Source organism: Glycine soja, chromosome 18, assembly GCF_004193775.1.
Source record: "Glycine soja cultivar W05 chromosome 18, ASM419377v2, whole genome shotgun sequence".
Taxonomy (NCBI): domain Eukaryota; kingdom Viridiplantae; phylum Streptophyta; class Magnoliopsida; order Fabales; family Fabaceae; genus Glycine; species Glycine soja.
This window is the reverse complement of record NC_041019.1, coordinates 34809784-34881872: the sequence shown is the minus strand read 5'-3', so window position 1 is coordinate 34881872 and position 72089 is coordinate 34809784. Positions and strand designations below refer to the sequence as shown.

The 72089-nt window shown below is 36.3% G+C and overlaps 3 protein-coding genes and 1 pseudogene across 6 annotated transcripts; all 4 read right to left on the bottom strand.

Moving 5' to 3' along the window:
- Positions 1-29614: 29614 nt before the first annotated feature.
- On the bottom strand, positions 29615-30049 carry LOC114397180 (annotated as a pseudogene).
- A 919-nt stretch (positions 30050-30968) lies between these two features.
- On the bottom strand, positions 30969-37107 carry LOC114394901 (ABC transporter C family member 3-like). Of its 2 annotated transcripts, none has more exons than XM_028356584.1 (10): positions 34541-37107; positions 34270-34356; positions 33564-34184; positions 33229-33393; positions 32760-33054; positions 32444-32658; positions 31937-32242; positions 31750-31813; positions 31425-31664; positions 30969-31258 (listed from the first exon to the last, which is right to left on the bottom strand). In XM_028356584.1, the coding sequence occupies exons 1-10, from the start codon at positions 36887-36889 to the stop codon at positions 31209-31211; spliced, it is 4392 nt and encodes a 1463-aa protein (XP_028212385.1). In that variant the 5' UTR covers positions 36890-37107; the 3' UTR covers positions 30969-31208. The 2 variants fall into 2 exon arrangements, with proteins under 2 accessions (XP_028212385.1, XP_028212384.1); XM_028356583.1 differs by having other exon boundaries at positions 30969-31333; positions 34541-37106.
- A 5488-nt stretch (positions 37108-42595) lies between these two features.
- On the bottom strand, positions 42596-48680 carry LOC114394903 (UV-B-induced protein At3g17800, chloroplastic-like). 3 transcript variants are annotated; one of them, XM_028356587.1, is made up of 3 exons: positions 48047-48680; positions 44119-44939; positions 42596-43118 (listed from the first exon to the last, which is right to left on the bottom strand). In XM_028356587.1, the coding sequence occupies exons 1-2, from the start codon at positions 48358-48360 to the stop codon at positions 44135-44137; spliced, it is 1119 nt and encodes a 372-aa protein (XP_028212388.1). In that variant the 5' UTR covers positions 48361-48680; the 3' UTR covers positions 42596-43118; positions 44119-44134. The 3 variants fall into 3 exon arrangements, with proteins under 3 accessions (XP_028212388.1, XP_028212387.1, XP_028212386.1); XM_028356586.1 differs by having other exon boundaries at positions 42596-43115; XM_028356585.1 differs by lacking the exon at positions 42596-43118 and having other exon boundaries at positions 43758-44939.
- Positions 48681-66664: 17984 nt separating this feature from the next.
- LOC114397179 lies at positions 66665-67126 on the bottom strand. The gene has a single exon (XM_028359285.1). The coding sequence runs from the start codon at positions 67124-67126 to the stop codon at positions 66665-66667; it is 462 nt and encodes a 153-aa protein (XP_028215086.1).
- Between the last annotated feature and the right edge of the window lie 4963 nt (positions 67127-72089).

The window sequence follows — 72089 nt, the reverse complement described above, 5'->3', positions numbered from 1 at the left end:
TTGTTGGAGACGAATAATAGAGCAAAACGGAATCAAAAATGCAAAAAATGGTGACCTAAGGGCTGCAAAATCTTGAAATCCGTGGGTCTTGCTTTTGAATGAGGGGGGGGGAGTTTTTGGGGTGCAGAAAACTCCCCCTCCCTCGTTTTTTATATTTGCAGGTGCTGGGGTTGCTCGCCCAGGCGAGCTAACCTGCAATTTTTTTTTTTAGGGAAGACATAAGCATGGCCCTCTACGGGTCGGCGTTCGCTTACTCGAACCCACTCAAGGGTAATATCGCTTAACGACATCAGAGTTCCCGGGCGAGGGTAGCTCCTCGCCATCCATGTTGGTGAGCACCAGAGCCCCCCCAGAAAAAGCCTTTTTCACAACGAAAGGTCCTTCGTAATTCGGGGCCCACTTCCCTCGATTATCTTTAACAGCGTGGGATATCTTTTTTAGGACAAGGTCCCCCTGATTGAATTTGCGCGGGCGTACCTTCTTGTCAAATGCGTTCTTTATCCTTTGTTGATACAGGCGTCCATGGCTCATGGCCATCAAGCGCTTACCTTCAATAAGGTTGAGTTGGTCGTAGTGTGTTTGAGCCCACTCTGATTCTTCTAGGCCCGATTCCGCTAGTATCTTCTGGAAAAGGACCTCTACCTCAAATGGGAGTACCGCTTCCATCCCATAAACCAAGGAATACAGCGTTGCCCCAGTAGAAGTTCGTACCGAGGTTCGATATCCATGCAGGGCAAAAGGCAACATCTCATGCCAATCTTTGTATGACACCGTCATCTTCTGAATAATCTTCTTAATATTTTAATTTGCAGCCTCCACAGCCCCGTTCATCTTTGGCCGATAAGGGGTGGAGTTATGATGCTGGATCTTGAAATCCCCGCACATTTCCTGCATCATTTTGTTATTTAGATTGGTGCCATTGTCAGTAATGATCTTCCTAGGGAGTTTGTATCGACAAATCAGTTCCTTCTTTATGAATCTGACCACTACACTCCTCGTGACATTGGTATAAGAAGCCGCTTCGACCCATTTGGTGAAATAATCTATCGCCACGAGAATGAAGCGATGACCGTTCGAAGCTTTAGGTTCGATGTCCCAATGACATCTATCCCCCACATGGAAAAAGGCCAAGGGGCGGACATGAGACATTCAGAGGATGTGGCGGAACCTTGACATTGTCCGCGTACGCTTGACATTTATGGCATTTCCTTACATGGCGCAACAATCGCTATCCATAGTGAGCCAGTAATAACCTGCTCTAAGGATCTTCCTGGCCATAGCATGCCCATTGGCATGTGTTCCAAATGAACCCCCATGGATTTCCTCAATCATGTAGTTCGCCTCTTTGGCATCTACGCATCGTAGGAGGGTCATGTCGTGGTTTCGTATGTACAGGATGGTACCACTCACAAAGAAACCAGTAGCCAATCTCCTTAACGTTCTTTTGTCATTGTCGGAAATCCCTGGTGGATATTCTTTGTTCTCGACATACTGTTTGATGTCAAAATACCATGGTTTCCCATCTCGCTCTTCCTCTATCGCACAACAATGTGCCAGCTTACCCCGAGATCTGAATTCAATGTACGGCAGATCCCCGTGTGGGGCAAGTTGAAACATGGATGCCAAGGTGGCCCATGCATCAGCCATTTGGCTCTCTTCCCGAGGTATGTGGTGGAAAGAAATGTCGTCAAAGAATTTGGCTAACTTCAAGATATGAGTTTGATAGAGTATCAACTTTTGATCCCTAGTTTCCCATTCTCCTCTCAACTGGCGTATTACCAAAGCCGAGTCTCCATACACTTTGAGTAGCTTTACGTCAAAATCAATGGCCGCTTGAATCCCAAGGGTGCACGCTTCATATTCAGCAATATTGTTGGTACAATCGAAACCTAGCCTGGCCGTGAAAGGAATATATTGATCATCGGGTGATACATGGACTGCCCCTACTCCATGGCCCAAAGCATTAGATGCCCCATCGAAACAAACAATCCATTTGTCTATATCCTCGTGCGTCCGCTTCTCTTCGAATAGGGCCATGATGTCTTCATCCGGGAACTCAGGGTGCATCGGCCGATAATCTTGGAGGGGTTGTTGGGCCAAATAATCTGCCAAGGCGCTCCTCTTTATCGCCTTTTGGGTGACGTACACGATATCGAATTCAGATAGTAGTACCTGCCACCTAGCGATTCATCCCGTGAGGGCCGATTTCTCAAAGATGTATTTCACGGGATCCATTTTGGAAATAAGTCATGTGGTATGACGGAGCATGTATTGCCTAAGACGATTTGACACCTATACCAAGGCGCAGCACGTCCTTTCCAACATTGAGTAATTCATCTCACAGGCGGTAAACTTCTTGCTTAAATAGTAAATGGCTTGTTCCTTTTTCCCAGAGTCATCGTGCTGACCCAACACGCACCCCATAGACTCATCTAACACGGTCATGTACAGGAAAAGAGGTCTTCCTATTACAGGTGGCATGAGCACCGAGGGATTTGCGAGGCTCTGTTTGATTTTTTCGAAGGCCTCTTGGCAGTCGCTGTTCCACAGGACCGCCTGGTTCTTACGCAATAGTTTGAAGATGGGCTCGCAGGTAGGGGTGAGTTGCGAGATAAATCTCACGATGTAGTTCAACCTGCCCTGGAAACCTCGAACCTACTTCTCCGTGCGTGGCTCTAGCATTTCAATAATGGCCTTCACTTTCTCGAGATCTATCTCTATCCCTTTCTGGCTCATGATAAATCCTAATAACTTCCCTGATTTCACCCCGAAGGTGCACTTGGCGGGGTTTAGTTTCAGTTGGTATTTCCGCAGCCTTCCAAACAGCTTACGTAGATTGATGAGGTGTTCGTCCTCGGTCCGAGATTTGGCAATCATGTCATCTACATAGACTTCTATCTCTTTATGCATCATGTCGTGGAACAACACTACCATGGCACGCTGATAGGTTGCCCCAGCATTTTTCAGCCCGAAGGCCATCACTTTGTAGCAGAATGTTCCCCATAGGGTGACAAAAGTAGTCTTCTCCACATCTTCGGGTGCCATCTTTATCTGATTATACCCGGAGAAACCATCCATAAAAGAGAAAAGGGCGAACTTGGTTGTATTATCTACCAGTATATCAATGTGTGACAAGGGAAAATTGTCTTTAGGATTGGCTCGGTTTAAGTCCCGATAGTCTACGCACATTCGCACTTTGCCGTCCTTTTTTGGGACCGGGACAATGTTGGCTACCCATTCCGGGTACCGAGCTACAGCCAAGAAACCCGCATCGAACTGATTTCTTACTTCTTCTTTAATTTTCAAAGACATTTCGGGTCTCATCCTTCGTAGTTTTTGCTTAACCGGGGAAGACCCAGGATTCAATGGAAACTTTTGCTGCACAATGTCGAGGTCCAGACTTGGCATGTCTTGGTATGACCATGCGAAGATGTCTTGATATTCTTCAAGAAGGGTTATCAAACCTTGGCGGATAGGTGCGGTCATACCGGTTCCTACTTTCACTTCTTTCTTTCGCTCCCCGGTCTCTAAGTTTATCAGTTCGGTTTCCTCTTGGTGAGGCTTCATTTCGCGTTCTTCCTGAGCGATCAACCTCTCCAGCTCTGGTGAAAGGATGTCCTCTTCCTCTTCTTCGTTTATTGTTTGACTTACTTCTCGGTCAAAATCGATTATCAAACCCTCGTTGTTAGGATCCTCAAAGAATCGACCCTCACATCTATACCAATCAAGACAAAAAAAACAAAAACATGCAAAATGATATGAGAAAAGGTGGAATCGCAAGAACAGATGAAACTAGATCTCTTTGTTATTTAATAAGGTAGGTTTCACAAAAACTTGGCGGATCTTATGGAGATTCCTCTCCTATCGCCGCCACCTCTTCCTCGAACATTATCCCGGCACTTGTGAAACACTGGCTAACATGGCCGGGCCATGCCCTATCTTCCCGGAGTCTTGACGACGCATTCTTTCTTCCCGGTTTCCCGAGTTCATACCCCAACCCATATTTGTACGGGTTCCCCCTAATGTCGACCACATCAGCATTCCCGTGGCTGTCCTTGCCCAGACCCATTCCGGGTTCATAATCGTGCCTGAGCATTACCCGTACCACCATTAGGGCCGCATTAGAGAGACAAGGTAGTGACGGACTCGTTTCCACAAAGGCACAACTCACCACCTCGAAGGATTGGAAAGTCGTTTCCAATGATTCCTCCGCTGCTTCTTCATATGGTGCGGAGGAGGGGCAGCTCACCAACATATTTTCTTCGCCCGACACTATTACCAAGAGTCCACCAACCGCGAATTTCAATTTCTGGTGAAGCGTCGAAGGGACCACTCCTAGCACGTGAATCCAAGGTCTCCCCAAAAGGCAGATGTAGGCGGGATTTATGTCCATCACTTGAAAAACCACATTGCAAGTGTGGGGGCCTATCTGAATGGGGATGTCGATTTCCCCCATCACCTCCCGCCGACTACCGTCAAAGGCTCATACTACCATCGAACTTGGCTTTAGACGTGACGCATTAAAAGGAAGTTTCTCCAAGGTGGTCTTTGGCATCACATTTAAACTTGAACCATTGTCGATGAGCACCTTAGCGACGACATGGTCCATGCATCTGACAGACACATGTAGAGCTTTGTTGTGCCCTCTCCCCTCAACAGGAATCTCTTCTTCCGCGAACGCGATATAGTTATTGGTAGTTATATGATTAACAATGCCTTTAAAACCCTCGACTGAGATGTCGTGTGCTACGTGGGCTTCGTTGAGGACCTTTACCAATAGTGCACGATGAGGCTCGGAGATTATGAGCAGTTCAAGCAAAGAGATCCTTGCCAGAGTTTTATTCAGTTGCTCAACTACCTTAAACTCACTTTGTTGGATGAGACGAAGGAACTCATGAGCCTCTTCCAAGGTCACCGCCTTTCCTTGAAGACCTTCCTTCTTTTCAGCTCCTTTTACCACCGGGGGATCCACTTCTTTTGAGGGGGTGGCCATGTCTGCGGGTTCTTGGATCATGGGTGCTTTCCCCTTGGAGGGCAATTCCGCCGAGTAAGAAGGAGCGAACACCCGGCCACTGCGGGTTATGCCACTAAGGCCGGTGATGTTGGTCACCTTGGCTGACAAGGAGTCAACCTCGGTTGCAGCGCTTTCTCCAAAAGTGGGAGGGGTATATTTCCATGGAACGACCTTATTGCTTTGATAGGAAAACGGCATTGGCTTGGGCACTGTCGGGGGGTACTTGGGCCTGGAGCCGGTCACATTCCTAGTGAAACATATTATTAGGGCTTTGGGGGTTGGGGGAACCTTCCTTTCTTCCGACTGCATGCAAATATGCGGTTCTTCCCTATCTCCCTTGGACACTTCGAGCTGCCCCCAGTCCATGAGTCGTTGAAGTAACTCTTCCACCGCGGGACAGGTTTCCATATCGTGTGATTCCCTGAGATGAAACAGACATTCGTCACTTTCGCCTCCGCCACGAGAGACCATGCATGCTGCCTGCGGCGACTGGTAGATGAATCGTCTAGACGTAGCCACATCTTCTAATCTCTTTGACCCTGACGGCCTGTCCTTTTCGATGGTGTTTACGCTAGCCATTCCATGACTGGTTAGTGGATTGGTTTTAACGTTGGTACCCTCTTCTTGAAATGATAGCCAGCCGGCATTTCTTAGGTGTTGCACCTTATACTTGAATGGCAGGCAAGAGTCAATGTTGTGTCCGGGGGCTCCACTATGGTATGCGCATGTGGCATTCGAGTTGTACCACTTGGGGTATGGTGGCTGGAAGACCTTCCCGGGTATGGCCACCACCAAATGATTTTCTAATAATGAGGACCACAACTCGGAATATGCCATGGGAATAGGAGAGAACTCGTCTTTCGGGAGGCGTCGTGCATTGTTATAGCTCGCGCCAAGAGTTGTATTATTGGCTGGCCGGGGAGTGGCTGGAGTTGTGTGTTGGGCAGGCGTTTTTTCTGTTACGGGAGGCCCTTCCACTTGATTTGGGAGGGAACTTCCGGCTCGGATCGAAAAGTTCGGGTGGTTGTGTTGGTATGAGTTTTGGGCATTTTGGGGCGCTTTCATCCACGTCGGGGCGGTGGTGACCGTGTGGGTATCTCCTTCCTTTTTCCATGTGCCCACCATCAGGGCTCTTCTATTATTGTTAGGGGCGGCGTTGGAGGCATATTCAAACTTGCCTTTCCTCAGTCCGGACTCGATTCTTTCTCCGGCGAAGACAAGATCTGCAAAGTTAGCCGGCATATATCCTATAAGCTTCTCATAGTAGAATGTAGGCAACGTATTTACCATAATCGTCATCATTTCCCTTTCAGTCATAGGTGGGACGACTTGGGCTGCTAGGTCTCTCCACCTTTAAGCATATTCTTTAATGGACTCATGTTCCCGCTTGGTCATGCTCTGAAGTTGGTTCCAATCAGGAGCCATATCCGTGTTGTATTGGTACTGCCTAATGAAAGCAGTTGCCAAGTCTTTCCATGACCGGATCTGAGAAGCTTCCAGATTGGTGTACCATGCCATAGCTACTCCGGCTAAGTTGTCTTGAAAGAAGTGCATTAACAGCTTTTCGTCCGTAGAATATGCCCCCATCCTTCGGCAATACATCCGAAGATGACCTTTTGGACACATCGTCCCTTTGTATTTATCAAAATCTGGTACTTTAAACTTGGGAGGGATGATGATGTCAGGTACCAAACACAGATCCGCTAAATCCGAGAACGGGTAGTTGCTGAGGCCTTCTACCGCTCTCAGCCTCTCTTCAACTAAATCAATATTTCCCTTGTCTTTTACAAAGGGAACGAGTTCCTTAATGGGTGTGGATGGAGACAGGACGTGGCGGACTATGTTTGGTTGGGGTAACTCATGGGGGGCTGGATCCTTGAGGGGAAGTAGAGGGCCTAAATGGGCATCTCCTTCATCATCTTCTTGCAGAGGATAGTCGGCATGAGGAGGGAGCTGCCCCTTGAAGGTAGGGGCTTGGCTCAAATCGTCTGGAGCGGTACGGGGAGTGAAGTTCGGAGGCAAACCATAAGGGTAGGCTTGAGGACTATACCTCTGATTGAAACCCGTCGTGTTTCTGTCTTGGCCCAAGTTTATTGCGGGTTGTGGCACCGGTTCCGCTTCCCTAGCTGTATTGGAAGCGGCCGCCGTAGCATTATCTTCTATAGTTTTTTGAAGCTTTAGCATGGCCTCCGTGATAGAAGCCATTTGATCTTTTAAGGCCGATAGGTCGGCCTTCATCTGTTTTTGCACTCCCTCTTCGTTATCCACCTTACTTTTGGATCGAGTGTTATAGGGGTGCCTTTGCGCTTTTTTAGTTATGGTGAGTTCCCTAAAGAAACAAACAGTGGTGAGTATGCCACCAAAACATGAATATGCTAATGAATGATCAGAGCACTTGGATCCACCTCAAGGCCTTTTCTAGACATCGTGATAAGTTTCAGAACTTCTCTTTTTATAAAAAAGGAACAAAAGCTTTTTAAGATCATGCCATGTACTCGTGACCGGTCTCTTTCCTCTCTCCGGAGCTTGAGCTCATTGTTGCTGCCCTACAAAGCTCCTCGGAATTTATCTCGGTCCTGCTCTTCCTTACGAGCCCTCTTGGTTTCTCGTTCGAGGGCTCTTGCGGTAGCCACATTTTCCTCTTGTAACTCGGCACACTCTTTCTGGATGTTTGTAGTGGCTGACTTAAATTTTTCTTTGGCGAGTCTTGCCTTTCCTAGCTCTGACTTTAGAGCTTGGACTTCTTCATCCTCTTCCGGAGCTTTGAAGTTCTCCTCGTTGATAATTTTCAACTTGGAGAGCCAATCTAACCCTCGTGTATGAACTCTTAGTCATTCATGATAACCGCCGATGATGCCATTATGGATGCCCCTAAGTTCTTTATCTTTCCTTAACGGGCTTTCCCACGCCTTGTGGACTCTTTGTACAATCTTGAGACTTTGCGCGCCAAAATCTCTCACAAGGAAAGGCGAGAGGCTCTCTTCCGTCGGTGCTCCCCTCATGGGGTACCCTAACTGTCTTATGGCAAGTGCGGGATTATAGTTAATATAACCCCTCGTCCCTATCAATGGAACGTTTGGGTAGTCCCCACATGAGAAGAGAACTCCCTCCTTTCCTTCCTTCCATTGAGGAAACCAGTTGATTGTGCTGCCTCCTATCCCAGCCAAGTATTGGTCCCAATCTACTCTTCTCTTTTCGATGCACGAGCGATAACTTTGAAGCGGACACGGGTGCCTTATGTCTTGTTGGAATAGGTGCAAAACCAACCACACACAAAGAGCGGGTAAGCAGCAGACAATCTATGCGCTGTTCTTCTTGCACCTTCGGTCAAATGTATCAAATAAGTCTGCCAAGATAGCTACCACCGGGCTCTCCTTGCTATGGTGATATGCAAGGAAAGCATCAATTGCGGCTAGGTCCACCAAACCGTCCACGTTTGGAAAGAGGACAACCCCAAAGATCAGCAAAGCTAGTATATCCGCAAACGGGACCTATTCCTCTTGATTCGCCATATCCCTTGCCTTGCCTTCCAAGTATTTTTGTGGTAGGCCTACTACGCTGTTTCGAGTTTGCTTCATACAATCCAACTCTCTCACCGAATCTCCAACCACAGCTGCAATCTTGCTCAAGGAGGGAAGAAAGCCGGAGAAAAGATACGGTTTTCTTCCCCCAAGAGGGCATCCTAATATCTCCTCAAATTCTTCAACAGTCGGTACTATTTGGAAGTGAAGCATCTCAACGGCTGGTCATAGTATTGGGCGAGGGATACAACGGCTTCCATAAATACCTCCGCCGTGGTCAAATCTAAAATCTTTCGGTACATTTTGTGGAAGGCTTGCCTTTGGAGGGGTCCCATCAACCGTCCCAACTCCCTAAGGCTGGTGACATCTAGGCCCTTGATCTTGACTTGATAGAATCTTTTTCCGTTTTGATTTGTCCCCATCATTTACCTAAAAAGGGGTGAATCAAGGCTTCGATATGAATGATGCAATGTGCATGCATGAAACGAATAGAAAAACAAGGGGTAATTTACATATACGAGACCGAAAAAAATCCATCTTTTTAATACTACGTTCTAGGCATTGTGGCGCCCCAACGTATGTATTTAAAAAGTGACGCATTACTCTAGAGAGACAAAATATCACTAGCTATACAGCAAAACTATAATTTATGTGCTATTTGCAGAAGAATGCATGAGAACAAATGGTACATAGCGTGTTTGCTCCATGCCCCTATTTGGGGTCCTATAGGATAATATCTAGGGGTCACTAATAACTACTCCCAACGATCCATATCTCACATGGCTGTTTTCTAGAGGTATCATCACTCAAGATAATAATATTGCGGCGGTATGGAATACCAGCGACAACACATTATAAAGAGAGAAAGCTCTAGACGAGGTTTCACTATTATCAAGCAAGTCGGAGACCTAGCATGACCATAGATTCACCTCCACTCCTTAGATTCCCATGGACCCGGGTATAGGGCCCCTTATTACTCAAACCCGTGGGTGCTTAGAATGCAGTGTTAAAATGTGGAAGAGACAACATTTATTATTATATTTACACAGTTCAAAAAATGCACACACAAAGTTTCACAATTCCACAATTTCCTAAAATAGGTCTAACTCACAAAAAACAGTCCCCAGTGGAGTCGCCAACTGTCGCAACCTACCCTTTTGCGGGGCGAGCGAGGCGAGGCTCACGGGTGCATCTCCCAAAAGAGGAAAATGCGCAGAGTCGCCACCAACGTTTATTTGTGGAAAACGTCGGAGAAACCGAACGAAACCGGTCATGAAGAATATTCCAGATTCGGGAGTTGTATTTACGTTTGAGGAAGGTATTAGCACCTCTCACGTTTGTCCCAAAGGACAACAGCCTTAATTTTAGAATTGTGTGAAATTGTGTACCTAAACTTTTATTTCTTTTTTATTTTTGAGGTCGACAAAATCGGGGCTCTTGCTCCTACGTACCCTCCATCGAAGAGGAAATCAAACCTACGTAGTTCTTTCTAAAGGGCGAATCAAGCGATTCTTTTTACTTGGAATGTGGTCTTTTTAAGGCGTTGGACCTAAAAAATGATCCATTTTTACTTGGTAAGAAAAACTGAGGTATTGAACCTTAAAATCCTTTTTAGTGATTTTTTGCGGACGAGCTTGACTTTGCGAGTTGATTTAGGCCTTAGTTTCACTTTAGTTATTAGTCAATTCAATTAAGAAATAGAAATCCCAAAGAGAAACGCCCGATTGATTTTTTTGGTTTATTTTACTAAAAGATATTTTTTTTATTATTATATTATTATTTTACCTCTTTTTGGTTTCCAACGTGGTTACGGCATGACCGAACGGTCGGATTTCATTTTAACCGAAATTAACGGATATTACAAATCAAATGATCGGTGGAAATTTATTTTATTTTTTGATTAGGCGAGAAAATGACTTAAGTAAATGACTAAAGCACGTCAAAAGGGGGTACGGAAAGTAAATGAAACAAGAATAAAAGTACACGAAACAAATGGGGACCACCAAGGGTACATAGAATGAATTGAAAAGTTTGATTTCGGGAACTTACCGGTTGAAGATCGAAGAACGACGAAGAACGAACGACGAACAACGAAGAACGGTTGAAAATCTTCGCGAAATCACCCACAGAAACGTTACGGAAGCGCCTCGGCTTGGATTTTCTTCACGGAAACAATTTTCCTCACTAATTTTAAGTGATTACGAAATGCCAAGAAGGCTGAACTCTTTTCTTCTTCACTCCTCCCTCTATTTATAGGAAAATAGGGGAGGAGCTTGCCACCCAGCTCGCCCAAGCAAGCCAAGTTGCTTCCTCCAAACGCAACCGCCTTCTGGAGAAACAATCTGGAAGGCCCAAGTGGGCCTAGTTGCTATTTGCACACCTTTTTTTACTAAATACACCCCCCTTTGCTTTTTTGGTGTTTCTTTTTCCATAACGTTACGAAACTTTACGAATTTCGTAACAATACTTGTTTTCTTTCCGTAAGGTTATGGAACTTTACGGGTCATGTAATTACTCCTTTTTTAGCTTTCGGAATGTTACGGAAACTCACGGATTGTGTAACAATACTTCCTTTTGATTTTCGGCATGTTACGGAATTTCACGGATTGCGTAACAATGCTTCCTTTTGATTTCCGGCATGTCTCAAAACTTCACGTATTGTGCAACCAAGGGTGCCAAGTACCTCGAAGCGGTCAAACAAAGGTTACATGCCATCAAACAATGGTCCCCGAACGAAATTAGGGTATGACATCTTGACTTTGAGAATTAAACTTCAAAATAAAGTTCAGAACTTCAAGCTTGCACCTCAGGGACAACATCTTTCCTTCCATATGCATTCAATGAAGGAAGTTGACTCATCAGAAGACAAAATTTGAAGACATCATATCTTCCATATGCAACCACACATACTAAGAGCTCATCAAAAGATTTATGCTAAAGCATTTCCAAAATGCAGCAAAATTGAAAGCTAAAATTGTCCATGAGAGAATTTGATGTGAAACATCATAATGGAAGACTAAAGCCATTATATGTAGTTTAACATTGGAAAAAACACTAATGCACCAACAACCGATCATTCACTTTTTATTTACGAAGCAATCTATTTCATAATGCCTTGTGTTTTGAAGATGTGTTAAGTATGATGGAGTTATGTTACTTCAGAAAGCCATATCAATTGTACTTCATCAAAAGGATCTACTTCAGTATGGATCCTTTCTTAGCTAACATCAGAATCACCATTCTGATGTATCTTTGGAATGCTCATCAGAAAGGTTCCTAAGATGACTCTACTAGTTGTCATGACTTAATAGTTGTCACCTATTTCTGCTTATAAAGTTTGTCAATTGAGTGGGCTCCACTTCAATGGTCAACTTTGAAGCTTTAAGAGGACAACAAGGATAATCTTGAAGACAAGTTAAAGCCTTCCAAGAGAGAGAAACTTGAGCTAAAATCTCAGTGGGAGAAATCTGTCATTATTGCTTCAACCCTCTCAATAAAGAGTAACCCACTTCTGCAAAAGCTTGTAAACTAACATAGATCATAGATGAAAGTGAAATATTGTAATTTCCTGAGTGGAAGTCCTTTTTGTGAGGAAAATGTCTCTATCCATTCTAAACAAAGAAACCCTCTAGTTGTAAAAGTCTAGCAAGTGGCTGGCAAAGGTTGTAACCAATGGTGTTGCTGGTCTAGTAGGTGTGAAGTCTAGTGGATTGTTGGCAAGTTGTTGAAATTCAGTGGCTAACTGTGTTAGGTCTGGATGACCACTTTTCACATCTATCTTGGATTTTGATGATTAACATTAAGTACAAATTATTCATGTTTTAACAAGTTTATGACAAGTGGACAGGATCAACGTTATTATAGGACTTATCCATAATCTACATGTATCATCCACACTCAAGAGATTAATGCTTTGTTAAATATTAACTAGCATCCAACGCGCTAAAACCAAGAGTGTCCATTCATGATAAAATAAAAAAAACCAATGTTATACACTGTGTACTATTACCACACGCGTCCAGTCAGTATGAGACTCATATACTAGTTCGATCAACAAAGTTTGAAAAGGTTGTGATAACCAAAAAGGGAAGTGCACATATTCTCTCTCTTGGATTTTAAGTTTTCCTCTCTTTATTTGAATTGTTAACATTTGAAATTAAGGAAAGGACAGAATAGAAGAGAATAGAAGGTCTACACAAAATATTCTTCATGGGCCGTTTTCATCGAGTGCAAGAAGCACATGTAGTTGTTTGTACTATCATTCATTTCCTCACTAATCAGAGCATGTCACGTACACTTATCTCCCAGTGTGAGACAATGGTCTTTTCAAGTAACCGACATTGATCCCGTAATGGATCTTTCACTGAAGTCTATAAAAGACAATTTTTACCCAAAAAGAAAATGACAAAATCATTATGAGAAAATGAGAATATCTCTTAAGCAAAACTTTACTAAAATCACTGAATGACTGATTTAAGTTTTCATATGTTTATCCTTTGCTAAGAAAAGTTATCTTCTATTTGATATTTACTGTATATTCACTTGTTAGACCCTAATTTCATCCAGGTATAATGTTTTTATCATTTGGATATGATGTTTTGTTCATTGCTAATCAAATTACGGTGTTTGGCACCGGTTGCAGTGCAAGGTCGAAGGGTCGCTCAGGGTTGATGTTTGATTATCAGATCCGAAAACAAAAGCCACAAGGAAAGGGGCAAAATGGTCATTTTCTAGAACTTTCTAGGCCTAAACTTGCCCAGGCGAGCATCTGGCTTGCCTAGGCCATGGGAAAGCCGACTGTTGCACAGGGTACAAGGCTAGCAAGAGAAATGATGTAAGAAATGATCCACAATTCGATTCGACATCGCCTCGGCTTTGCTTTTTTTCTTCTCTTCTTTCTCCTTTTCTATGTTTTTCCTTTCTTTCCTCAATCTTCCAACCCCTGAAACTCTTCCCCTGCATGGCTATTTATAGGAAAAGGCCATTTAGTGCAGGGGAAGCTCACCCAGGAGAGATGGAGCTCGCCCAGGCGAGCTGGAGCTCACCCAGGTGAGCTAGTTGCTTCAGCTCGCCTAGGCGAGTTGATACCTTCAAGCTAAAGCAACCAGCTCACTTGGGCGAGCTTGCCCTACACCAAATGGTCTTTTCCTATAATAGCCATGCAGGGGAAGGGTTTTAGGGGTTGGAAAACTGAGGAAAGAAGGGCAAAACGTAGAAAAGGGGAAAGAAGAGAAGAAAAAAAAAAGCAAAGTCGAGGCGCTGCCGACTCGAACTGTGGATCATTTCTTACATCATTTCTCTTGCTAGCCTTGTACCCTGTGCAACAGTCAATTAGTTTTTCTTAAGATTTTGATGTAATCTACATACGCTTATTAAGTACTTTGTGAGATTATGTGTGCATTTATCTTCTTCACTTATCATTGGTAATTTCATTTTATCTGTAAGGCTTGGTTCTAATCGGTCACTAGTGTCATGAAATTGGCTTTTTTTTAGTATGATTGGAAAGTAATAAACACAACCAAAAATGAAAAAACCAATTCACAATCAAGCTTCTTTTTGTCAAATATCACTTAAGTTCATTTCAAGGTCCAACGCCTTAATGACTTTTTGTTTGCATTTAAAATGAATCTTTCAAAAAGAAACATGAGTATTCTTATTAAAGAACTACACAAGTCTTATTTCTTCATTGCACTCGAGGATACATAGGAGCAAGGGCAACACCCTTGTCGATTCAAAAATAATAATAATAAATCATAAAAAAATAAAAGAGGAAAAATAAATAATTTTGAAGTCACGTTTTGCACACTCGATTAAAGGTTGTCGTCCCTTATGACGGGCGCGTGGGGTGCTAATGCATTCCCTATGCGTAAACAACTCCTGAACCCTTCTTTTCAAAATTCGCAAACCTCTTTTGGCTTTTCTAACGTTTTTCTTGAATAAACGTTGGTGGCGACTCCCCCTCGTTTTCTCCTTAAGAGACGAACATGCTTTTATTTTATTTATTTTCTTTCGCCGTCCCATCGTAAGGTAGGTTGCGACAAATGACAACTCCACTGGGGACCGTTAGAGAGTTAAGTCATTTGATCGAGTGTGCAATTTTATCATGAGACACAAATATTAAAAACATTTATACGATATTATCATGTGGAAGCTAACAAATAGATATACAAATTAGAATTTAATTACAACTTATTTCTTGTAACATTCATATCATACAACATATAAGAAAAATACATAAAAATATAAAATAACTAGGCTACATCCTCCATGATGAGACTCCATGCTCCAAAAACACCTAACATCACATGTTTCCTAAAAAGGAGGAAACTTAAAGGGGTGACATAATGTCTCAGTGAGTGCTCTAAGGGTCCTATGGGGGTTAGACTCATTTATCCAAACATCTCTTTCGCTTATCTCTTAGGGCTTTATTCCTACTGGGCTTATAGTAGTTTCATCATGCCTAGATCAAATCTACACCTTTCAATCATTAATAGTTTTTATTGACTTCTCACTTATCTTGCCAAGTTGCACTAACATACTTTCATTATCATTTTAGGACTTCACTCTCACCATTAAAACTTTCCCGCCACAACTCTATCCAATTAACTCAATATTTCTCATTTAGATTCTTTCCTTCTTTTATTTGATACTTAGGGTCATATACCAAAATCTAAGGTTGATAGTACTCTAAGATATCTCTAAAGCTCATTTTGCATCATTATATCCTTAATTATTAACATACCTTCTCACATTTTTACTTGCCCTTACTAGGACTCACATAGTACTAGTCTATATATAACTCTTATCATGTCCTTAACCTTGATAATAAATTAAATCACATTATAGGTCACAACAATAGTTTTTTTACATAAACAACATATCACAACCTTGTATAGAAATCATTCTCACTTCACGCAACAATCAACATAATGCACACATCCATCACAAAACCACACCAACCAAACACACTCACAATAATACACGTATACAATGCAATGTCTTTCATTCTTCTATTCTCATATGCATGTGGTACCAGTAAAACACATTGCAAAAAAAGCTCAAAAGGACATGCAGTAATGGATCCATAAGATCCCATTACTACACTCTCACTGAGACAAGATTATCAGCAATGTGCCAGGGTTACCTAGTCTTCCAAGGATACTCCAACCCAGGGGTTTAGCATGAGCCACACAGAGATTCCAAACTACATACCCCCTAAGGACAGAGTCATATTTCAACTCATTCATGGCATCCCTAGTGAAGCTCGACTACATCCCTTGTCTTAAAAACACATGCACATTTATGATGCATGATCGCACAGGATGCACACAGTTTCACTTGTCACGTCACATGGAAAATCCTCTCCCACATGGACTAAGTTCTCTAAACATTTTAAATCTTACTCATGTACCATGGCATCTTTGTCCACATTTCATACACACAAGCATCATGCATCACATGTCACACTCATTTCAACATACATAAAATCATGTTCATAGTCAAAAGGAACAACATTCTCAAACATAATTCAATGACAACCATCCTTAAGCACACTTGATTAAGTAATCACGATTCAATCCATCCAAGTTATATATCATTTTCATATTATAGCAATTTATCTATTAACACCCATTGGTCAAATATCATTTCTTGAGTTCTTGGAATACCTCATTTATTTCCTTTTACGCTCGTATGACCTTTGTATGGTGTAAATGCTATATTTGGAGTTGTACTAACTCAATCAAGTTTATTCCTATCTTTTTTGGAAGATAAGACAATTATCTACAACTTCTATGTGTACCTAGAAATCTAGTTCAATCGTCTACTATGCCTAAAATTAGTAGGAACACAAGTTAATTGCACAATCTTGATAGCTCGACCTTTGCTCACTAACCTTTCTATATATAAAGTTCCAGGCTTCCAAATCAAGTGAAACCAAAACCATTTTGTTAGATAACATCTAGGGCTACATTTTTTAAGAAGACACCTAAACCTAATTCGGTCATCTTCATAATTTCTTTTTCACATTAAAATCACGTCCAATTAAAATATAAATGTGAAGAGGAAAAACATACACCAACAACTAAAGAAGCCAAAAACTTAAGATAGGTGGAAAAACATTCATGGGAAAGCATGGAGGCAAGCTCTTGCCAAGTTGCCTATATGCCTCGAGTTTAGAAACTCTAAGGGGAAGATAAAAAAAATATTAACTATGAGGGGTTTTGTGCTTAACGTTAAGTCACATTATTCTTTGGTGTCTCTAAGATTTGATGGTCTCCTCTGTATATAGGGGAAGAAATGGATTCATGATGTTATTTTATCCAATGTGGGACTTAAGAGTATTTTTCATGATAAGTGATCAACTTTGAAGTTGATTTCCTTGAGATGAAAGCCGATTTTGATTTCTAAGATGTAACGATGAATTGTAACTTTTTCAACAAGTTTTCCAACAAGCTAAACAACACCTTAATCGGGCAAGTATAACTTAAGATATGATGTAATCTTTCTAGAGTCTTCATTAAACTTAAATAGTTTTTCAAGAATTTTAATCATTAGAAGTTAATCTAACATTCATCAAACACCAAATATAATACCTACAACACTAACATAATTGTATAACAATAACACCAAACATAAGATAATATAATAAAGATAATAATAATAATAATAACAACTACAACAACAATTTACATAAAATATAATTTTAAAGTTACTCTTGGAGTAGCTTAATTCCCTTTCTCTCTATATATATGATTTAAGAAGTGTTTAACAATCAACTATTTCAAAAGAATTAATATTTTCAAGAATTCGATCTTCTTTAAAAACAATAAGAAAGATAACTATTTTCTTTCACCACAAAAAAAATTAAATCAGTACACACCTAATGTTACAAAGGCCTTGATTGGACGCAAATTATCAGGAAGTCCAACTGCTGAGAAAACGCACTAAGCCGAATGCAAACAAGAGATGAAAAATTATACATATCAAACAAAAGACGTGTATATGTCTTCAAATTGGCTAGCTAAGTTCTTAATGTCATTGTTCCTAGATGAAAATAATATCAAATCATGGAACCACAAATTAAACTCAAGCAACATTCTCTGTAACGTATCCCACAGCACCCTTGTAGTTGTCCCACAATTCTTTCACCATCTCTGACATCATATTTGAGAGTTCCTCAAATAGCTGTGGCACCTGTTTCAAAGACTCTTTAAGTGAAGTCTTGAGCTTCTCTGCAAGTTCTGCAGCCACGGATCCTGAAGCAGCCACTGACCCAGTAATGCTCTCTTTGAGAATATCAAACACGTTAGAGATTATAGAATTTATTGAGCTAATTGTAATCTGAAGGATGAACTCGAAGCACCCCCTTATGCCATCTGCAACTTGTTGAAAAATTCCAAGTGAGCCTTCACCAGATCCTTTGAGACCTTGGAGTAACAACACAATTGTGTAAGCAATTGTGTTGAAGATCAAACGTGTTAGTAGACTCCATAATGTTACTACAACGAATGTAACAGATTTTAGAAGAAGAACCAACATTAGAACAAATTAAGGGTTGAATTTGATGGAGTAAACTTGGTATAGAAGGCAAAAACAAATATCTATATATATTTACAATTATATAACATAAACTTGGAAAGTTCCAGGGACTTTCAAACCTTCAAAGTCACTTTCCTCCGAGTAATTTATGTAACAAGTAAACGCTTGAAGCTCATTGGTTAGAGTAGTTTCAAGGAACAAGCTAATGGATTAGTCACGCATTATGTTATTGGAAACTTGCAAGGAAGCACTTAAGTTATTATAAAATAAGTAGTAAATACTAAATAATACTTTCCTCGTCACTTTAAAAAGAAGTTGTTTGATAGATGCTTTGAAGCAATTCCACTTTCATGTGTTACCGAGGAAAAACTATCTATTGGAAATAATTAATGTCGTCAATGTACGTGATTCAATTTGTGATTGCAATATATTAATATGACCAATGTCACACCATCCAGATGCGTAATCAAATGTCTAAAATCATATTTTGGTAGTATTTAGCTCTAGAACAGTTTGCTGTGCATGTCCTTAAAACGAGATTGAGAAAAGAAAAAAATTAAAGGATGAATTTTGAATGTAATTTTTTATGTTGAAAAAAATTATCTAACAAATATGTAACCAATTGGGTATTCAGTCCATATATTTATCTAAAAAAATAGCTAATTTTAAAAATAATTAGTTGTATAATATCTATGAATTTTTAATTTGCCTAAAATTTTGTTTACATGATCATCAAGGATTTTTTTTCCTTTGTAGAAAATACTTGTATCTTTCCTGAGAAGCAATTCTACTAGAATCATATAAGATTACAATATGTGACAAAACAAATGTCATTCGAAATATTTCATTAGATTGAACTTTTTATTTTTAAAATTGGAGTCATTAATAAGTATTGTTTTTAATTGAGTCTTCAAATAATATATAGTCATTCCAATTTAATTTGAACTTTTATATACACTTGAAATAAAAACTATGTTTGCAATCCGATGATTAAGTACCAAATAGGATACTTCAAAAAAAAGTACCAAAATAAGCAAATAGTACAATTTTTTTTCCAAATAAAATGAACAGATCCGGGGCTCTATTTATTGGTGGATAATTGAATTGGGGATTTGCCAACAACCATATAGTGTCGACAATACTATTGATTAGTTTTTAATTATTTAAATAAGTACACTACCATATTTGTTTTGAAGGCATTATTCATATAAATATATAGGCACAACGTCAAAGCTTCTGACTTACATAGAGCAGTTGTCGAAAGTAATATATAATTTTTTTTAAAATATGATCAGCGACGGCTTTGCCAGCCGAATGCTTGCGACTAATATCGGTTTTTATTTTAGATAGGTACACTAATATTTAAGCATTATTCATGTAAGTTGTTAACTTCGCGCATTTTGAATGAGGTTAAATAGAAAATACAGGGAATATAACAACGAAGGGTGATTTAAATTATAATTAGCTCACTCAAAATTGGTTTATTTTTATTGAGTTATAATTGGTAAATTATATTACTTGTATTTAATATAATTTAGAAAATATTTGGAAAAAAACGTACCAAGAGTTCATTTGAGTTTCTGAAAAATAAATAATGATTTTTATAAGTTTTTTTTAAGCTTATTCTACTAAATTATATATGTGAGCAAATTTAAAGTAGAAATTCTCTTGTGAGAAGAACTTATTGAATAATATGATAACATAAAAGTTAAGTACAAATATAAAATGTTTTTATTGATAATCAAAATTAAAGTATTTATCTATCCATCTATTTTTTATTCTTTCTAAGTGTGATTCCGAAAACCATTCTGTGTTGATATGTGAATATATATCAAGTATCAAACTTAGTTGTTAAATTCCAGTTCTATTCTCTAATGCTTTGTCTGAATTAGAGTGAAATGGAGAGACAGAAATTTAAAAAAAAAAAAGAAAAAGAGGAATATAGTGGAAAAAAACATGTTGTTTGGATGGATAAAAATATGAAAAAAGAAGAGGAAAAATTTCTTTCAACTTGTTTGAATGGAAAAGATGGTAAAAAATTAAAATTATATTGAAAACAATGTCATACTAATTAAAAAATATATTTTCATTACCTTTTTCTTAACATAATTTTTTTTTACAGTTATGCTTTAATTTTTAATACTATAGAAAAATTATTTAACTTTTTAAGAGATCCAAACAAGACAAAAATGAAAAGGAGAAAAAATATTTTCCCTCCATTTCATGACAATTTGAAAGGAATTTTTTTCTGATGAGCCTTATAGAAATAACTTCCCATTTTTTCCTCACAAAAAACAATAAAATTTTGATATTTTCATTCTATCTTTCTCTTTTTTATTTGATTCTACACTATTTTTAAAGAAACAAACACATCGGATAAATGAGGTTGAGAAAGAAATGAAAGGGGAAATTATTTTCAAATAAAATAACTTTATCGATTCATACTTATAAAATGAATTTTTTAAATTAGTTATTAATACCTTCAAATATGACCTGAAATCAAAAGTAGAAAAGCTTCTCTTTAATCTAATGGTACAAAAATTGGAAGAACCGTTCAGTTTGTTTAAAAATTGACAAACGTAGGGGCATCTGTACAGCCTATAGAAAAGAAAAAAGAAAAAAAAAAACTGATACAAAAAACGTTGAAAATGGATATTAATCGAAAAGTAGGAAACTACTTTAAATAAAAAATAAACTGTTATGTGCTTTATTTAAGATCTTTTGAAATCTTGTTCTGTTATGTAATGGTTCTGTTTCCACATCTTGTGCTTCAGACCACATTTTTCATATCAGTATATTTATTCTCTTTGGTTTTTTTAAGAAATACATTAGACAATTATTTTTTGAGACAAATATAGGCACAGATATAAAGTTTATGTATGCGTTGGTATTGATAAATCATTTATTGTTAATTTTTCATTTTACATGATATATAATGTGTTATTCTTCGATCAAGAGAATAATAATAAGTGTACTAGACAGGTAACTTTCTCCTTTGTATCTTCTTCATTGAGGGGTCTTCTTTCTTAATCTACCACGCTGTAGTCTAAAGGTGGGACACGCTCAAATAAGACTCGGTCAAAAACAATAAATAAAAGTATTAAAAGAGAATAAAGAGTATCTTATCAAAATACTCATAACAAAATATATATATATATATATATATATATATGGTAGAAATTTGTTTAAATAATTAAAATATAATGTCATTATTTCTAGACGTGATTCTTATCAAGAAACAACTTATTTTATTTAGTGTGACAAAATCGTAATTGTGAATTTTTTTTATTCAAACCAACCATTGATATAACTTTTAATTAAAGGAATCATGAGATCAGTCAAAGAAATATGAGACTTTTATATAATCATATATATAGTGTTACAATGCTATCGAAAATTATCATTTTGATGATTATAGCTTGTAATATAAATGGTTTTCAATAATCAATACATTAATATATTATAGATCAAAATTATTTTTTTTATCAATATCACTAAAGTAGTTTTCTATGAATTTTTTAGTTTTTTTATAATAAAGATGCTTTTTGAAACAAATAAATATAATCAAATTTGAATAGAAAGTAAAATTATAATATAAATAAATAGATAAAAAGATTTGTAAAGTAAATTCTTTGAAAGTAAATCAAATGGAAATGCAAACAAAGATAAAATGACAGAAAAGTAAAGTGATGTCAAAGTGTAAATTGAATCGAAATGTAAAGAAGAAATGTAGATTGAAAAAAGTATAGAGTTTGGAAAAGAAATGTAGAAGAGAATTGCATCAAACATAAATTAATCAAAGTAAAGCATTTGCAAATATTGTAAATTGCATCAAGATATAGGTTCAAACATACACTTTGTCTTGATAACTGATAGTCATTTTCCTTATGTGGCGTGTTGGTGTAGAGGTATTTGTGTGATCTTTGTAACTAAGAAAAAATGATCACCATTATGCTTATTTATAGTTTAATTTGTCTCAAAAGTCGATTTACATGATTCGTACAAGTGGTACAAGTGTACAACTTATTCAAACTAACTATTTGTGATGTTGATACTTGTATCTTTGCGTTCTCTGCTGGAAAACCATTGATAATTGTTTTTGTGCACTTGATCGCAACAACATACCTTCGATGATCATTTCTTTACCTTTTTTAGGAGCATATAACTTCAATAACTTGTCTTCGGAGATAGTTTCTTCTTCTAAGTTTTGCCTTCTTGATTTATCATCGAATAAAATCAATTTATATTCAATAACTTATCTTCAGAGATAGTTTTCATCTTCTAAGTTTTGCCTTCTTGATTTATCATTGAATAAAATCAATTTATATCCTTTTTTATTGTCATTCGAACATAACTTCAATATCATGTTCTTTCATTCCACTCGATTCCAATACTTAGAAAATTTTACTTACACCTTCAACAATACCTTAGTAGGCCTTGGATCCTTGGGCTATCATGTCTTATTCATTATTTTAATCACCATTAGTGGGGCTAAGGGTTGTAATGCCTATTATCAAGATAATCTTGATATTTTGAGGTACTTTGAGTATTGTTTCGAGTTAGGAGAGTACTCAGGTATTCAACCTTGTTGAGTACCTAACTACTTTGAGAATTCACCTTAAATGTCTGGAAGAGAGAAGTACTTAAGTGTTTGGTCTTGCTGAGTACCTGAGTACTTTGAGAGTCTCCTTACATGTTCATAAGGGAAGAGTGCTCAAGTACTCAAAAAGATCAAGTACCTAAGTACTTTAAGAGTTACTTTTTGGGGTAGTCAGAAAAGAGAATACTCAAGTATTTGGCCTTGCCGAGTACCTGAGTACCTTTAGGAGTTTCTTTTTGGGTGGCTAGATTATTGGTGTTTCGAGTATTCAGTCTTACCGAGTACCCAAACACATAAGGCACATGTTTTGTGAAAGTGTTTTTAAGTATTCGATTTTGGCCGAATACTCATATGTATAATAAGTATTTGCTAGAAATCTCGAATAGGGTCTTTGTAATTTAAACTTTACGTTCCCATCCACTAGTCATAATCTATTCTAATGTTCAAGTCAATGATGATAGTGGGAAACGATATAGAATTGAAATTAAAGTGTGTACGTACACTTATTATTTATGCTTCTTTTGGATTTGCTTGTATTTCTAGTTCTGAAAAATTTGATGATAATTCATGTATTATTTCTACCAAGTCCATTGTAAATCCATGTAATAGAGTCACTTCTATGTGGCATGAAAGACTTGGACATCCCAATCATCATGTACTGCAATTAGTTTTGCAACATTATAAGATATCTACTTCAAATAAGAATGTGATTGATTTTCGTTCAACTTGTGCAGTAAAGAAATCTCATAGACTTCCCTCCTGTTCTTCTGAATCTGTCGACATTTCTCCTCTAGAATTGTTTATAGTGATCTATGGGGTCCTTCCCATGTCACTTCCACTAATGGATTTTTCTATTATATAACATTTTTTTATGCCTTTTCTAGGTTTACTTGGATTTATGTTCTCAAAACCAAAGCTAAATCTCTCATTGTTTTTCAAAATTTTAAGACTGGCAGAATTACAGTTTAATTCTAAAATTAAAAGTCTTCAAACTGATTTGGGGAGGTGAGTTTAGGTCTTTTACATCATTTCCAGCTAATTGTGGTATTCAACATAGGTTGATTTGCCCTCACACTTACCATCAAAATGGTGTTGTTGAAAGAAAGCACAAACATATTGTTGAACTTGGCCTTACATTACTGCTTCATGCTTCCTTACCTCTTAAATTTTGGGATTTTGCTTTTTGCACAACATTCTATCTCGTAAACAGACTACCCACAACAGTTCTTAAATTTTTTGTACCCTAACACATGTTGTTTCAGAAATTTATAGACTATACATTTCTCAAAACATTTAGGTGTTCTTGTTTTCCTTTACTTAAACCCTACAACAATTACAAGTTATATTTTAGATCTGTTGAATGTCTTTTCTTAGGTTATTCAAATTCTCATAAAGGGTATAAATGTATGTCTTCTTTAGCTATATTTCTAAGAATTTCATTTTTAATGAGTCCAAGTTCCCCTATGCTAATTTGTTTGCAACTTCTACTCTTCTCAGTCAGCCTACTTCCTCCTCCATTCCATTTCAATTTCCCTTCATTCCTATCATTTAATCTCCAAATTTATCCCAACCTACTCAAACCAATATCTCATCCACTTTTGTTCATCATCATTCTCCTGATGTTGATTACTCTCCTCCCGTTTCTGTACAGTCATCTCCTATTCATCAGCCAACTCAGCCTGACATAGAAATACCTACCTTTAATCCAACACAGTCCTCTGATCATAACTCTACAGATTAGTATCCTCTTATTATTGATGCTTCTGTTCTTGTTATTTGTTCAAAATCTACATCCTCACCTATGGATCTTACTTCTTCTCATAGACTCTATAAACACTCATCCTTTGCAAACCAGATCTATGTCTCACATTCATTTACATAGAATAAACCCCACCCTTTTGCTAGCTCATTGTGAACCTAAGTCTGTTAAACAAGCTTTGCAAGATCCTAATTGGCTTTCAGTCATGCAGCAAGAGTATGATGCTTTAATAAAAAATCACACTTGGGATCTAGTTTCTTTACCTCCAGGCAGAAAACCTATTGGTTGTAAATGGGTATTTAGAGTAAAAGAAAATGCATATGGCTCTATAAATAAGTACAAAGCGAGGCTTGTGGCAAAAGGTTTCAATCAAGCAGTTGGTTTTGATTTTTCTAAAATTTTCTCTCTTGTAGTTAAACCTGTAACCATCAACTTATTTTAACATTAGCTATCACTTATCAGTGGTCTCTTGCTTAGCTAGATATTAACAATGTTTTTATGAATGATTTTCTACATGAGACTGTTTATATGTCACAACCACTAGGGTTTCAAAATTTCAACACTTCACTGGTATGCAAACTGAACAGAGCTCTCTATGGCCTCAAACAGGCCCCCAAACAATGATTTGAAAGATTTTGGTCCACATTAATTCATTTTGTTTTATAGTAAGCAAATTTGATCCTTCACTTATCATCTACAAGATTGCCTCTCACACAATTTACTTGTCTATATGGATGATATCATCATCATTGGAAGTTCCACCTTTAATTCTACATCTCACTTCTCAACTAAATTCCAAGTTCTCTCTCAAATAGCTTGGCTCTTTGGATTATTTTCTTGGAATTGAAGTTAAAACACTCCCTGACAAGTAAATATATTAGAGATTTGTTGTAGAAAACTAGCAAGACAAAGACGCAGTCTATCTCATCTCCTATGGCTTCCAGTTGCAAACTCACCAAAATTGGCTTAGATCTGTTTTCTGACCCCCACTCTCTATAGATCTGTGGTAGGTGTTCTTTAATACTTGACTATTGTGACACCCTCTACCCCTCACATATATACAAACAAGGAATAAAAATTCAAATATTAATTAAAAGTATTTTTTTAAAACATTTTTAAATACAAACCTTTCAAAGGGATAAAAGGTTCACAATCACTTTCTTCTATATCATATTCAAACTTATCCAAATAAATAATAAAGTCATCGGCTCAAACAAGGTCGTTTAAGACTCCATACAATTAATACAAAATCCTATACCCCAATGTCACATCCTATCAGAGCATTGTGTCTCGACGTCCTTCAGCACAAGGTTCCTTAAAGCAATTCACCTAGTCATCTGCTCCCCTGAACACAAAGTTCAAGATCATCACAGGATCCAAACACAAACAACACACATGGAGTGAGTTATCACATTCCTAACTAATAGAGAAGCAAGACAACTAGATATACATATCATATAAATAAAATAAAACTTACATAAATATAACTCACATAATTCCCCACTTTGTCATTCAAAATTCACCTTTTAATCATCAATCACACTTTTCAATCATCAATTATATTACACAAGAATCACACACTCCGATCAAGACATAATAACACATCAATTTCATAATAAACAATTAGCAAGCGTATGCAACAGTTATGCTAAGACTCAAAGCTATATGCAATGTGGTACCATATCAGTGAAAAACCACCCTGGGGCGCTTAGGAGTACATAACAAGACACACCACACAATGGGTTTGTCAGGTCACTCTCACTAAGTAAGATCATAGGGCGACCAGTCAAGGTCACGATGTTTTGTGAGAATGCTCCAACCATATGAGATCAGCATAGGCTTAAAGGAGCACTCAAACCCGGTGACCCCCAAGGCCTACACTCTGAAGAGTCCGTCACGGCCTCTCCTTCCTGATTCAGGTCGAACCCCTAAAATAATTTTTGCATGCAGACACTGCTCATGAATTATACAATACCCATGACCTTACACTCGTGTTTTAAACACATTCAACACAATTGCGCTACGATTTAACACTGGTTCCTAAATAGGAAACCTACATTTTCTCTTTAACACTGCGCATCAACGCTTTTCTCAAGATAACACTGGTCGGGTTATTGTACAATTCATAGCTTACAACACAAGTAATTTCACATCAAGTGTTAACTACACACTTATCCACAACTAAAACTCATTCACAATTTCACATCTCATAGTGTCACAATCCACCATCACATGTTTACACGTATCTCACAAATTAACACATGTTCAACTTTACACTTATACTCAATCTCAATAACAATATTATAATCTCAAAGCAACATGTTATTCCACAATTCATCACATATTCCATTTATAAACATTGCTCATGAATTACACAATACCATGACCTCACACTCATGTTTCAAACACGTTTAACACATTGCGTTACAATTTAACACTAGTTCCTAACTAGGAACCTACACTTTCTCTTTAACACTGCGCATAAACACTAGTCGGGTTATTGTATAATTCATAGCTCATAATATAATTAATGTAACATCAAGTGTTAAACACATCCACTTATTCACAATCAAATATCATGTCCACACTTTAACATCTTATAACATCACATCAACCATCTCATAACATTCCTAATGATATTCATAAGGTACAACATACACATGTTCATTAAATTTAACCATAATATTCTCAAACTCCAACACTTAATAATTTTTGGAATCATACTATAACACTCTACAATATTATTTGCATAAATTATTAATATAAATAACTACTTCTATATATATAAACTAGCATACATCATATTGAATCACAAATTTTAAATTAAGCTTTCAATGCACAAATTCTAAATAATTATATGAACACTTTGGTCAATTTCAATTATGATATTAATTTTTAAATTATATATAAAAAACGAAAAAAAAACAAGAAAAAGAGAAAATACAAAATCAATGTCTCACTCTAAATTTCTCCTTACTTTATTTCATCAATTCATGTTAATTAGAAAAATGTTCGATTTATAGGGTTCACGCTCAACACAATAGCATATCAATTTCACATCAATTGATTTGTCAAACATATATAATTCACAATTATAACTATAAGGATAGAATAAAAATGACGGAAACACCCAGAACTCATTCTAATTGATACTCTAAGGATCTCTACACATGCTCTCACTAATCCCCAATTGTGAATAACTCATCCCTTACCTCTAAGCAGACTCACATGTCTTCTGAAAGAGATAGCGGCATCTCTAGCAAGCTCCTAGGATTCCTCAATTTCTTCCTCTGATTGCTCTGATAAGGTTCCCAAACGTTAGAGAGAATGAGAAGAGATTGAAGCCTCCATTTGTATTATCTTTGTGCGATTCCTTTTTCTCCATCCACAAATATTATTTCACAAATCCCAACGGTGAAGGTGTGCGCAATTTAATTTCTCACAACATATCAAACTTTCACGACAATCCAATGGTTAACGAAACCGGGATCGTAGTTTTACCGAGACAGCTCTGGGTTTCTGCGGGAAAGGAAAAGACTACAATGCGAGGGGTATTTCTCTTGGCTTAGATATGATATCAAAATTCCCAATGGTAATAATTCTTGGAATTGAGTTTCGAACGTGAAGCTCAAATTTCACAACGATCCAACGGTGAATGAGTCAGAGATCGTCATTTTTCTGAGATAGGTTTGGTGGGCTACGGGAAAAAGAAAGGGTTTTGAGAGGAGAAGGGGAAAAACGAAAATGAGGCCAAAATGAGGCACCTAACTTATCATAACTATTTATACCTAGGGTACTCAGCCTATTATTTGCTTTATATTTATTTATTTATTTTTACTAAAAAGAATTTTATATTTATTTACGAAAAATTGGGATGTTACAACTATCACTAGACTGAATTAAGCTATTCAGTCAACAAGGTTTGCCAATTCATGGCTAGTCCCTTAGAATCTAACTGGGTTGCTGTAAAAAGAATTCTAAAGTACTTAAAGGGAACTGTTTTTCATGGTCTTCATCTCATACCAGCTATCTTGGGTCAATCTTATTCTATTAGAGCTCTCTGTGATGCTGACTGGGCATCTAATGTTTTGATGACAAAAGATCAACTTTTGGGGCTGCAATTTTCTTTGGCCCTAATCTCATATCTTGTGGTCTTACAAGCAACAAGTTGTTGCCAAATGCAACACTGAGGCGAAATATTGTAGCTTAGCTCAGATTACTATAGAAATCTCATGGATTCAGACACTCTTAACTGAACTCAAAGTTCCTTTCAACACTCCTATTGTCTTTTGTGACAATCAAAGTGCAGTTGCCATTGCTCACAATCCAATCTTCCATGCAAGAAAAAAGCATTTGGAGCTTGATCTTTTCGTTGTTCGTGAGAAGGTTTTGACCAAGAAGCTTATAGTTCAGCATGTCCCTACTCTTGATCAATGGGCAGAGGCACTTACCAAGCCACTATCTCTCGCCAGATTTGTTTTTCTAAGGGCCAAACTTAATATAATTGAGGCTTCTTCAAAGTCTCAACCACCTTGAGTTTAAGGGGTGATATTAAAGCAATGTACAGAGGAGTTGCAGTATTCAACTGCACTTTTAGTTAAAGGGAATTAGTTAGAAGTTAGTTAATTGTTATAACTAACTTTTCGGGTCTATAAATACCAGACTGTACTATACTATTAAATGGCTCAATATCGTTTTTCATTCTCTCTGCTTAATTCTTTCTTTCTCTCAAAATATCTTTCTTATGATACTATTAGAATTATAATAATGGGTGATAGGATTCAAGGCTTCATTGAGGTCCTTAGTAGGGTTTTTGGTTGCGGGGACTATGGTAGGTCAATGAAAGCACCATAGTTTTAATTCAGGTAATTCATTTCTCCTTTTTAAACTTCTTACAAGGTGTGTCTTAATATGGACACCACAAACAACAGTCCTAAGATCCTCCCCGAACACTTGGTAGGAAAATTACTTTAGAGTGTGTTTGGATGATGACTTTTAGCTGGGTAATTCATTTTAATCATGTAATTGAAACATTTCAAGGTAAAATTACACGTTTGGATAAATCATTTAAAGAGAAATTGAATTCAGTCATTTTAATAAGGAATTTTATTCAACAGAGAACGAAAGAATTGAAATTCTTTGTAAAAATGAGAGAATTTCAATTTCTTAGCAACTCCTCTCTATAGGTTGGTCTCCTTCCTCTCTACAGTTGGTCTCTACTGCTGTTGTCGCCAGAATAGGCTCCAATCGTAGTTAGCACACATGTTAGGATCAGAAAGAGTAGAGTATGCAGCGTGGATCTTCATGAATTCGTCAGCGGACAAGTTTTTTCGGTCGATGGCCGCCACATCGGTTTGGCAAACTCTGGCTAGTCGCCGGTACGCGGCCTTGATTTCTTGGTTAGAGGCGCCGACGGGGATGCCAAGGATATCGTAAGGCGAAGAGCAAGAGGAGTTAAGATACGAAGGTCTCGGTTGCTCCATCCAGGAAGAGCGAGCTTCAGCAGTGGCGAAGGCGACTATTGGCCAGGATTTGACGCAGCACGACGACGAAGCCATGGCGTTGCCGAAGAAGTTAACGACGGGAAGAGACAGAAAGGACACGGAAGAAATCATGTTTGCTACTTGCTATATTGGGAGCTTGTGATACGTTGTGGTTGGGAGAAGTTGAGATATGAAATGTGAGTAACGAAAATAGGCTAATTTTGTTTCAGCGCTCTTACAATTGGTTTATCCAAACAAAGAATTTTAAAAATACAAGAATTTTAATTGATGCATTTTAATTTTCCTGAATTTTAAACTCCATTTAAAATACTTCATACAAAAAGACACTTAGGGAATTTTAAACATGCATAAAATTATATTTCATTCTAGATGGTCAAATAAAGTCATTGAGTCTCTTGAGCCTTGTAGTGATACACTTGGTCCATTTAGTATTGTGCTTTGTATCCAAGTTAGCATTTAGTATTGTGCTTTGTATCCAAGTCAGCATTGTTAATATTTCAATTATGTTAAAAAAATAATTAATAATTAATATTGCTATATATAACACTAAAATTTCTAATACACATATAAGTTTACATAATAAATTTTGTAACAATCAAAATTTCCCTTACAAAGACCGCCTAAGAGAAATACAATGATCCCCACCAATGTCAGAAAGAAAAACAACTTCAAATTCTAGGCCTACCAACAAGCCTGTAAGTCATCCTCTGGAATCTTGGTATATACATTAAGATTAACACCAACAGAATACGCAATCACCTAACCTGAAATTTAAGTCCCAGAGCAGAATGCTCACTGCATACAAGAATAATTAAAGTTCGTGTCACCTGACTTCAGCCAAGACCATGTCATGGATCATTTGGTCCCTATTTAGAACAGCACCCCAAAAACAATGTTATTTCTCCACATCCAAATCACCCAAACAACTGCGCACCAGAGAACGAGCCATTTTCTATTCGATGCCTCGGTTCTTTCCCATTGTTGTTCCGATATTATATTACATTAACTTTTAACATTGTATACAAAGATGAAAACACACCAGGAATGCATCAAAATCAATTTGATTTTCAATATCACTTTGTATAAATCTTCCCTCAATAGTTTCTTCCTTCAGCCTTGTAAAGAAGAGACTCAAGTGTTCCACGACAGATTAAAAGCCTTATTTATAAAATACAATTTTTCTACAAAAAAAAAAAAAAAAAAAACAGAATCTGTGTAATTCCCCAGATTTTCGTCATTGTCAAGAAACTTTTGGTTCTGTATATTTCAATCAGTGATCAACAGATTTCTCAAAACTGGATTTGGACCTCATGGTATACTCTGCAACAAGTTGAGCAAAAGAAGACGACTTATTTTCTAGCAAAGTTGTTGGAGTGTCATACTCCTCAATAAGTCCTGCAGCAATGTCTCTAACCAAATCAAACAACAAAACATCCAAGGTGCAAAAAATATCAAAGTTCTATGAAGAATGAAAGCCTTTCCTGACCTTGGCTAAGAAGCAGAACCATATCACTGTCAAGAACAGAAGTTATTCGATGCGCAATGGTAATAACTGTAGAGTCAGAAAAATGTTGCCTAAGAGTTTGCTGAATCAAATTATCCGTAGCTGTGTCGACTGATGCAGTGGCTTCATCAAGGACCAAAACCTTGCTTTTTTTAAGCAGCACTCTACCAAGGCAGACCAACTGCCTCTGCCCCATGCTCCAATTCTCACCATTCTCACTAACTGCAACATCAACTTCCTCATGAGCAATAAATTCAAAGTTAGATTTACTTTATATTTATATTTTGAGTAAGGTTCAAAGACAAACCTGTGGAGTCAAGCTTTCCTTCTTTCTTTCTAACTTCATCTCCAAGTTGACACTTATCCAAGGCCTATTTAAAAGAATGAAAATGAGGGAACACTATACAAATTTAAAGAACAATTGAAAGTATAATCTTTTTGGACAGAATCCATTGTCTACAAATAAAATCTGTTCACAAATAAAACCAACCCACCTCCCAGATTTGTTCATCAGTGTACTCTTCCAGGGGGTCCAGATTATTTCTCACTGTCCCTTCAAACATTGTTGGATCCTGAGGAATAATGCTTAGTCTAGACCTCAAATCATGAAGTCCAATTGAAGAGATGTTGATGTTGTCAATCATAACTTGCCCAGAAGTAGGCTCTACAATTCGGAAAAGTGTCTGAATGAGAGTGGATTTACCACTTCCTGTTCTCCCAACAATGCCAGTTTTCATTCCTCCATGAAATTTGCATGTAAGACCACGCAACACAAGTGGAAGATGTGGAGCATAACGAACCTTCATCATGGCAACACATCATTACAAACATAGTGTAAAAATTATGCTATTAAATATGTTGGCACAATTATTCTGTTTCAGATACTAGCTTGTAACCATTTAGGAAAAAAAAACCTTAGCATGAATTTTATAAATCAATTATCCACAAAATGAAAGAAAATAAAAGTACAAAACTTTAAAAAATATAAGAACTCAATCTACCTGCAAATCTTGTATGTCAACCTCACCATACAAGGGCCAAGAAGGATCTGGCCGATTGTCTTCTACAACAAGGGGAGGCTCGCAAGGAATACTAGTATATTGAAGTATTCTTTCTACTGATATAATTTTATTCTCCAAATTACAGAGATTCCATATCACCCAAGCTTGTATCATGTTCAAATTAAGTCCATATGTAACAGCTAAACCAGCAATGCCTTTAAAGAAAGAAAATTATAAAAGGGAAACATAATCAATACCATATTACATTAGGAGATTAAATTTTGATTTGTAACAGTACCACATGGGAATTGCATACCTGGATCTATGATTCCCGTTGGAATAGAAATTAAGAATATTAAGGAAAATGCAAATGTGATAGAAGACAACATATCTAAGCGGAAGCACAACCATTCCATGGCACCAGCAATATTGAACTTTGGCCGAGAATACCCATCAGTCAGTTTCATATTTGTTTCCTGAAATCTTGACTGCTGATCAAAACTTCTAATGGTTGAAGTACCAGAAATTGTTTCAGCAAAGTGTTGAATGATTGGGGCTTTGCAGACTCCAACTAAACGTGATAGTTCTCGAGCTGACGGTATATAATATTGCTGCAGAATTACAAGTTTGCAAGACGTTAGCTATCTTCATATAATATTGTATAATGGGGTCAATTTTGCAAAATAAATTTGGTACATAATCTGTGCAGGTAGACATTGCCAGACAAGGATTTTAGTAACGCAAGAAATATGTTATTATCAAAGGCTACATGGTCCAATTAATACCTGATACCAGATGCTGACTGCTATCACAGGTATAAAGACAATGAAAACTTGCCATGCAACCTGAGACATCACTGCTATAATTCCCAGAAGCTGGATCATAGAGAAGGCAAATGAGCCAATTTGATAAGGAATGTCAGTATCCACTGTACTTTGGTCAGTTGAAGCCTGAAAGTGAACAACAGAAAGAAAGAAAAGTGACAAAGTATTCTATAATTTATAGTTGTTGAAAACAACTAACAAAATAAGCGGGACTATTAATATAGAGGGAAAATGCTATACAGAAATCATCTCTAAAAAACAGAAGGACAATAATTGAAATAATGTGGTATGCATACTCTGTTAAGGACTCGCCCACTTGGAGTGGAATCGAAAAATGACATTGGAGCACGGAAAATGCAGAAGTGCATTTTATTGAATAGTATGGTAGCTGTCTTGTAACCAACTGTGACAAGAAGCATTGATCTGACAAGGACGCAGAAAGAACTTCCAACGGCCAGAACAACATAGACTACTATAAGTGTCGTTCCTCCAACAGGTGGTTCCACATCTGTTGAGATGGGTGTTGCCCAAGCCATCCAATAATTGCTCCCAATTTGAAGAGCTTCAAAAAGAATCTGGGCCAACAATATGAAAGGTACCAGAGCTCCTCCATATGCTGTTGTGATATAATTCCAATACACCAGAAACCCAACTTTACCTTTCTCTCTTTCTTCTTCTTGAACAAGCTGGCCTTTTGGTTCTTCTCTGCTTGCCTCTTTTTCCTTAAAAACATGCGGGCTAGAGACATTAACGTCTTGTTCCAAGGTACTTATTTCATTAGATTTTGCCACTTCATCCAATGAATCTAGTGTAGACAAAGCTTTTTTGTGTGCACCAACAAGTTCCATGAAATCAGTCCCACTATTAAGCAGATCGGTATACTTTCCACATTGAGTAATTTTACCATCTTTCATGACCTAACAATAAGGATAACATGACAGAATTAAAAAAAAAACAAACCTATTTTTACATTAATGACAATAAATTACAAGAATTACTCACCAATATAAGGTCAGCAGCAGGTAAGAACTCCACTTGATGAGTGACATAAACCACTGTCTTTGAACTTAAAAGGCCCAGCAAGCATTCCTGTCATACAAGAAACAGAAAGATTTGCTTAGTAAAATAATAATACCAGTGTCATGCTGTTGGAAGAATTACATTTTAATAGAGTTAAATCAAGCATTACTTATATTATTTAGCAGTGTGCAAACAAAATAGAGTAGCTCGGGTTATATTGCACATAATAAATAACATCATAAAACCAAATTACCTTGAAGAGGTGAGAACCTGTGTGAGCATCCACAGCACTAAAAGGATCGTCAAATAGATATATATCAGCATCTTGGTAAAGAGCACGTGCAATTTGTATTCTTTGTTTCTGTCCACCACTCAAGTTTATTCCACGTTCTCCTATGACAGTCTGATCCCCAAATGACAAAATCTCCAGATCCTTCTTTAGGGAGCAGGCTTCAAGTACCTTCTCATACCTTTCCCTATCCATGCGTTCACCAAACAATATATTATCCTCTATCTTACCACTCTGTATCCATGGAGACTGAGCAACATAGGCCTTTGTTCCGCAAACCTTAAGAATGCCTGATATCTTTGGTACTTCTCCCAGTACACAAGAAAGCAAAGTAGACTTGCCCGATCCAACAGTACCACAAACCGCAACCCTCATCCCATGAAAAACTTTGATATTTATATTTTGCAACTTTGGGTTAGGGGAAGATAAATCCCAAGAAAAGGTTCCATCAATTACTTCAATTGCTGTATCAGAACTGCCCCTGGGAAGCTTCTCTACAACATCAGACCGTAAGTCATCAAGACAAAGGAATGATGAAATCCTATCAAGAGAAACTTTAGTCTGTGCTATCATTGAAATTGTATCAGGAAGATTATAAATGGGCTCTTGAAGAATCCGGAATGTTGCAAGTGCGGACAAGATCTTTCCTGATTCAAGGGGGATCCCTATCAGCATACAAGTACCAAAAGTAACCACAGATATAAATGTGGGGGCACCCCAGAACACAAATGTGGTCATGGCTGCAGTATAAACATATTTCTTTAACCAGCCTTGCTCAGTTTTCCTGAGCTCGATTACTTTTGATAGAAACTTCATTTCCCATCCTTGTAGTTTGAGGATCCTCATGTTCCTCAAAATCTCGGATGTGGCCTTCATTCTTGTATCTTTTGACTCCATCAACTTATTTTGAAACTTCTCCTGCAATGATCCCAAGGGAACATTTGCCAACATAACAACAACGGTTGCAACAAGAGCAGCAATTGAAGCAAGGCCAAGGCTCTTATACAAAATCAACAAGGCCAACACGACTTGCAGCGCCACCATCCACAAATCATGCATGTACCAACTGAAGTTACCAACTCTTTCAGCATCAACAGTCATGAAATTGATTATTTCCCCAGAGGTGTGGCCTTGCTTTGACTGACAAGAAAGGGTGAGAGCCTTGTTATAGATCATGGTGACAAGCAGCGCTCGCATTCGAATTCCAATTTGCTGCAACCTAAAGAACCAATGCCTTTGGGAAAGGCACTCTACAATCTTCGCAAAGAAAAACACAAAAACCAGCACATAGCCCTGGTTTTCATACTGCCGTCGTCCATCAAGGTACTGAACAAAAACATCAATAAGATAAGGACCAACATATGAAGCCAGGGTGTTCAACAATGCAAGAAAAGCTGTGAAGAGAATCTCCTTCCAAGCTGACTTTGCTAAATTCTTCACTAGCTTAAGTGTGGTGATACTATTAATTGCATTTGCATCACAATCAGCTTCAAGTTTATCCCTGAAACTCGGAAAAGCGCCAACTACACTATCTTTGGTGTCTAGTTGAGGAACATCCTCAAGGTCCAAGGTTTTCTTGTTGCCAACAGCCACAAGAGGACCCACCCAAGAGAAAGTAAGAACGCTGAAAACTCCAGCATGTGAGAAAGGGGTAACAGTGTCCCCACCCTTGGCCACTTTTTCATTAGGAACATTTGCATCACCATTCAAAAGAGGCTCCTCAATACCCTTAGCGCATCCCTTGTTTTTCACAAAATAAGCCACGTAACAGAAGAAGAACCCCGCACAAGTGGAAACAACATCGGAAACCAAGTACTGAATTGGTCTCTCGGGGAGAACAACAATGCCAACAACGAAGGAATAGCAAGAAAAAACGAGGTAGAAGGTGCACCAAGCTCCGAAGAAGAATGAGAACCTGAACCTTTTTTTTTCAGTGAAGAAGAATGAGAAACCATTGTGCAGGGAAACAGAAACAACGCCCCAAGCAAGTGTTTTGAGAGCCAAATCCAAAAAGGTCACGAGATTTTGCTCTGACCAGCCACTTGTGTACCAGTAGAAGTAATTGAACAAACAGAGGACGAAACTGAAAGCAGAAACAGCAAGAGAACAAAACACGGTCGTTTTGAAGAGGGTGTTATTGCTATTGGGTCTGTGTTTCTCCTCCTTAGATTTTTCTTCCCTGGCTGCTGGTGGTGTGAATGTGACTTTGTTCCAAAGCCAATGCAGAGACACCGACACGAGCAAGAAAAGGTGGATGGAGGCGGATAAGGCATGAAGGAAAATAGGTTGGACGAGTGAGAAAACATACAACATTTTTGTTGCAGTTAAAATGGACGAAGAATCATACAAAATTTGTTTTATTCGTGTAACTGGAAAAATGTGGTGTGTGCTTGGAAGGAGAAAACTTTGGGACAGATAGTGTCCAGTGCGAAAATGAAAATTTATAAAAGTTGTGTGCAGAGAAGTGAAGTCAAAAAGAACAATGAGAGACGGCGAGTCAAAGGCGAGAGATGGGATTCCTTTGGGAGTAGGTTAACGTGGTGGCCAAGGCTTGAGTTTTGTTGAATTGAGGGAGAAAAAGTCCAATGAAGAAAGGAGTCCTATCTTTTTTTATTATAATAATAAAGTTTAAATATATTTTTATTCTTAATAATATTTTATTTTTAAATTTTTTTTCTAAAAATTTCTTTTGTTTTCATTGAGTTTTTAATAAAACAATAATTTATTTTTTATCTTTGATATTTTTTTAATCTTAGATAAATTAATAAAGTTTATACTTACTCTGATAAAAAAATTTATTTGTTAAAAGTCAAGACTAAAAAAATTGTTAATTTATCAAGAAGTATATACAAAATTTATTAACTTATAAGAAAAAAACAAATATTAAAAATTAAAAATAAAATTATTATTTTTAAAAAATTTAACACAAAACAAAAACTTGTCAAAGATAAACATAAATATTAGATATTTATTAAAGATAAAAATATATTTAAGTAGGATAATAACTATATAATTATATTGTTATCGATGTTAAGTATATATTGTTTTTATTTGATAATTAATTTTTATCAATAAATATAGTAACTAATAAAGAAGTATCTTTATCCTTTAAAAAATCATATATATTTTTTAACTTTAATCATTCAAATAAAATTTGATAATTTATTTTTTTAATTTTTTCATAAAAAGAAATTTTCAATTTTCATACGCTTTTATTAAGAAACATGTTGAGAAATATATTAGTCGTATTTTTGTGAAAGAAACTAGGAAAAGAGACAAAAGCCTGCCCTTTTCCAGGAAAAATATATTAGTCGCATTTTCATACGCTCACATCACATTCTGACACTGTGGATGTGAAGAGAGAGAGAGAAGTATGTGCTCAAATTTCTGGTGGCCGAAAAGAAAAAGGTTTTCAAAATCTGTATCCAGTTGGGATTTAGGGTTAGGATTGTAAATGTGCAGTATTGCACTGCAATTCCAGTTCTCAGTCAAATGTTCAAATGTAGTATTGTAGAAGGAGATAAAATAAGATACCTTAAATGTCACTTTGATATATTAAATTTGATTTAAATATATTTTTATCTTTAATAAATATTTAATTTTTATATTTATTTTTAATAAATTTTTTATTTTATGTTGAGTTTTTAATAAAATAATAATTTTAATTTTAATTTTTAATATTTTATTTTAATCTTTGATAAATTTTAAAAAAAATTATATTTACTTATTGATAAATTAACAAATTTTGTTGAAAAATTTTGTTTTAATTTATATTATTAACAAATGAAAAATATTTATCGTATAATAAACATAAAATTTTTTAATTTATTAAGAATTAAAAATAAATATCAAAGATTAAAAATAAATTATTGTTTTATTAAAGAATGAACGTTAAACAAAAATTTATTATATTTTTAAGTCATTTAATTTTTAAAATTTTATTTAAGTTTTTTTTTTTTTTTAAGAGATATCATTTTAATCTTTTCTATAATTTTTCATTTTAAACGTTTAGATTCAGTTAACATTTAAATTTTAAATAATTAATTTGATATAATAACAGCTAAGATTTATTACTAACTTTATTTTTGCACTAGTTTCACGATCCCATGAAGTTTCCATTAGATGCACCACCACAAAACGCCCCGGATCGAGCGGCATGGCAATAGAGAAACAGCCCGGGCAACGAGTCCCCACGCGTGAGAGAGAAAAGTAGCACTGTTAGAGATATGGACAATTTGCTTATGATGGCTCAATGGTTTGGTGATGTGGAATAGGCAGATCTGGGCGATGCAGTTAGTGGTTATGAAGGAAGGATGTTTGGACGGTACAGATTAGGTTGAAGGAGATAATATTTTTTAAGTGGTTATAATTTTTAAAATAAAAAGTAAATATGATGAGGATTTTTAGTTGTGTTTAATTAATTGTTTTAAAATTTAAATTTTAATAAAATATTCATGTTTTAAAAGAATAATTAAAAAAGATTAAAATTATATCTTTTAAAAATATAAAAGATTAAAATAAAAATTTGAAAATTTAATATATCAAAATGAAATAATAATAAAATATTATGGATAAAATGATATGTATGTTATGATTATTTATGTAATATATATATATATATATATTAACGTTTATTAACGTGTTTCCCTCTGAATATGTCACTCTTTTTTTCTGTATTAAGTATTTGAGTTTGATTATAATTACTAGTATTTTATCCCTTTTTTTTTAACTGGACTAGTATTTTATCTAATATCATTAAAAATATATTAAGTATATATTTTCAATACATAAATTATATTATTTATATAATTATTAAAAATTTAACAAAAAAATATATTTTTAATATATAAATAATTTTTTAAATTTACAATAAATAAATAAAATTATTGTATAACGTTATTATCAATAATTTTTAAATATATATTAAAACTTAATTTAAAATAAAGATAAAAGAGAGTAAATTAAAATATTAGTAAGAAAATCAAAAATACCTTAGAGATAAAAAATGGTAGTTTTAAGATAGTCCAGAGACAAAAAAAATGATGTTATGATAAATGATAATTTATAATTATATAACAAGTAATTTAGAGAAAAAAAAAAGAAAAAGAAACTGAAAAAAAATTTTAAAAAATATTTTGATATTTTTTCCTATAAATCTTAATTTTATTTAATTTTTTCTTATATATCATTATTTTCTTTTTTATCTTCTATCTCATTTTCTTAGAAATTGGAATTAATTACTTTTACTTTTCTTTAAAATTGTCTTTTCTTCTTAAATTTACACTACCTAACTTTTTATATATTTATTTAAATTAATTATACATATGATTAGAACTGGACAGTCCAATGATACAACTAGACGATTCATCCTTATCATCCATGATTTTGATAATTACAAAGATATAAATTGTTAATAAATTAATGAATTATTTTAAAGTGAACAAGACCTACTATATATGAACACATTATTTCTCACTGTAGAACTCTTATAAGTTAGATCCAATCATTAAGTGTAAAATGTTTTGTTAAAAGAGTATATCCAATATCTAATGCGTTGTTATAAAACTAACATTCACCCTTTGTGGAACCCAATGTCCACATCCTGTGATGTTTTTATTTGAGTCCAATGGACCTAATCACCTACCCTATCTATTTTATATAACAGATAAGTGACGTCCAATGATAAGTGCTAGTGACAAAAGTTTCACAAACCTAACTACTGAAAATTTCAATTTGTCTTTCTTATGTTTGAATTGCTAACATTTGAATTTAAGGTAAAGATAAAAAGAAATGAATGAAAAAAGAATAATCCTCATGGGTCATTTTCGACAAGGAAGAAAGTCACATGTAATTGTATGTATTTCACTTAGAGTTGTCTGTACTATGTTCTTTCTCTCTCCAACCAAAGTGGAAACGTTGCTTTGTGCCAAGATATGAGACTAAAGGTCATATCAAGAAAGTGGGCATGGATCCCAACACATATACTTCACTAAAGTCTATAAATAGAAACTCAAGTTCTAAAGTGAAGTAGAGAAGTGAAATATGAAGTGAATCAACAAAGCGAAAACTTTAACATCTCATTTTTCATAAATAAATTAAAAAATATATTTATAAATAAATAGAGTTTTAGGAAAATGATGAAGTTTTTATAATTAAATAAATAACGAGAAATAACTTTATTAATTAAAATAATGGACGTGAATTTGGTAAATGATGAGAAAATGACTTTATTAAATAAATAGAATTTTAGAAAAATGATGAGATTTTTAATAAGTTTTATTTGGTAACAGTGAAGTAAATATGAACCTTTTTATCCATGTGAATTTGTTTATCATATTTTTATATGTTTTATTTATTTATATGTATGTCGGGGTAGAGAGTGTCACAAAAACAATAATTTCTAGTCATTGGACGATATATTCTATACTTAAAATCGTTTGGTCCTTTGCTTAACAAAGTTATCTATTGAATTTGAGCTTATTGTTTATCCACTCTTTGAGTGTTTTGAATCATTGTATTCAATCAAAAAATCTGTTTGTGAAAGCCATGAATGACTTAGTAACAAAACAATATTTAGGCATCTTAGATTCATGAGAGAGTTTAAGAGTGTGTCAGTGATGACCTTGAGAATACTTATGTAACCAGGAGTGAAAGGATATAATACATGTTTGTAATAATTTTTTATTAGTGGAACCCTTTATAATTTGTAAAAGAAAACTAGATATAACTCAGTTTGAGTGAACTAGTATAAACTAAGTGTTTCTAGTTCTCTCATTCAGCTCGACTCAACTTTAATATTTAGCTCAACTCAAAGTTCAACTCAAACTTGACATGAACCTTTTTTGTTCAGTTGGAACTCGTCTTGGTTCAAGCTCATGAACAACTCAATTCAACTCGTTAGCTTGAATCACATGAACCAAAAGTTAAATTTTTTTAAGTCCTATCGATTTCAAAATTTCAAATTATTAGTAGATTTTAGACAAAATGATTGTTTAATATTTTAAAAAAGAAAAAATTAAACTTATTCTATTAGCTTTGTAGCGCCACAAGGTATGACAAAAAAGAAAAACATAATTACAAAGTCTACATAAATAAAAATTGTCTTACCTTGCATATATAAAATAATGGAAGATCCAATCAATTATATATATATATGGAGCTAATTCATGAACCAAACAAGTCAACTATAAGTAGTTTAAGTTCAGCTCATTTATTTAACAAGTTCAATTTTTAGCCTAACTTTAGCTCATTTTTGGTTCATGAACCAAATTCAACCACCTGATTATCAAATCGAATTTCAAACTATTTTCGAGTTGGTTTAGTTTATTACCATCCCTACTTAACACACTAAGTCACACAAGTGTTATTCATAAAACCTTTGTAAAAACTCTATTTTATCATACATTGAACGTCAATCTTTTGTTTTCATTAAAGTTCTTTTAACTCATTAGACGACACATTCCATATCTATATTCTTACATGTTAACTTGTAAAAATCACTTCTTTGCAAAAAAATTTATATTTTTAGTTAACACACTATTCAACTTCCCTCTCTTTCTAGTGTGATCTTTGATATTTCACATATTTTCATAATTTACAACATATTATATTATTTTTTAATTTTACTTAAATTAAAAAACATTACACATAATAAATATGTTAAAAATCAAGCTAGACTATTTTAAATTGGTAAACCGATAAAAAAATTTCAACAAAGCTAAAACTTGAAAAATCATATTTCTTTTATTGTGACTAGTTTTTTAGCTTGTGCATTGCATTGAATAAAATGTCTATTTTATATAACAAAATTATAATTTATGATAAATAAAGATTTATATATATATATATATATATATTATAATTAAAAATCTTTAATAAACAAAGAAATAACTTATAAAATATATTTTAGATTTATGATAAATTTATTTTGTGATATATTATTATTTTTAATTATTGATAATTTAAAAAAATATTTAAATTCAAGTTAGAACTAAAGTTGTTCAAAATGATAGATCCAAAGAGATAAAAAAAATTAAGCTAAATTATCTATTTAATATTAAAGTATAAGATGATATTTTTTTATCATTGGAAAATACAGAAACAAAGCAAGAAAACTAAACTCTAAAGGAAGAAATCCCAAGAGCATCAGCTAACAACAAAGATATTAAAGAAACAGGGCAAGAAGACAATGATGCCACATGTCATAGGATCCGTTGAATATTCACCCTTCTTCGAAAGTCAATCTGCACACTGGTTGGCTTTCCTATAAACATGTGGAACGTTAACTGTCACGGCTTATGTTTGCTTATGTTTGGAAGCATGTTGATGATGGATAGTTACACCCTCTTACACTAACTGCAACGCTAATAAAGAATCAGAGTCACACTCTATGTTCTTGTATACCGCGCTCCATGCAAGAGTGAGGCCACGGACACAGCTTGTAATTCTGCGTTTAGGCTGTCACGAAGAATGCCTCCGAAACCCGCTTAACTTGGGTTCCCCAATGAGCTCCCATCCACGTTTAATTTTACTGCATTATCTGCTAGAGGAGACCATGAAACAGAAACTGGTTGCTTCGTCTATTTAAGAAATTGGTTTATGATATTCTGATACATATTGTTGACCAATTCAATTGATATTAAATTTTAAAAACATAAAAAGATATACGAAATGCATGTTAAGAGAGTTTCAACAATTCAGAATTGTTTCACCCTGGAAAAAGTTGAAACTCTAAAAAGCCAGAAAATTCTAACAATTGACACTTAATTGTGCTCACAACACACTCAAAATATGGATATTATCAATTTAACCTTTAATTTTTAAATTTAAAATTTGACAAATCAAATCAATAAAAATAATGTGTTTTGATTAAAATAATTTTTTTTCCATAATTTTTGTTCATCTTTGAAACTTTTGTGTCTATATTGTTCTTATCTAATATAATAAAATATTTGTTATTAATAATAAAATTAATACTCTTTAATTTATTTTTCATGAAAAAACATTTAAATTTAAAAATATTCATAAAACACACAAGAAACTTCCTACTTTAATGTAACGTTATTAAATGAAACAAGAAACTATACTTTAATCTAATGTAAACAAATCCCTCATCTTTACCTAAAATGTTTTTTAATGATTTTATTGAAACACTGATTAGTTTATAACCAACACGGAATGTTGAAGAAATGGATCATGACCGCAAGTCTCAGGCTTCAGTAACTCCCCGTAGGTAACAAGGCTGCAAATTTATAGCATATTTGCAGCCATGGCAACATAAACTGCCTTAAAAGAAATAGTATCCTCTGGTTTAACTGAACAAGTTCAAACATAATTGGAATTATGTGCTAATGAACAAGTAAAATATTTTTTCATAAGGACATTCTTTGTCACTATTTAAAATCTCATTCTTTCTTAGCTAACCAACCGCATTAAAACTATAAATTATTTAGAGGTAATGCATCCTATACAAGATAAATTTGCCTAAATCTAACTAACTTTATATACAATGAGAATTGGTCCGAGTGTAGAAATTTATTTACCTAGCAACATGTTCCTTCACTCTACCTCTTGATCTTTAAGCTTATATACACTGTCAATGTAATCTTCTGTCTCCCACAGGAAAGATCCAAATGCAACAGCTTCCAAGACTAGCCTCCTCAGACTAGAAAATGAAGTTACAATAATATCATCATGCTGAGACAAACCAGATTTCCCATCTCCAAAGAGTGCATTACTATGACTCTCTACCAAATGCACAGCTTCCTTGGATCTCAGTTTGGCACATCTCTCAAATGATCCAGGGTGAAAGCCAGTAACATAACATTTTAAATCCTCGATTTCCTCTTCCTGCCCAATTAAGCCATGCCATACAGATTGTATGTCACTCTTGTTGCCAAACATCACATCTTTTGCCCCGGAATGATACATGTCATGAAATGAAGGGCCGATCTTATGACCATGATGAAAATCATGGTCAGACAAAGACAGACTTCGCTCTAGGTTGTACCTCAATGAAACTGACTTCAAAAAGTAACCATATAATATGGAGGCAACATAGACTTGGGCAAGCCAGACTTGTCGAATAGGAGTTGTTTCCCAACTCTCCCTTACACTAGGATTTGATCTCAAACCTGTCACAGTACTGACATGTTTCCTTATGATATCCAAAACCTCCAAGCTGTGAATAGACTCTAGATCCCAGTCCTTAGAGGGCAATATTTCTAGCCTTCCGTCATATAGGCAACTAGAAAGCTTTGGAACCAAATTAACCCTGATCTCAGAAAACTTGTATAAAATCAGCAAATACATAACATCCGCTATAGCAATCATAGACTCATTCTCTTTCACTTGCGCAATTCTCCTGGCATTCAGAAAACTTTTAAGTCAATACACTATTAAATGAATATCCACAAGTATTTATAGTATTACACATTTTCCATGATTATTTATGCACAAAGCTCTAAATTTCAGTCTGCGCTGCATCAGATGATTGTAAAATCAACAACTTAAAATAATATTAACATTAATTTCTTAGACACCAAAGTTTTGTGTGGCATCAATTAATAACAGCTAAAGTTTGGTTAGCTAAACACTAGGAAACAAGCTCACCAACTTCACCAAAAAAAAAAGGAACAGGCTCACCAAATGCAGATAACCTTGGCAAGCTCGGAAACATTTAGATGAAGAAGAAAAAGTAAGCACAGAGCACAGAACTACAGTCAGAAATCCTATTTCTTGAGCATGGTTAATAAAAAATGATTGGAAATACAACAAACCAAGAGCACAAAAGTTTTTCAGAAAGAGGTCTGTATAATATGCAAAGAGACAACACTCATTTATACATGAAAGTAAGTGTCTTAGAGCTAGATAGTTAGCGAACATACATGGAAATCAACAAATTGAAAGGAAAAAGCCCTTTCAATTCTGTTTTTCTAAGGGTAAAAAAATTGATAAGATACTCTGATCAGACTGCAGGAATTTGGAGTCAAACATAACCGAAAATACAAAGCCTACATCTATTAATGTTGTTAACTCTAGCAACACCAGACAAAAAATCACACAACAAGCTCACCAACTTCACCAAAAAAAAAAGGAACAGGCTCACCAAATGCAGATAACCTTGGCAAGCTCGGAAACATTTAGATGAAGAAGAAAAAGTAAGCACAGAGCACAGAACTACAGTCACAGAAATCCTATTTCTTGAGCATGGTTAATAAAAAATGATTGGAAATTCAACAAACCAAGAGCACAAAAGTTTTTCAGAAAGAGGTCTGTATAATATGCAAAGAGACAACACTCATTTATACATGAAAGTAAGTGTCTTAGAGCTAGATAGTTAACGAACATACATGGAAATCAACAAATTGAAAGGAAAAAGCCCTTTCAATTCTGTTTTTCTAAGGGTAAAAAAATTGATAAGATACTCTGATCAGACTGCAGGAATTTGGAGTCAAACATAACCGAAAATACAAAGCCTACATCTATTAATGTTGTTAACTCTAGCAACACCAGACAAAAAATCACACAGATGGAAGTATCATATATTATAAAAAGCGATTGATGTCCACAATTCAGAGTCTCCAACCATTGTGTCCTCTTCTTATATTATAATACATAAGAAAACAATGAGGATAAACAGCATGACCAGAATCAAGAGATCATTTGACAAGCTCCTTATTCTTACAATTTGCAAGAATGCATTCTATTACTTTCTGAAATATCATCAATACGGCAGTTGGTTCCATATAACTAGATAATATAATTACGCAAATATCTCAATTGGTACACTACTATAAAACATTTTAATAGTATGGGAGATTTAATCTGTATTGATCGCTGTTCTCCAGAATTCAGGTAAACAAAATGAAATCATCAACTCTATGTTCTCCATTTTGCAAACCAAACCATTCCAAACTTGACATGACAAATCCAGTTTAGAGTTATCTGCCTCAGCTCTGAAACTAAAAGCTACTTGCCCCTCAATGACATAACATAATATCATAAAAATCAGCCAATACTGTCAAAATTTATAACATAAGATTCAAAATAGGTCCATCCCATTTTTTTCTGGAATATATTGATACACCTTACATTGCCCTATCCCCTGATCTGTGTTAATGCATAAGCAAGCTGTGGAACTGTTGGACACTTATTTCTACATTGCTAGTCATTTTCTATGAAACAATTTGTTTGATCTTCATGAGAACTAGATTGTGTCCTTAGGTAAGTACTTGATGGTTATCTACAGAGGCTTTAATAAAAAAGCAGGAATTGAAAAATTTGTCAGAGTGTGCAGCTATCATTTGGCACAAATTGTTGAAGCAAAATGCTTGCAGCATTGAAGGTGTCTATACTTGTCAACTTCTTATGTGATAAGTTAGTCTTTTGACTTTTCAATCATGTCAATTTCAAGGGAGTTGTCATCTTAGATATTTGTAGGCTGCCCTCTTGATTCTTTTCTATCTAGTTCTTATCTTGTTTTCTCCGTTTCAGGAAAATTTTATCCATTCTTTAGTTGGAATTTTCTCACTCTCTTTCCTCTATAATAAATTTACCTTCCTATCAAAAAGAAAAGAACATAGACATAGTAAAGGTGACCACAAAACAAACTATGCCAAGCCTTTTAGGGTTAAAAAATTTTGCTCTCCTTTTGTTACATTCACTATGACAGAATCACTAACTCTACCAGTTTAGAGGAAAATGCATCACAGCCTTTTTCTTCCTCAAATATGAGGATAGTTAATATAAGTAGGTTCAATCTTGCATAAAAGATGCCTCATGCTTGTTTCCAAATAAAACACAACCTATTTAAGGTGCATCTACAGCTAACAACAAAAACCAAAAGATTAAGAAATGCAAGTTCATACATGATATACAAGATCAGTAAATTTCCTCCATATTGTGGTAGGGAGTGAAATATTTAGGGACAAGTTTCATTTTAAAAAAACCATCACTGCAATTTCCATCCCCAATGACCAAAATTTAACTAAATATATTCATAAAAAAACAAGAATTTAGTTAAAAATGCACTGTACCTTGTCATCCAATGATGAATTGCCATGTTCAATAATATAATATAGTTGATTTTTATAATAATTCCCTTTTAAAAAGAAAATTAGAATTACAGTGTGACAGAATTAAAAAAGAAAATTACAAATATATGCTTGCACATGCACTTTAATTAACATAAAGTCACAAACTTCACAGCACATATAAACACATATAGGAGTTACAAGGTTGGCTGGGGGTTGAAGAGAGAAGGGAGAGGTCATTTGAATCTCTTCCGCTGACAAAAACTAACAAACGAACATCTAACATAGAAAAACAAATTAAAAAAAAAAACAAATAAACAGAGTTCGTCTTCAATCCATAGACCATAAAAAGAAGGAGGGGTCTAAGAAAAACAAGAGTGAAAACAAAACTGAAAGAAGAAGAAGAAGGGGTATTAGAAATAGGTGAGAAACGTACCTGTGAAGCAAGGCTTCATCAGAGTGCTGACTGAGATGCATGCGAGCAAGAGCAGAGTCTCTGTCATCACTCAGCATCTTCAACTCTTCTTTGGCAACCACGTGGAACAGCTGGCGGCGGTTCTGCAACACGCCGCTCAGAAACTTCCCCACAAGGGACCGTGGCTCAAGGGGCGCGTTCTGGCTGCTGAACTCGCAGTGCCTCCTTCCCGCGCTCGCTCTCACCCTCATAACTTTGGGGAACAATGGTGTTGATGGTGGTTGTGGAAGAGTGATCATGCTCCTAAGGTGGTGGTGGAAGACACAGTTTTCCATTCAGCAAGGTTGTGTTGTGTTGTGTAGGGTGACCCAAATGAAAAAAACTTTTCCTTTCTCTATTGGGTTTGTTTGGTGAGGGAGAATAAAGAATGATAAAGGTTGGTTTGTGATGAGTGAAGTGGTATGCTGCAAAGTAACAGAAAAGCGTGAAAAGGAGGTTTGTCTGGTAAGAGGATAGGGTTTGTTGTTTGAGACTTTTGTGGAAGGAATGGAAGGATTTTAGTTATGAATGAGTTTTGTAGATAAGTTGATGCTCTATGTAATATGTGGAGATGATCAGAACTAGTTGAGATTGATATGTACTCTAGATATATCTCAAGCGAAAAACTCTATATAAAGGCAGAAATTCCTAGTTAATCTATCATTTCATTCCATTCCAATCATAATCCATGCCGTACGCATTTCACTATTTGTACATATCATTAATTAAATTTAATATTATATGACAAAATTTAAGTCAAATTTTAACATTTAAAATATAACATTCCTCGGCCAACTAAACTACGCTCCTTACTCCATAAAAAAAAAAAAAAAAAACTACTCTCATTACTATTCTTAGTGTACAAGTTTTGTTGTAGTAACTTTTTTAACAATAAAATGGTTATTGTTGTAAAAAAAAAAATGTCTATTATTTGTAGGTAATAAATGTTTTGATTGATTAAGATATAATAACTTAATAACTATTTAAGTTTTTATCAGGATTACATGATATATATATATATATATATATATATATATTGTATAATTTTTTTATAATAAATAGATATCTAAAATTTTTATTTCACACCTAATTAATTTATTTTTCATCATGTTAATTCATTTCATAAAATATTATCTTTAGTTTAGTTGTGACTTTATTCCCAAGTCAAAAATCAAGTTTCAATCTTTCTCAAATAACATAATTGTCAATTGTACCAATAACTTTTGATAACTAGATGGTATTTTAAAAAATCTTAATATCTTTTTTATATTGACACTCTTAATGTGAAACTGTTGTTATAGTAACTTTTTTAGTAATGAAATGTTTATTATTTGTAGGTTATAAATGTTTTGACTTATTAAAATATAATTAATTAATAATTATTTAAGATTTTGATTTGGATTACGGATTTATGATATTTCAAAAAATAAATGTTGAGATAGATCTTCAATTAAAAAATATGATTATTATTCATTTCTTTATTTTAATAAAAATATTTTTTTTAAGTAGTCATAAACTCAAATTTGTGATATCCTAAAAAAGTGAATATCAGAAGAACTATTTATTATTTAATTTATCATATGCACAGTTTTTTTTACACGATCATATGTACATTTTTGGAATTGATTATTTAATGGTACTGAAAAAAAATGTGGACAGGTAAGGTGGCTTTTAATGTAAAATATTTGTTCATTGTTCAAAAAGATAATCTCTAGAAGAATGAGACGTGGAAATGCGCAGGCAAAGCAAGAATAAAATAGAAAAGAAAGGAGAAGAAGCCGGCCGAAGCAACAACGTAACTTTATGACTTATAGAAATGAGCAAATATAAATATTAATATTTTTTATTTGATTGAGAAAAAAATAAAAATAAAAATAAAAAGAAAAAGAAAATAAAAGAAAAATATTTCTTCGAAATAATTTATTTATTTTAGTTTTAATTTTAAATTTTCTTTTTCCTCTTATTTTTTTGGCCAAACAAACTGATGATTAATTAGGGAAGGGTCAAGTTTTCAAGAACAGATAAGATTCGCTTTTTAGCTCAAGATAAGATCGACTAATGTGCATCTAAATAAATCCCTTGTTAAAAATGATATTTTATTATAAATTATTTCGTAAAATCAAATTGCATTTCGTGAAATTCTATGAATATTTTTAAATTTGTATAATCTTTTAAAAACTAAATTTAAAATAAAATATTCTTAATTAAAAGAATTTAATTTTAAATTATCCTAAAATATCGACAATAATTTCAAAAAGAATAAAATACAAGATTAAGTCGTTGAAAAAAAACATATTTCAACTCTAATATATTTTTTATACTAGAAATACCTCATATAATTTCATTAGAAACCAAGGAACGAATACAAATAGGAATACTCGAATAAATAATGGTGAAAGTAAAATCAATGGCAACCTGAGCTAGTAAATGAGTTATCATATTAGTTTGTCTCCTAGCAAAGATAACTTTAAAAAGTTATAATGGTGTGAAAGGATGTTGTTACACTCACTTAACACAACACCTAGCTCAAAAATATCAATAATAAAAGAATTATCCATATCAACAATGGTCTTGCAATCCATTTCAAAGATGATCGAATCATATCACATAGAGAGTCTTGCAATCCATTTCAAAGATGATCGAATCATATAACATAGAGACCACCTAGTTCAATGCAACACTGGTGCAGAATGATGATTTTATATCGGTTCTAACAAGCCTTCTACGACGGTTGTCAATCGTCTTAGAAGGCAACATCGTGGAAAGTGTTGACTTTCCACGACGATTGCTTAATAACCATCTTCGAAAACCCTTCCATTCAAAGGCAGTCTTTAACTGGAAAACGTCTTTGAATTATAACATTCTACGACGTTTTGTAATTAAAAATCGTCTTTGAATGGTACCCTTCGGCGGGGGCGCGAAAAGGCCAAAACCATGTGCCAAAGTGTTTGTTTCCGAGGGAGAAAACGAGCGGAGTCGCCACCAACGTTTATTTGAGGAAATCGCTAGAAAAACCAAAAAGACGAAGGTCTGCATATTTTAAAAATGAGGGTTCGGGAGTTGTTTACGCACGGGGAAGATATTAGCACCCCACGCGCCCGTCACAAGGGACAACAGCCTCTAATCGAGTGTGCAAAACATGACTTCAAAATTATGTATTTTCCCTTTTTATATTTTTTTTATGTAATTTTCCCTTTTTATGTTTTTTTTTATCTTTTTGGGATCGACAAGGGTGTTGCCCTTGCTCCTACGTATCCTCAGGTGCGACGAGGATATTAGACCTACGTAGTTCTTTAGGAACTGAAAGTTTGTGTGTTACATTGATTTTATCTTTTTTGAAAGATTGATTTTAATTGCGAACAAAATTCATTTAAGGCGTTGGACCTCGAAACGATGTTTTAAACTTTTGAAAAGCAGAGAGAATCATTAAGGCGTTGGACCTTGAAACGACCTCTTGATTTTTGAAAGGAGAGAATCATTAAGGCGTTGGACCTTGAAACGACCTCTTGATTTTTGAAAAGAGAGAATTGTTTAAAGCGTTGGACCTTGAAACGACCTCTTGATTTTTGAAAGGAGAGAATTGTTTAAGGCGTTTGGACCTTTGAACGATCTCTTGATTTTTTTTTATGAAATGAAGAAGTTTATGAGTTGGTTTTATTTGGTTTTTGCTTATTAATCTCCAATCCTTTTTTAGAGATAACTTGCGGCATTAATAATCGGTTAAAACTTACTTTACAAAAGAAAAATGATTACCGATGATCGAAGAAGGAGATGAAGATGTACAAACAATAAAGGGGACCCCTAAGGGTCCATAAATCAAGTTCAAATCCTTAATACAAGCACTAACTGGGTGAAGAACAAAGAACGAATGAAGAATGACCAAAGAACGAATGAAGAACGATGTAGAAATCGATTGTAGTCACGATTTGACGACGTTTTAGCTTCTTTTTCTCTTCTTTCCTCTTTTCTCTGGACCTCTGGACCTTAGGAACCTCAGGACCCCTTTCCTTCAACCCTCTTACGCTTATTTATAGCAAATGAGGGGTGGAGGTTGTACAGCAGCTCGCCTAGGCGAGCTGCTTGCTTCCTCCTGAAGTAGCCTAGCTCACCCAAGCGAGCTGGTTACTTCATCCCTAAGCTTTCTAGTGGGCCTAGGTGCTGAAAAATGCCCCAAAAGTGACCCTTTTGCCCTTCTTTTGAATATTTTGCATATTTCCTTCTGAAATGTCACAAAACCCTACAGATTGCGTGACAATTAGTGTTAAGCAGCTCAATTCGGCCGGCAAGAATTCATATGTTTGCAAATGATTGTCCCCGGACGAAATTAGGGTATGACAGTTGCCTCCTTTTACTTATGTTTTATTGGAAATAAAAGGGAAGTAAAGATAAAGACACTAATTTTGTTCGAGGGATCTCACCATCCAACCGGCCACTAGCGGAAGTCCAAGCAGTAAAACCTGTGAAAACATGAAGACCTTGAAGTTCTTTTTTTCTTTTCTTCTTTTATATATATATATATATATATATATATATATATATATATATTCTTTTTATTTTTCTTTTTAAAAGCATAGAAACAGAGGACGTTGAGTCCTATGAAGCACAAGGATAAAAGACATTGAAGTCTTTGAGATGAAAACATTGTCGTCTTCGAAAGCGTAAACGAAGGCATTGTCGCCTTTTCAAAGCATGAAATGACTAAAGACATTGTCGTCTTTGAAATGTAAATGTAGGCATTGTCACCATTTGAAAGCATGAAATGAATGAAGACATTGTCGTCTTCGAAATGTAAACAAAGGCATTGTCGCATTTTGAAAGCATAATGACTGAAGACATTGTCGTCTTCGAAATTTAGATGAAGGCATTGTCGCCTTTTGAAGACATTGTCATCTTCGAAATGTAAATGAAGACATTGTCGTCTTCAAAATGTAAATGAAGGCATTGTCGCCTTTTGAATACATTGTTGTCTTTGAAATGTAAAGAAGCAGATGACCTTGATTGTCTCTGCAAGACAAAAGACTATGATAGTCTTAAAAACAACAAAAGTGGATGACCATGATTGTCTCTGCATGCCAACGGACTTGATGTCTCTAGAAGGAAAAGAAGATTATAATAGTCTTGAAAACAACAAAAGCGGATGACCATGATTGTCTCCACATGCCAACGGATTTGATTTGTCTCTAGAAGGCAAAGAAGACTTTAATAGTCTTGGTCGAAAGACATTGAAGTCTTCAAAAAGGGGCAGATGACCATGATTGTCTCTGCATGCCAACAGACTTGATTGTCTCTGGAAGGCAAAGAAGACTATAATAGTCTTGAAAACAACGAAAGCGAATGACCATGATTGTCTTCGCATGCCAACGGACTTGATTGTCTCTGGAAGGCAAAAAAGACTATAATAGTCTTGAAAACAACAAAAGCGGATGACCATGATTGTCTCCGCATGCCATCGGACTTGATTGTCTCTGGAAGGAAAAGAAGACTATAATAGTCTTAAAAACAACAAAAGCGGATGACCATGATTGTCTCCGCATGCCAACGGACTTGATTGTCTCTGGAAGGCAAAGAAGACTATAAATAGTCTTGGTTGAAAGACATTGAAGTCTTTGAAAAGGAGTAGATGACCATGATTGTCTCTGCATGCCAACGAACTTGATTATCTCTGGAAGGCAAAGAAGACTGTAATAGTCTTGGTCGAAAGACATTGAAGTCTTCGAAAAGAGGCAGATGACCGTGATTGTCTCTGCGTGCCAACGGATTTGATTGTCTCTGGAAGGAAAAAAAGACTGTAATAGTCTTGGAAATGGTGACAGAGGACTTTGAGTCCTATGAAAGCATAAAGATAGAGGACTTTGAGTCCTATGAAAGATAAAGACGAGGACTTTGAGTTCTATAAAAGATAAAAGTGAGGACTTTAAGTCCTATGAAAGGTAAAAGCGAGGACTTTGAGTCCTATGAAGGATAAAAGCGAGGACTTTGAGTCCTATGGAAGATAAAGGTGAGGACTTTGAGTCCTATGAAAGATAAAAGTGAGGACTTTGAGTCATATGAAAGATAAAAATGAGGACTTTGAGTCCTATGAAACATGCCAATAGGTACTAGTACCAAAGGGCTTAACCTTATGAGAAAGCAAGAGGTTGACTCTTTAGTAGGGTCTCTCTTATTCTAAATTCAATGATTAGGTTTGGGAATTTGGTATAAAGGGAAATCCATGCACTTATAGCCTAATATGACATGATGTTTGGGATGCAAATGCATGCAAATCTTGAAATGCAGTAAATGCAGCCTTGTATGTGTTAGTCGGTGAAAACGACTAACTTTTGTGTATGAAACTTGTGTATATTGTATCAAACTTCTCCAATTTATAGTTGTTTTATAATATTATAAGTACTCTATGTTAAATATAGGTAATAGATAATTTATACTTTTGTTTTGTGTGTTTAATAATCAATTTCTCTCAATTTCAGGTTAAATAGGCAACTTTGGCAAAGTGCTGTTTTTCACTCTTTTGCTAAGCCAAGCTGCTGGCTTAGCGAGAATTCGCTAAGCACAACCTTAAGTGGCTAAGTACGAGGAAGAATCCAGAACAAGATGAGCTGTCAAGTTTGCTAAGCGCACCGCTCCAAGTCATCAAGCGCACCGCTTTAGCTCATCCGCTAAGCGAAACAAGCGCGCTAAGCCAAAATCCACTTATGCGCGCTAAGCGATCTAGATCTGCGCTAAGCGCATGAGCACAAACAAGGCCACCTATTTAAGCCTGAAATCAGATTTGCAAAGGGAGTTTGGCATTTTTCTTGAAGAAGCCTCTGCATGCACGAGAGTCTAGCCTTGGCTTGAAGCTTTTGCATGTTTAGGAAGTTCTAGAGAGAGAAAGGTCCAAGTTCCAGAGAGTTCTAAGAGATTTTGCTGTGTGAAGATCTGCAGAGACGCGAGTTCGAAGCGGAAGCCGTTCTGAGAGCTTGAGATGAGTTTGTGAGTGATTGTGAGATCCTAGAGGTGAAGGAGACATCCTTACCACTTGTGTTTTTGCAGTCTTTCATCTTGTTCTTCTCTTTGTTGTAAAGGAGGTTTCCGGACTATGAAAAGCTAAATCCTCTATTGGATCTTCCCTGTAGATACTTGATGTAAATATATTTCTATCTATGTAATGATGTTTTATGTGTTCTCTGTGCTATCTACTTTTCATTTCAGTGTGCTTTTACCTTGATCACGTAGATGAATGCTTTGTTAGGGTCATTCAACAATGGAAACTAGTATGATTCTAAAGTCCTTGATAGTACGGGACTAAGTTGTTGTGCTATCACGAGGAATCTGGGTACAAGAACTTAGTTGTGTATGTGTGTCTTAATGCGGTCTTGGTTGAGTTTAGTCTTACAAGAGGAATCTGCGGACGAGGCTTGATCAGGACTAGGCTAGGCTATCATGAGGAATCGGGGTCTAGCAGTCCAGGAGACAACATAGGAACGCATGAGCATTGTTAGATAGAGAACATCCTTTTTAGCATCAGGAACCTATGAGGAAGACCAACGCATTCTCTACTTGTTTTTACACAGTATTTCTCTTGTGTGATTTTCTTTCTTTTTGCCTAGATAGTCTAAATACATGTTCATAACCACAGTCATATTTTCATACCAGACGCCTATTTATCGAAATAGCTTGTCAGATAACACAAGTTCCCCGAGAGTTCGATACTCGGTTCTTACCGTTTTATACTACTTGTGCGATCTGGTATACTTGCCGGTTGCGAACAGTATGCAACAACACAATGCAATGGAAAATTGTACAATGTTCATGACATTCTTTCCTATTTTTGTAATTTTTTATTTTGATTTGATTTTGATCCTTTTTTGTGGAGAACACAGATTGAATGTCCCTTTTTTTTTGAAAGATGTGATGACTCACCCAACCTCATCCTATCTTTTGCAAATCTCTTCGGGAGCTCCCTCAAAGTGTATGTTCTATTTGGCTTAGTCACTTGACAAATCTTGGAGTGACGACAATGGAGCCATTCGACATCCAAACAATCAATTGAAATCCTAGGGTTCGCCCCCCTTTTTTTTGTTTAAAGACATTGAAGGATGGCAATGGATTGTTACACTTTGGTATATGACCAAGTGAAACCTTCTTTATTTGAGGTCATAGAGTGATGCCATAGGTCTATAAATCCCACTCATACTCAATGGCAAAGGCTGATCTTGAAAGAGTTTATCTAGCGAAAGCTACCCTTGGATTCGAAAGAAATCCCAAAGGAGTCCGCATGAGAGACTAATATCAGATACTCCTTACTATCGCCATTGTCTTTGGACATTTTTCGTGAGCTCCTGGTCAAATGAGTTTTCTTCTCAAATGTGCAAGTGCAAACCTTAGGGTTTTTTTTCTTTCTTTTTATATATTTTTTTTTCAACAATCACAAGCGTGTGTGGGTTCCATTCCATAATCCTAACTTAAAAGCAAATTAGTCTTTCCTTGATCCACATGGGCTTTATTGGGCGCTTAACGTGGTCGGGGGTAAGAGGGCTATGAAAGAAAGATTAGAGAGGCTCAAAGAGTGTTGAGGGTTATATTGAGTGAGAACCTTGAGAGCGTTGCTCGTACTTTTTGTTCCTTTCAACTCTTGGGTTGGGCTCTACTCCTTTAGTCTTATACATTAATCTTCCGTTGCACTTTTGTGCATTTCTTGTAAAATCTTGGAGATCTTTGTCTCTTTTTTTCTTCACTCGCCTTTGGCGGATTTTTTTTTCTTTTTTTTTTCATTGTTGCCCAACTTCATGTGTTGTTTGCATTGCTCTTCCCGCTGGTTTAGTGGTGGTTTCTACTCAGGGTTTCAATTTTGCTTTTGCTATTTTCTTTTGTTGTTTTTAGAAAACAAATATGCTTTGGCTCAGAGGGGGTATCAAAGGATAAAATAGTGTTTGGGATGTTGAAACATGGCCATGCATCATTTCAAATCTTGACTTAGATCCTTTTGTAGTTTTGATTTTGGGACTCAACCTTAATAACATGCCCCTGATTGCTTTTATTATTTTTTTTACTTTATATCAACCCTAATTTTTGCTTAGGCTACCCTTTCAGGTTTTTGACCTATCAGGTGAGAACTTTTGATTTGCCCCTAGGTTCGCTTGAGGCTGATGCACGGTGCTTCTCATTGCCCAAGTGTAGGGCTCTGAGGTATCTATTGTTGTCTTTTGTCATGACCTTGCAACAAGGAAAAATGAAAGAAACTGTGCAGATTCTCGAAAATAAATTTTCAAGGATGAGAAACATTTCAAGGGTTTTCAATTGACAGATTAAGTCAAACGACTCTTCTTCTTGACAACTCACTTTTCTCTCAAAAGGAAAATTTTAAGAATGACAAAATAAGGTCACATGAATGTCTGTACTTTGAAACACATTCAATCAAATGTTTGTTTTAACTTTTTACTTTACTCGTCGTTTACGACACCCTCACCAAACATGGAGAACAAGCGATTTCTAATTGAACAGACTTGGGGATCAACTCAGGAGCGCAGGTCCCTTGAGCAAACAAACCAACAACTTACATTCACATTCTAGTGGAAGTTAAAATAAGCAAAGATGTAATTGTGAGAGAATGAGAGACAAGGATATCAAATTTATCCATATTATTAGAATTGTGACTATTGTTTACAGTAATGGCATAAACTTGAAAATCCTAATGAGTCATTAGAGACACCTAACAACAACCTTCAAATTTCCCCATGCATGGTGTCGCTTGCCAACATCAAAATTCACAAGCGATTATCCTCCTCAAAATTTAGCCAGCCTGCATCAATTAGACTTTGCACCTTATGTTTCAGGGTCCTACAATGTTCAATGGAATGCCCTGGAACTCCCCTATGGTAAGCTCATGTCACGTTGGGGTTGTATTGTCTAGGAAACGGAGGTTGGGGAGTCTTTGCTGGGCTTATAACTACCATTGCATTGTCGAGCAGATAGGGGAGCAAGTCAGCATATGGCATTGGAATTGGGGTGAATTCTGCAGGCTTATTTTCTGGAAAATTCCTTCCCTGCTTGGTGTTTTGGTTCGTATTAAGGGTGGCGTTTGGTACTGGATGTGCAGTAGGCGGGCTTCGTGGCTGATTTAGGGGTGGCCTTTGTGGTTGATTGTGTGGTGGTAATTAGAAGGGCTGATATTGGCTGAGTAATGACATTGTTGAGCTGGTGGGAGATTTGGCCATGTAGGAACGGTAGTCACAGCATGGGTTCCTTCCTCCTTCTCATCCTCTCTATTTGCCCCAGGCTTTTTATTTGTTAAAGCAGGATGATCAAATTTGCCTCTTTTCTGACCCACTTCGATCCTTTTGCCAGCGAAAACTAAATCCACAAAGCTTGAAGGTGTGTAACCCGTTATTTTCTCATAGTAGAACACTTGTAACATGTCTACTATCATTGTTATCATCTCCCTTTTCGTTATTGGGGGCGTTACTTGAGCTGCCAGATCCCCCACCTTTGGGCGTATTCCTTGAAAGATTTGTGCTCCTTTTTACACATGTTTTGTAGTTGTGTTGACCTTCTTCCACAATTCCTTTTTCCAAAATTTGTAATTACTCTTTTTATGCGGAAGTGGTTTACCGAAAAGTGCACCGGGTCGTCAAGTATTTAATTAAAACGGAATGATCCGAGTATCAAACACATGCAAACTTGTCTATTTGGAAAAACTTTTTTCAATAATCAGGCATTTTGTTGACAGAAAAAAAAAATTGTGAATTAAAGTAAAAATATGATATATCCTAATTAAAAAAATGGTAAATGCATGCAATTAAAAGTGATAGCAGTGGTTTAAAAGCGTTGGGTCTTTCTAATAAACGAGCTGATGCATATGAAGATATTTCTCTAATTAAGAATGTTCTTGTATTCTATGCTGAAGACTAAAGTACTAAACCTCAATCCCTTGTAAGTTTAGACTAATTTAAACCAAGCTTCATCCTCAGATCCCTCTTGTTGGACTAGGCTTAATTTAAACAACATTATAATCACAACATAATTAAAAACTAAAAAACCTACAATCTATCCCTAGCAGTGCAGTTATCTAGCCCTGCTCTATCAAGTTCTAAGGAAATAGTACACTTCCCAGTGCTAAAGTTCCTAATAGTACACACCAATGGGTGATCAAACCAAAAGCATGCAACAATGAAGCATCGATAGAAGCAATGAACACATAAAACACACTTAATTAGATATGAAAAGTGTTTACATCAACTGTTCATTAGAAATCCCCAACTAGGGTTTTAGCAAGCCATAATAAGGAGGCCTTTTCTACAATTAGACAGAGAATACAGAGAAATTGTTGCTTACACAGGAAGGGGGATCCCTCCTCCTCTTCTTGGCACCTCACAATCACTCAAACACTCTTTAATCTTGCTCAAAGATGAACCCTAGGCTCCTTGTTGTGTTGCCTCTCCTCTGTTATCTTCAGAGCTTACTCTCCAAAGTCTGTGTGTAAAATTCTGTGCAAAAGCGTAATAATTTCGTTACCCTAATTCTGACAATTCAGACTTTAAATAAGCGCGTCGTCGCGCTTAGTGCGAGTAAGTGGAATTGGGCTTGGCGCCAATGCTGCGCTGAGTTAGGCAAGAGACAGACGAATCGCTTAGCGAGCTGATCTCGCGCTTAACGCGCTGCTTCGATTCAGGTACTCTTCTAGATTCCTTCTTCACGCTAAGCGCGCTGAAGCCGTGCTTAGCGATGGATATGCGCTAAGCCCACTGAGTTCGCTTAACGCAATAGTCACTTTGGCACTTCAAGAAATTAGCTCCTTTTTACCTGAAATTGTACAAATTTTAACATTAATTCCAATGAAAGAGACCCTAATTTTAACATTAATTCCAATTAAAGAGACCCTAATTCCAATTAAAGAGTTAGATAAGCAAAAAATCTCAAATATCCTTGATCATGAGACATATAATTATCACTATAAATAAGAACGAGAATGCCAACAGTAGTAATTAATATTGACATAATAGAAGTAAGTGAATCGATCAAGTACCCAAACTCTAAAGAAAGATCATTATTTATGGTCCAAGACCATACATATTGATAAAAATAATGACAGAGATCAAAACACAGTTAAGTTTATTTACAATTCCTACAAAAGAACTATAAATTGGGGAAACTATACATATTTTGCAAAAGTTTTCTATACAAAAGTTAGTCGTCTATCGCAACCTACCCTTCGGCGGGAGGGCGACACGAGGGCTCACGGGTGCATCTTCCATGGGAGGAAGATGCGCGGAGTCGCCACCAACGTTTATTCGAGGAAAACTTCGGAAAAACCGGAAAGGTGTGGTCTACGAACTTTAAGTGTGAAAGGTTCGGGAGTTGTATTTACGCACGGGGAAGGTATTAGCACCCCACGCGTCCGTCGCAAGGGACGACAACCTTTAATCAAGTGTGCAAATATGACTTCAATTCGTTTTATTTTCCCTTTTTTACGTTTTTGTCTTTTTATGCCTTTTTGTGGTCGACAAGGGTGTTTCCCTTACTCCTACGTATTCCTCAATTGTGATAAGGAAATTAGACCTACGTAGTTCTTTCAAAAGGGGCGAATCAAGTGATTCTTTTTACTTGGAAGGGGGTCATTTAAGGCGTTGAACCTTAAAATGATCCATTTTACTTGGTGAGAAAGCTAAGGCGTTGGACCTCTAACCTTCTCACGAGGTCGACAAAAGCGGGGCTTTTGCTCCTACGTATCCTCCATCGAAGAGGAAATCAGACCTACGTAGTTCTCGCAAAAGGCAGTAAAGTGATGTGTTGATTTTATGCTTTTGAACGATCCATGTTAACCGATAAAAGCAAAGAGGAACGTTTAAGGTGTTGGATCTTAAAACGGTTTCCAGTGATTTTTGCGGACAAAGCTTGATTTGTGAGTTGATTTTAGCCTTAGTTTCACTTTGGTTATTAGTCAATTCATTCAAGGAAACTTCCAAAGAAAAACGTCCGATCAATTTTTTTTTATTATTTTATTTAAAGATATTTTGATTATTTTATTATTATTTTGCTTTTTTTTGGTTTAACCGAGTTTACAGCGTGAACGATCAGTTAGATTTTGTTTTAACAGTGATTAAACGAGATTACAACGCAAATGATCGGTTGAAATTCATTTTATCATTTATTAGGCGAGAAAATGACTTAAACGATCGATTAAAGCTCGTTAAAAACGGAAGAAAAGAAACCGAAATTGAACGAAATAAAGATGAAAGCAAAAAAAAAAAAACAAGAAATGAATTAAAAGTCTCGGATTTGGAAACTTACCCGTTGAAGAACGAGGAACGGATGAAGAACGATGAAGAACGGATGAAAACCTTCACGGATTTGCTTACGGAAACCTCTCGGAAGCATTACAGAAGCACCTCGGCTTGGATTTTCTTCACGAAAACAATTTTTTTCACCCAAAACACCTGAAATGCATAGCCAGGGGAATCAGGGACGCTTAGAACAACCCCCTTTTGCCTTTTCATAGGAAAAGGGGGAGGAGGTTGCCGCCCAGCTTGCCCAGAAGCAATCCAGCTTTGAAAAACACTCTGGAAGGCCCAATTCAAAATTTCAAAATTGCTATTTGCACTCCCCTATTTTGATAAGTTCACCCCTTTCTTTCGTAATTTACGGAAAAGTTACGGAAGCTTTACGAAAGCCTATAGGACTTGATTTTCTTCTTTTTTTCTCATCCTTCTCACCCATATTAAGTGAAATATGCTTATTTAGGGTTATGGGAATTTTACGGAAGCATTACGGGTGTCCCGGAAGCCCCGAAAGCCATTTTTTAACAAAACGGGGAAGGTGGTTGCCACCCAGCTCGCCCAGGCGAGCTAGGTTGCTTCCACCTTAAGCAAGAAAAGACCCAGAAACCTCTAGAAGCCCCTTTTTTGCTGATTCTTTTTCCGTAACGTTACGGAACCTCACGAATTACGTAACGATACTTGTTTTTTTCCGTAATGTCACGAAACTTTACAGATTACGCAACCTTCCCCTCTTCGGCTTCTGGAATGTTACGGAACTTTACGGATTGCGCAATAATGTTTCCTTTCGACTCCCGACATGTCGCGAAACTTCACGGATTGCTTAACGATGGGTGTCAAGTTCCTCGAAGCGGTCAAGCGAAGGTTGCATGTCATCAAACGATGGTCCCCAGACGAAATTAGGGTATGACATCGTCTAAGACGACTAACAATCTCCCCCAAATTTACAGTTTTGCTTGTCCTCAAGCAAAGAAAGAACAATTCACTTGTCCTCAAGTGGCAATATCTACAGTGGTTATACAAAACTTGTGTTTGTCTTAAGAGAATTCAATCACATGAAATGAATGTCATAAAATGCTTCAATGAACAACCCTTCACAAAACATGCAACTTTTCAAAGATAGGAACATTTTTATTAGGACTCACAACTGAAACAAGCTAGTAGGAATGGCAGATATCAAGGAAGGATCATTACCCAAAGCCTCACGGTCACTGTTTCACTCACGCACAAGTGTTTAGGCTTATTTAATCATCAACAACTAACACGGATCTCAACCTTTGCAATTCATCTCATGCCATACAGTTATAAACACACAAATTGAATCAGAAGGACTTTTCTTAGGCTTGTAATGAGGCTGGGCTGCAAATAATTCATGATTTTTCTAGGATGCAAAAGCTTAGATTCTAGGAGAGCATTCATCCATAGATCAACCTTTTTCTTATTATTCCCAACCCTATTACTTGCCCCCTTTTTACACTCAGCTTTCTTTTTTTTTTTTAAATGGCAGCACACACACACTTTTATTTTATAATTACAATTTTTTTAGAATTGTGTGTGCTACTCTTTTCTTACCATTTCACGCTTTCACCCAGTAACTCCCCCAAATTTGGGAAAAATTTGACTTGAAACATAACTCCCCTAGATTTGGAACAAATTTGCCTTGAACTAAGATTCTTTCTATGAATGATGTTCTCCTACAACCTAAGAAAAGGTAGCAGGAGATAAATTGTGCAGGCTCAAGGTTCAATCAATCAAACATACGTTCAGCTCAAACTGAGTGCAAAGGATAATTCATTCATACACATGGTAAGCTTTTTGGCTAAGTGGCTATTTACAATCAAAACATGGCCTTCATCATCCTCAGATTCATGCATTCATTCCATAATTCATAGATTTATGCAAAAGTCATTACCTTATGCTAGTCGTTTCTCTCACAATTAAGATCAAACTCTTACCGGGTTATGGTTAACGCATTCCTTCACAATCAATCTGACAAACTGACTAACATTTTCAGTCATAATCCTAATTTCATGTTCTTTCTCTTCTAATGACTGCATGCTTGTTCAAGACAAAAGATCTATGAATTCCACTTCACTCAATTCATACAATTGCTTCATTCAATTCAATCAAAAACACAAAATTCACATCAAAATTCAAACCACTGAATAACATTCAATTCACTGTTCAATCATGCTTTTCACAAGCTACAAACAACTACAAACATATTGAAGTTTAAAATTGACTGAAATTTAAAAGCTGAAACAAAAACATAAACTAAACTAAAAACATAATAAAGATAAACTATTCAAAAGATGCAGAAATTTAAAAGTCCTGGGAATGATATTGTGCATGCTCATTAAGATCCAACACCGGTGCAACTGGTGGATCCTAAACAATGGGCTGATCAGGCACCAATGCTGGTGCAGATGGCTATGGATCATCAAGAACTAGAGCTGGAGATGACTGAGGAACGGGCTCTGGTGATGCTACCTCCTCCTGAGCACTAGCTGGATCAGTCTCATAAAAAAATGGCTCAGGAGGGATGGGCTCGTCCTCCTCTAGCACAGGTTCCTGGGCTGCGGAGGCCTCACCCCCTCCCAAAGGAGAAGGCCGGACTCCTGGCCAGGCCACCTGACTAAGGAACTCCTCCATGCTCAACACTGGCTGCTTCTGGCTGGAGCTCTGCATGATTATAATCTGGCCTTTATGCAGGCTCTGCAATATGGCAAATAAAGTCTCAGAGCTGAATGTGGAGGGTCCGGAAGAAACTGGGGCTGAAGCTAGAGCTGGTAAAGATGAAGCTACAACAAATGGAGTTGCAGTAGAAGTAGAAGGAGCAAAGGTAGGGAGAGCAGAAGATGGTGGAGCCTCAGACCTCTTGCCCTTAGCCTTGCGGGGCCCCCAAAAAGTGACTGTGGGGTCGTCAAGGTTCCAACAATTATTCTTCACATAAGCCAAATTAATGGTTGGGCTAAGGCTCTCAAAAGATAACAAATCAGAAGTTACTCCTTTGGCCTTGCACAGGGCAGTGATGAGGGCAGCAAAACCAAGCCGCCAGGAGTCATGTTGTGCGATCATTGAAATCTGACTTTAGATAATGTACCCCAAGTTCATATCCATCTTCTGAATTATGCCATATATCTGCCTGGCCCTATCCAATGTAATATCAGAAGTGTGGGAAGTAGGGGCCAAGTTAGAGAATGACAAAATACTCCAGGCTTGAGCCAGTATGGTCAAATTCTTCCGCAAATCCCCTCCCAGGGATGCATAATTGGGCTACCAGTTCTTGTGGATATAGTCTCAGTCTACAAAACCTGGAGTAGGCAGATAGGCTCTCCCCCTTCTCAATAATCATAGGCGTCTTGGGGAAAGTGTTGAGGGCATCCTCATCAAACTTTATCAAGTGACGCCTAACCCTTACTTGCTTAGGAGATTTATCTTCATGGTCATACAAATTAGCATAAAACTCCTTCACTATAGCAACATCGATGTTCCCGTCTAGAAAATTGGTCAGCTCTTTATGCCAATTCCTTCTTTCCAACTCAATCTTGAATTCATAAAATTCCATATGATATATCATTACATTCCTCTCAGGAAGAATCTTCCTGCCAATCATAATGTCATAATAACGATCCTAGACCTCTTGGGATGTGAATCTTGATCTATCATAACGGGCTTGAGATGCTGAGGCTGGTGCCTTTCTTTTGCGGGAAGCCATCTAAAAAGAAATAGACAATAAAATAGGATTAAACAAGAGTTATTCACAATTGAGAAATAGAAAAATAAAACTGAAAATAAGACTGGGCGCTTAACGCAGAAGCCGAGCTTAGCGCGCCTTATGAAAATTTACTCATGGGCTAAGCGCGATAGCCATGCGCTTATCGAGAGAACTCAAAAAATATTTTTCTTCAGAATAGGCTTAGCACAGCAAGTGCGCTTAGCCTAAATCCACAATTTTCACAAACATAGAGAGATTTGAGTTTAGCGCGACAGGGCGCGCTTAGCTTAACCTCTCAAAAAGACAACATGGGCTTAGCACAACAGGCGCGCTAAGCCTAATTCAGCAAAATAGAAAACAGAGACGAAATTGCGCTTAGCCTAACAGCCAGGCTTAGCGCTTAACTAAAATAAAAAATCCTAAGTGTCTGAAACACTACTCTCGCTTAGCGCACAGATGCACTTAGCAAGCTCAACATTGAAATTCAATAGAAAGGATGAATGTGCTTAGCGCGATAGGGTTGGGCTTAGCGCGATCATCTGGAAACCCATATTTTCTTCAGATGCGATGAATTGGCTAAGCGCAGCAGGCACGCTTAGTGCGTTCATTACGATTTCCAGAAATACACAGGGGTTTTTACCCCATTTTTTCGGCAAAGGCCCTTAATGGGCCATAAAATCCTAACCTAAATAACTACATTGTTCTATAATGGAACCCTAAACCTAGTAGCACTACCTAACAACAGTACAATCCTATAAATTAAATCTTCTATCCTATGGTTTTAACTTGAAATGAAAAATGGAAATAAAGCAAAACTTACTTGGATTGCGGTTTTCAAATGAAAATGGAAGAGTAGAAAATGCAGAAGACTTGAATAGCACAATGCAGAAGAACGCAAAAGATGCAGGGCACAGGGAAATGCAAAAGCTTTGGTGAAAATGCAAAACTGCCTAGCAGTTACTTTTAAGCACAATTCGTATTGCTCTCTTAGCGCACAACCACGCTTAGCAAGACAATATGATGTTTGGGTTTAAAACAGCCTTGCGCTTAGCCCATCTTCCCACTAAGCCCAATTCCACATTTTTCAAATTCCAAAGAGATATTTAGGCTTAGCGAAAAGACACGCGCTTAGCGCTGTCTGTAACTCTAATTGGTCCTTGAATTTGCGCTTAACCGCCAAAGTTGGGGCTTAGCGCTATTCCAAAGAATTTCAAAACAGAGAGGGAATTGCGCTTAGCGCATCACCTCGCTAAGCCCAATGCGAGAAATTAAGATTCCAGAGAGGTAATTGGGATTAGCGCAATGAAGCGTCCTTAGCACTACCATCCAGCCACTAGTCAGGGGTCTAAGCGCTTAGCGCGAGCAAGGGCCCGCTTAGCGCGTGAAGATTTGGCGCTTAGAGCGAGAGGCGCACTTAGCGAGTGAACAACTGAAAAATTTTCTAAGTTCTTTTTTGTTCACCTCTTCACCAAAGTTCATGAACCCCTTCTTCAATACTAACCAAGCTTAATAATCACACGCAATCACAAGCAATTATCTACAATAAATGCAAGAAAAGGAAATTAAAAATGACTGGGTTGCCTCCCAGCAAGCGCTCGTTTAACATCATTAGCTTGACGTATCATTCTGTTATGCTTCTTGAAAGTATAGAACAGTGTTTAATCTCTCAATGGTTCCACCATGGTACAACTTTAGACTTTGTCCATTCACCACCCATGTTCTGTCGATATCTTTAGCTTGAGGGTCATAAAGCTCCACTGCTCCGTATGGTCGGACTCTCTTGATGGTAAATGGTCTGGACCATTTAGATTTGAGCTTCCCAGGAAACAATTTAAGCCTTGAATTGAAAAGCAGCACTTGTTGACCTGGCTGAAAATCCTTCTTGACCAGCTTTTTATCTTGATACTTTTTAACCATCTCTTTGTACAGCTTTGAAGATTCATATGCAATTAATCTCATCTCTTCCAACTCCAATAGCTGCAGCCTCCTTTGCTCTCTAGATGCAGCTTCATCAAAGTTAAAAAATTTTAAGGCCCAATATGCTTTATGCTTTGTTTCCACTGGTAAGTGACAAGACTTTCCATACACCATTTGAAATGGGGATAAGCCTATCAGAGTCTTATATATGCCTATAAAGCATCATCAAATTTAAGCGACCAATCCTTTCTAGTAGAAGCCACCGTCTTTTCTAAAATCTTCATCAATTCCCTATTTGACACTTCCGCTTGACCTTTAGTCTGAGGGTGATAGGGTGATGCTACCTTGTATGTTACACTATATTGTTTCAACACCTTCTGTAGCTGATTATTGCAGAAGTGTGTGCCTCCATCACTGATTAAAATCTTGGGCACCCAAAATCGTGAGAAAATATTTTTCTTTAGAAACTTCACTACAGTCTTAGCATCATTATGTGGGGTGGCCACTGCTTCAACCCATTTAGACATATAATCCACAACTACTAGGATGTATTCATTTCCAAAGGATGAAGGGAATGCGCCCACAAAGTCAATCCCCCAGCAGTCAAATACCTCAACCTCCATAATATTATGCAGAGGCATTTCATTCCTTTTTAAGATGCCCCCCCATCCTCTGACATTGGTCACAATGTAGCACATGTTGGTGAGCATCCTTGAATAATGTAGGCCAAAAGAACCCAGATTGCAAAACCTTGGTTGTTGTCTTATCTCCACCATAATGGCCACCACATGGAGAGTTGTGACAGTGCCATAATATGTCTTTGGCCTCTTCCTTTGTCACACATCTTCAGAGAAGGTTGTCAGCTCCTATTTTGAACAAATGCAGATCATCCCATATGAAAAATTGAGCATCATGTAGGAATTTTTTCCTTTGCTGCCAAGTTAGGTCCTTGGGGATAATTCCTGTTGCTTTAAAGTTGGCCATATCAGCGAACCAAGGTCTTTCATTAATTATGAACAAGGCTTCATCAGGAAATTCGTCTCTAATCTCGACTTCTTTTGAAGTGACTTCTTCATTGACCAATCATGACAGATGGTCTGCTACAACATTTTCAGATCCTTTTTTTTTATCTCGAATTACGAAATGAAATTCTTGCAATAGCAAAATCCATCTTTTCAATCAAGGTTTAGCATCGACCTTGTTGACAAAATATTTAATAGTTGCATGATCAGTGTAGATGATGACTTTTGATCCTACCAAGTAAGATTTGAACTTTTCAAGTGCATAGACAATTGCCAACATTTCTTTTTCTGTGGTGGCATAGTTAACCTGTGCATCATTCAAAACTTTGCTGGCATAATATATAGCATGAAAAATCTTGCCTTTTCTCTAACCAAGCACAACACCTGCAACATAATCGCTTGCATCACACATCAATTCAAACTCTTGCCCCCAATCTGGTGCTGTAATCACCGGAGCAGATACTAGTCTGGCTTTGAGATCATTAAATGCTTCCACACATTCTTCATTAAACACAAAAGCAACATCTTTGTTCAACATATTACTGAGTGGTTTGGCTACTTTTGAGAAATCTTTTATAAACCTCCTGTAGAACCCGACGTGTCCTAAAAAACTTCTCACTCCCTTGACATTCATTGGAGGGGGAAGTTTCTCAATAACATCAATCTTCTCCTTGTCCACCTCAATTCCCCTCACTGAAATTTTATGCCCCAGCACTATGCCTTCTTGAACCATGAAGTGACATTTCTCCCAATTAAGCACCAAGTTAGACTCTTCACATCTCTACAATACTTTTTCCAGATTTGATTGACAAGCATCAAAAGATGACCCAAAGACAGAGAAATCATCCATGAAAACTTCGATACATTTCTCCACCATATTAGAAAAAATTGCCATCATGCACCTCTGAAATGTAGCTGAAGCATTACACAGACCGAAAGGCAAACACCGAGAAGCAAATACACCAAACGGGTAAGTAAAAGTTGTCTTCTCTTGATCTTTGGGACCCATTGCAATCTGATTGTACTTGTTCTTCTTTGTTGGCATATCTTTCAGAAATTTAGCATAGAGTGACATCTGCTGTAAAGCTTCTCCAAAGGGCATTGTAATTTCTAGCTTCTTAAAAATATCCAGAAATCTAGCTAGATGTCTTTCTTTGTCTTTTCTAGAAGGTACCAAGGGATATGGTACTTCTTTCCCTTCAGCTAAAGATGCTTCCTTCTTTTTCTCTCTAGCACACTCATTCTTGTTTTTCTTTCTCTCTTCTACCTTCTCTTTTTCTTTTCCTGTTTTCTCATTTTTTTCTTTTTCTATTTCTTTTTCTTTTTTTTTTCTTTTTCTTCCTTCTCCTTTATTTCTTCATCACCTTCATTTATTATTTTCTCATTCTTCTGGTCATCATCCGCCTCCTCAACATCCTCAAGCTTAAAAGATTCAATCACTGGTTCAAATGTTGGTTTAGTCACCAGTTGTTGTTTCTCTTCCACCATCTTCTTCTCAGTTTTTTCCTCATCCATATTGTTTGCCCATCTGCTCCTGGTCATAACAGCCTTGCACTCCTCTTTCGGATTCTTCTCGGTGTTAGCTCCAAAGCTGCTTGATGGTCGATCTGCTAATTGCTTAGCCAACTGTCCCACTTGGACTTCCAGATTTTTTATGGCAGACTCTATACTCTTTTTATTTGACATAGAGACTTGCATGAATTGAGCAAGAGTCTCTTCCAGGTTTGATGTTTGATCATAGAGACTTAGCCCTTTTTGCTATGGCCTTGTGGATGGTCCACCCTGATCTTTGTTGAAAGGATTTCCAGGGTGATTTCTCCATTGTCCATGTTGTTGATTATACTGCTGGCCATGCTGGAATCTAGAGAATCCACCTGCATTGAAATTATATCTTGGCTGGTTCCCTATATAATTGACTTCATGAGCTGGTTCTTCATTGGGAATGCAACAACTAGAATCATGAGCTCCACCACATATGACACACCCTACAACCTACAAAATAGTAGAAGGTGAAGATTGTGTAGAATGTAGTTGGGTTGGCAACTTGCTTAATGTTTCTATCAATGCCTCAAGTTGCTTAGACAACAGCTTGTTCTGTGCCAATAGATCATCTTTTGATGTGAGTTCCAGCAGGCTTCTTTTTGTTGGAATATGGGCTCTATCTCTCAAAATTGCTATGTCACTTGTAGCCATATTATCAATGAGTTCCATGGCTTCTTTAGGGGTCTTCAACTTGATTTTTCCCTCAACAGAAGCGTCTAATAGCTGCTTGGACTGTGGCCTTAACCCATCAATAAAAATGTTGAGCTGAATTGGTTCTGAGAATCCATGAGTGGGTGTCTTTCTCAATAATCCATGAAATCTCTCTAATGCCTCACTCAAGGACTCTTCTGGAAATTGGTGAAACAAAGAGATGGTTGCTTTTCCTTCTGCAGTCTATGACTCATGGAAATACTTCTTCAAAAATTTCTCAACCACTTCATCCCAAGTCTTAAGATTGTTGCCTTTGAATAAGTGAAGCCATCTTTTAGCTTCTCTAGACAACGAGAATGAAAACAAGCTCAAATGGATAGCACCCTCAGGCACACCAGCCAGTCTAATAGTGTTACAAATCTCAATATAGGTGGCTAGGTGCGCATATGGGTCTTCATTAGGCAAACCGTGAAACAAATTGTTCAGGATCAATTGGATTAATGATGAAGGGTAAGTGATGGTCTGTGCTTCAACCTCCGACTGCACAATACTTGAAAAGAACTGCGGCACACTTGAACTTGAATAATCTTCAAGGGTCACTCTCCTTGGCTCCTCAGCCATGATTGAGTCTTCAGCTAATCCTGTGTGAGATTTTCCTTGTATAGGAAAACTAGAAGATGCCTCAAAAGATTGAGGTTCTTCTTCTGGAGTTGCTGCTGCTTCTATGTCTTGTAATTTTTTTCTATTTCTTTCTGCAATTCTTCTCCTGGAAGTTGCGTTAATCTCCAAATCTATGGGAATCAAAGCACCTGCAGCAGATCCTCTTTGCATACAAAACAAGCAGAACCACAATTATCAAATTCCAAAGAACAAAAAATCTGCAATATCTACTATTAACAGAAATAATCAAAGAATCAAAGAAAAAAATGAATTAATGCCTTAAAACTGAACTAAGCTCTTCTAATGAACTAAGTTCCCCAGCAACGACGCCAAAATTACTTTGTTGACCCTCTTCCACAGTTCCTTTTTCCAAAATTTGTAATTACTTTTTTTTACGCGGAAGTGGTTTACCGGAAAGTGCACCGGGTCGTCAAGTATTTAATTAAAACGGAATGATGTGAGTATCGAACATAGGGAAACCTGTCTATTTGGCAAGGCTTTGTTCAATAATCAGGCATTTTGTTGACAGAAAATAATAATTGTGAATTGAAGTAAAAATATGATATATCCTAATTAGAAAAACGGTAAATGCAAGCAATTAAAAGTGACAACAGTGGTTTACAAGCGTTGGGCCTTTCTAATAAACGAGTTGATGCATATGAAGATATTTCTCTAATTAAGAATGTTATTGTGTTCTATGTTGAAGACTAAAGTACTAAACCTCGATCCCTCGTAAGTTTAGACTAATTTAAACCAAGCTTCGTCCTCAGATCCCTCTTGTTGGACTGGGCTTAATTTAAATAGCTTTATAATCATAGCATAATTAAAAACTAAAAAACATGAAATCTATCCCTAGCATTGCAGTTATCTAGCCCTGCTCTATCAAGTTCTAAGAAAATAGTACACTTCCCAGTGCTAAAGTTCCTAACAGTACACACCAATGGCTGATCAGACCAAAAGCATGCAAAAATGAAGCATCGATAGAAGCAATGAACACATAAAACACACTTAATTAGATATGAAAAGTATTGGATTTCCCCTGCAGTTACTTTTTGGTCCAATTTTTCTTTATACAAATATATTCAAGGGAAATCTGATTCGTCGGAAAGCACATCGGATCGTCAAGTATTTAAATTTAAAATGGATGAATTCGAGTATCGAACTCAAGGAACTAGTATTAGATAGGGTTAAATTCAGAAATAAGGCATTGTTGAAAGAAACATTGATAATTGATGGTTTAGAACAGAATTAAACTAAGTCTA

Excerpts from the sequence above, each read along its gene's own strand:
- LOC114394901 (XM_028356583.1), bottom strand. The coding sequence starts at position 36,889 with ATGTTGTATGTTTTCTCACTCGTCCAACCTATTTTCCTTCATGCCTTA. Across the intron at positions 34,357-34,540 it reads CAGGTTCTCACCTCTTCAAG|GAATGCTTGCTGGGCCTTTT; the intron begins GTAATTTGGTTT and ends CTTGTATGACAG. Across the intron at positions 32,659-32,759 it reads AACGGGAATCATAGATCCAG|GCATTGCTGGTTTAGCTGTT; the intron begins GTATGCAATTCC and ends CTTTCTTTAAAG.
- LOC114397179 (XM_028359285.1), bottom strand. The coding sequence starts at position 67,126 with ATGGTGTATGGAAAGTCTTGTCACTTACCAGTGGAAACAAAGCATAAA.
- LOC114394903 (XM_028356587.1), bottom strand. The coding sequence starts at position 48,360 with ATGGAAAACTGTGTCTTCCACCACCACCTTAGGAGCATGATCACTCTT. Across the intron at positions 44,940-48,046 it reads GATGAAGCCTTGCTTCACAG|GAGAATTGCGCAAGTGAAAG; the intron begins GTACGTTTCTCA and ends TCTGAATGCCAG.